The following is a 58,835-nucleotide window of genomic DNA, read 5'->3' on the forward strand; positions in this document are numbered from 1 at the left end:
GCCTTCCGATCTCTTTTGTTTACTTTGTAAGTCACGCAAGCGCGCAAGCGTTACGACCGATCACGTTTACGCAACGTTTTAGAACAAATTGGCATCTATTCTCCATTCAGTTGTTATGAAAACCTGAAATCCTTAACGTAGAGGACAAAAAAAACGAAGTTTGAACGATCAAAAGGAGATCTTGGTCGAGTTTCAGAATTATGCAAATAATCATTGTCACTAGCGCAATTGAGAAAACACATGGATTTGCGTTGTTTTTAAGATGTTGGTGGGTGAAAGCTACTGATATACCCGCGGGTTTGAGGCAATCGGTGGTCTCATTGGTGTATAAACTTACACTGATGTGGTTTTTTTAGCCCGATTAACGCCTGCATTTTTAGATTTCTTATGCAAATAAAGGTCGAAAGGAAGGCTCTCCTCTGATCACACTTGTATGAAAAATATTTCAGCTGAAGTTTCCATATTTTGTCTGTGAACTAATTGAAGGCACCTTGTAACTTGTAGCAAGATAGAATTCCGTGAGCTATATTATTGCAGTCGCTGCGCGCTGGACAAAATCTGTGAAATTTACACTTTCGATCGCTGTCCACACGGGTGTACGGGCCAAAAATCATTTTTGGCTTGTGGCGACGCGAAAAAAGAGAATTGGAGAACAACTAAACTATTTTGGAAACATGTGTCCTAAACCCTTTTCACGGGCAAAAAATAAAAGGAACTTTTCTCCGTCGGGAAGTCGAGAGGACCACTCTTAGCGAGAGCGGCACTTAAGTTCTCATATTACTGTTTCACGGATCTGCTTGTTTCTTGCAAAGTACCTTATTGGTAAGCTAGGTTACAAAAACAGAGAAATTGAAATCAGTTAAATACAACCTTTACCTTCCTCCATGTAAACAGTCATCTAGAAGTTCTTCTTCTGCGCCAGTTTTGTCTAATCAGGTGTTTCAGAAAGGTTCAATTGCGGACAGCAAATTTGTAAGCGTAAAAACTGTATACATAGATTAAAACCGTCATGATAAAGATATTTTTTTGTATCCAAGATTTTAGGATTTTAGCTCTTGAAAGTTAATATGCTCTCTCCTGGTAAACGCTTAAAGATCTTCGTTGGAAAAAATTAATTGTGCTCCTAATTCCAATTTGAGAACAAAGTGCACCTGGCGTACTTAACAAACAAAACGGCTAAAAGGAGGATATTAAAAAAAATAAAAGGCAACTCTTAGGCACTCGTATAATTTGGATTTTTTTCAAGGCTGTGAAAGTTGATTTTTATCAGCCACTAACCTGTAATCAATAATATCCTTTAACTTTTACTTTTGTTTTTTTTTTTCTTTTAAAGATAGATCTTATCTCTCACTATATTAACCAAAACAAATTTAAAATTTATGTCATCCGATCATCTTATGGTGTCAACAGAATAACAAAAGAAAGATGAGAAATGCCACTGAAACGATTGAACATTACAGTAGCGATCTTCATGTTCATAAACTTTTTTAGTTTTTCATTAAATAGTTGAAACCTGCAAAATGCCACGAGAAATATTTGTATAGGCTATCAGTGCTAAACTACTCTACCTTGATCTTCGCACAGAAACTCCAAAGTTTACAAACGACTTGACAATAATTTAGAGGTATCAAAAATTGCATCCATGAAAAGGCATTTAAGTACGCACTTCAATAACGCTGCAATTATGAAGTACTCAGGTAAGTTTTAGTTTATAGTGTAACTTGGACACCAAACTTCAAGTTGCCCTGGCACTTTTAGTGATCCGCGTTTTCTTTTTCAAAATATCGCGCCATCTTCTCCGCTGAGCTGATGCAACTCTTAACTTCAGCAATTTAAATGAAACTGCGCAAATAATGCGGCGTATTTTTAAAATAGCAGAAATAGCAGTTTTTAAAAGTTCAAAAACCTTTCCTGGCTATGAGTTGCAGCTTCGACTATATCGATCTTGAATTATATAATAAGCTCAGTTATGCACGCATTCTGATTGGTTCTCACTTATGATCTATTGGAAGACAGACGTATAGATGACGTCATCATCAAAACTTTTTTAAATTCTTTATTAAAAAAAACAAATAGATTCTAGGTTGCCGTGCGTCTGTTCAGTAGTAGATCACAGAGGACGTCAAAATGTGGTAAGAACAAAAAAGGCCCATTGTTATGGAACATACGTAAATTACTTCGCATCTCTCCATATACGCGGATGACCATCAAACGTCTGAAACAACGGGGGACCCGAAAATGGCTAACACCAATATTTTGAGGAATGCCAGTAGGGCCTCCGAATGGTAGGCAAGCAATCTGATAAAAGGAAACCTGAGCAAATATCAAACTATGACTTTAAAGCATAGCAGGGCAGAAAGTAACATTCCTTTACACTTTCAAGGAAACACCATTGAATCTTCTGAGTGTCTTAAGTTGCTAGGAGTTACCATTGACGAACAATTGAATTTTAACACTCACATTTATGAAATATGTAAGAAGGCGAGTCAAAAGGTGGACGTAATGTTGAGGCTTAAAAAACTTATCCCTAACAATGCTAAATTAACTCTGTATAAATCAGCCATATTGCCTTATTTAACCCTTACTTAACCTATTGCCACCTGAATTGGCCTTTCTGTCGTGCTACTCGGATAAAGGAAAGCTCGAACGGATTCAAGAAAGAGCACAGTTTTCCTGGATTAGCAATCAAGCTACCAAGCATTACTTGACAAGAGTGATCTAACGATGCTTCAGAACAGAAGACTGCAAGATATTGCTATCCTTATGTTTAAGGTGAAAAAAAAAACTATGCCCCACCATAATATGCGAGCTATTTCACACGCATTGTTCACCCTGTGCCTTAAGGGTGGCGGAGTTCGCCGTTCCCAGATTTAGGACCAAGAAATATAGTAAACATTCAGCCTGAGTACGTTCTTGGCATGTTTCTGAAATTTTGGTTGATCTCAGCCTGAATGTTTTTATCAAAAAAGGTTCTAATAAAATAAACGGAACGTCCACTTCACAAGCAAAAATAGACTTTTCCAATGCCGCCTCCCGCCGCTATTTTTCATTCCATCCCGCACAGGGGGGATGAAAATTTCATCCCAATTTCGCCGGGTTAGTCTCAAGTTACTCCAGTTTACCACCACCTGATAGACAAATTAGAGCCTTTACAATATTGATAATGTACATTCATTATGCAGAAAATCACAACTGCTTAATGCATATTTAGCCAGCATAAAAAACAGTTGTTCCTCGGTGTGTTTGAGCGAGAAAAAAACTTCTCCCACGGAAGAACCAACAGAAAAACTATCCTGTTACATAAATAAAATTTTTCAGCCAACAACAGAAATCATATAGAACCCTGTGTCTATAATAATATGTTAATGTGCTCTTCTATGGGGGGGGGGGGGGAGGGATGTTTATTCCTTTAAATTAGTAAAGCGATCGTTAGGTTAAGGGTAGCCCCTGTTCATCTTCAGTACAACAGCTACACGGAACAGCCACGAGGGCGCCAGTTTCCGTTGTTGTCGCAGAAATTGTGATGTAGAACGACATGGAACTATCCCTTTTTACTTGCTGACAAATGATACCAATTTGGCCACGCGACGTTGCCGACCCATTTACCACAAAGTCGAAATTGACGCATTCCACCAGCACGTCGAGGACGCTTTGGAAAATAACTGTATCTATGTATATGGTCAACCTGTATATAACGGTTACTTTTGGGAAATGGCTCGGTGACCCTTATATACAGGGTGCCACATATATACAGGTGCCATACTGCGTACTGACAGACATTGAAAAATTATGTAAAAATATTACTCTTTTGCATTTTGTTAACAATAACAATTAACAGCGGAACAAGGAATAAGAGAAAGGGCCCGCCCCTGAAATGTCTGTGCTGGACTTTTATGGAGGTCGAGTTTATTTATGTTCTTGCTCAGTTTTGTCATAGGAAAGGCGTACAATGACACTCATACTTACCATTAAAGATTATTCATGACGAAAAAATATGTTATGGTTTACTGAGATTTCAGAGCGCGAAACTTGATCCCATGTAAGACGCCATTGAATTTCCTCACAATAAAATACAGTTCTCATGGTTACTACTTTGTTTATGAGAGGGGAACTTTTCTTTGAAAACGATTATGTCGCGAGCATATGGTGGACACAAGCAATGACATGTAGGATCTGTAGTCGTATTAAGTGAGACCCCTACCCCAGTAGCTAAAATAATAACGAGCCGTGACATAAAGCTTGTCATGATTCGCTCATGGTAATCCAGTTCGGTGACCGTTATGTACAGGTAAATAATGATGGTGACAATTTGGATTCGGGAATCTAAAGAGTGACCGCGTCCTCTATGTACAAGTGACCCCTATACACAGGTCAGCTTCAAAGACTGGCGGTCCAGACCTCAACATATGGATTTTTAAAGGTTGAAAACAATAGAGAACATCTCTGATTAAAAAATTATAAAATTTTATTGATAATTAAAACAATTCAGTCTAAGACCTTCATCATTTTGCAGCGGTAGCTTCAAGGTTTTTGTTCTCAGCTTACCAAATTTTTACAAAATTCATATGTCTTACGTAATCAAAAACACTTTCCAGTGATAGAATATTATTGATTTGACAATGAAAAAATTTGCCGGCAGCCCCCCGCGGCTATGGGTGGAATTCCACCCATCATTTCCGGTTGTCTCGTCGAATATTGCGTTACTCCCGATTCCTTCCAAATTTGGTGTGTATGACGCTAAAAGGTTAAATGTATTCACACCAGGGCCAATGAACCGCCACTACCTATTAGAAAGGAAACGAGAGCCTCAAGTGAGGCTATGAAACAAAAAAAAAAGGTCTGTGTGTTGTAACATCCTGATGAAGCTCTTGAGCACGCTTAAGTTTACAGAATTATAATCACCCAAATTTGGGCCTCAAAAAGGAAAGTGTATCACGTTCTCTTAAAATTCAATCATCCAAAGGTAAATTTACTAGAAGGTTTCGTACGCTTAGGGTTAGCGTTCGTTCGTTCGTATGAAAGTTAGTTCTAATAACGAGGTATTCATGTCCCGGAAGAATTTTTGTTTTTCCGTTTCTTTTCGTCCAAGCACGAGAAACAAGAGCGAATGGGGAGGTAAATAAAAAGGCGATAGAAAGTTTTTCATCCACGCCTGCACATCACTTTGGCTTAGCCAACACTTCTCTCGTTTGGCTTAACGAAGGAAAAGATTGCTATGCAGGCATCTTGTCAATTAAATCATTCCGTTTTCATAAATTGGTCTATTGTTTCTCAAATTTTCCAATAACAAATATTTCAAACCTTTTCACCTAGATATCAATATTATCGCAAAGGATGAGGAGTGGTAGTCGAACGAGGATGCGATTAACCTGTTAAATGTAAGTTCAAAAACGGTTTCTTCATCTATCTATCAATGTTTTTTTAACATATTCCTTAATGTAGGCCGGATAAAAAAGGTAGAAACTATAATAAAATTTTAAGTGTCAGTTGACACTGATACTTCAAACTTCAAACTAGCAAATTCCTGCCTGAATAGTACTGAATATCACGACTACATTTCTAAATAGTCAATAGCTTGACAGCGAACACGGCTTCTACCATGTCGTAAAACGCTTTTAAGTCGGAATAATCACAAAATTCCAAATTGTACACGCGACGACTGGTTGCAACCGAAGCAATGTATCCCAAATTTCCACTTTCATAACCTCCAACTCTTCGTTTTCGCCAGGTATACTTTAGGGCACTTGAGACAAATCTTCCTGGCTGCACCATGCGAAGTTCTGGAAAACGATGATTTTCATGTTAGCAGACATTTGGTGCAATCATGAGTTTAACAATAGAAAAAAAAGGTTCCAGGCAGAATTCTGTAATGCCTCTATACGTGCAGTTTTTCAAATTCCCCTAAGACAGCAATGGTACTCTTTGTGTCATTGTGTGCAGGGCGTCCAAATGAAGGCTGAGTGGGACAATGAAGGTCAAGTATCTCGCTAAAAGCAAATATAACAGCCTGACAGGTATCAGACCTCATCTTTAACTTGAAAGTATTGGGTAAACAAATAGAAGACGATCAAGCTGAGGGGCTTTAGCTTCAACATGGGCTTTATTGCTATGGTATTCCCTCTCAAGTAATTCTTCTATCATTTTCCTGTCAAATTAGCTAACCCAGCATGATCTCCATTGATAAATTCATTGAGATAAAATACGAAATAAATGTGACACCCTTCCTAAGAGACCCGATTTCCAGATCTTAAACATAACTTCGGAGAGTTAAGACTTGTATGAGGGATTCGGACAAAGACGCATGTTTCCTATCTTAGGAAATTCGTCCCGAGCAAAATATTCATGAAGAACAAAAAGACTGATAAAGCTGTGCAGACTAAATATTTACCTTTCAGATCAATGATCTTTTTAGTTTTTTCGTTTTGAATCCCTTCTTCTTCGCCAGGTTTTGATCTCAACTCAAGTCTGTGGGCATCGTCACGGAAAAATAGCATTCCGTAATGCGGCATTTTGTTGCCTAGTGTAACAAAAATTTGTCACCCATGAGATTCAAACAGGATACGTTTATCTTTGTCTAATATGTTGTTTTGAGGCAGATCTCTGACAGTTTACTTCGTGCATTGTAAAGAAAGAAACAATACGCAAAATATCAAGTTTATGCATTAGTCTTGTAAACCTATTTTTTTATACAATACTTTGCGATTACAAGTAGTTGAACCAAAACCATAATGATGAAAATGGCCAGCCATGAAAAGAAAAAATAGAAAATACCGCACGGGGACATATATAACACTGAGAAAACAATGTAAATGGCCTCAGTAGTGGGAGTTACAAAGCGAGTGACAAACTCATTCTTATTTAAACAGTGACTTTTTAGAGGAGCCATAAAAACAGCCAAAATCTAGAATACACCTTTAAAGAGAATATTATACCACCAAACAACGAGCGGAGGACAGGCTCTTTTCGAATTACCTTTCTTAGAGTGAAGGAACACGTCTACACCGCCGGAAAGTTTCCCCACGGCACGTCTTTGGTTGAACGTTCTCGGAGGTGTGGGGAATTCTGGAAACAACATGCGGTAGGTGAAGCCCAGGGCTGTTGCCAGGATACCGCCTGTTACTTGTGCTTGAGGCAACTCACTTAAAGAGTAATGGTCTCCAGGGCAAACGAGCATTGTGGTACCTTCATCTACCAACTGACTCCATTCCTCCCCGATGTCCCGTGATGTGGGATTACGGGGGAAAAATCTGCTGTTCTGGCATCTGAGGAATGTGAGAGGACCTCGATAGCGAACCTATTAAATATAAAGCATGAAAAATTGCACTTAAGTTATTTACTAATAGTTAGTATGTTTCTAATAAATTGATGATGTCTGATGGCTTGATATTCTTCTCGTTGACCAAAGGGCATTTGGAAAACTTGCCCCTTGAAACGTAATTGTATGGATATCGGCATTCAGTAAGGGTGCCTCTTACCTCAGCAGGCTGCCATTCTTGATGCGTCCTATTGGCAAGGGTTTGATTCCTCAGAAGAGCTTCTCTTAGGGTCCTTAAATTGTAGGTGGTAAGACCTTTCGTAAGGCTTCTCTTTTGCAACTCATCAATGATCCAGTCTTGACTGTGCGTGTCTCTGATTTGTTTATATTCGTCAACATTCATCTTTAAGGTGTCTACTGCAAGCTTTTCCAAGTAGCTTTCGAATTGAAGCTGAATGGAGAGAGTGACAGCATCTGTTAATTTTCCTTACGCAATAAAATATTAGAATAGGAACAGATAAAGTCACCTAAAAGTGGTACACCGACTGGAGCGGGTGGTTAACAAGTATGTCTGGATAATTCTCTAAAAACCGTGGAGAAAATTTATCTGTTTTATCTTACTTTTTAAGTTCGTCAAATAAAGTTTTGTTATTCTCTACGAATCTGAAATCCCCCCGTATAAATCATGATTCCTTACATAGGGTTCACGAACAAAAGGAATCGGAAGAGTGACACTAAACATAAAATCACCTGATAAGGCATAGGTGATACAAAATGTCCACAAATCCTCAATTAGGTACAAAAATCCTAAAATTTATCCATTTTTATGTCTTTAAGTGAGGTAGTTCTAGTTTCAATGAAAACAATTTAAAACAATATGAAAGATCGCATAACTTTGAATTGTTTAACAAACCTGAACATGTCGCGATGGCAACCATCCGTCTTCCTTAGCGGAAAATAACCTAGCGGTTATGGTCCGTGAACGTAGTGACCAAGGAAATGTGTCAATCATTACAAGGAACTCCACCCTATGATTCTGTTCTGTTAACAGGGAAGCCATTTCGTACGCTACAAGTCCTCCATATGAATATCCCCCGAGAAAGTACGGTCCATGGCGCTGTACTTTAGTGATCAGCTGAACGTAATGAGCGGCAAGCTCACGCACTCCACCCCAGTCCTCACTGATGACCGTAGGATCAGTAAAGCCCAGAGCATAAAAGGATACTAAGTCCTATTAAAGACGAATAAAAGATGCGAGCCACACGATGAAAGTGTTTGAAACCTCTGACGTGTACTTATATAAAGATCAAGAGAAAGCGCAAATCAACGAAGCTTAAAGAATATGGAGTTGATTCGGAGGAGAAGAAATTGTTATCACTTCCAGAATATGTGACCCCTGTCAACTGCATCAAATAATTTTTTTGCCTTTTTCTCTACTGGGTCAGCCAGATACTTAAAACTTCACGATCTTCTAAGACCTGGTTTGGGAAGCGACCTCAGCGTTATGGTCACCGCGAGATTCACATTACCTTGAAACTATAACAACGACAGCAAAATATTTCTTTGGCTGTACAACCAAATGTAAGGCGATTGATAAAAAAAGATATTGAAATGATGTTTATATCACTGGCTGAGGGGCTAAATAGATTCTATAACGGTCAGATACGCACCTGTCCTTGAAATCCAGTAGAAATGGGAACCAAATTCAACGCGTAGCGATGTGAAGGGTGAACACAGAAGAACTTTATCGCTGATCCCTCAGGAGTGTAAAGGGGTAAAACTTGAACCTCCTTCTTGGACTGCATGTCTGAAGTATTTGTTTCCTCCGATGACTGAGTTTGTCCGGGTGCACTTTCTTGGCTCTCGCTATTCTGCGGGCTGCTTGCTTTCCCACGAAGCTTAGCACTGATGTCCCTTGCCATTTTTATTGTAGTAGTGTCAGGCTGCATGAAGTAGTAGACCTAAAGACAAGAGTTTCAAACATTACAAGTTTAACATGTATCGACGTTTTGATTGAATATAATTCACTACCGTACGTTTAAATTTGATTAAATATTCACTATCTCCAGGCTCGAAGAATGATTATGGAAACTTTTAATTCGATGAAACCATCCACACACATGAGGGCATGATCCTTATATGGGTATGTAGGGGTGTGTTTAGTAGTATCGTTGATTCAAGATAATCGTCTCTCATTTGAATCGAAATTAATTATTCTCAACTGGAGTATTTCCCAGAGCAATACTGCTAAGCAAACTAAAATGCATTTTAGCTAAAAGATACGTATAAGTATATTCCGACGGGACTTACTTAAATGCACCAGCTGGGAAAATGGGAAATTCGGTGTTGTTTAATAATCTAATGATATACACACCTCAAAAGAGACCTGCAAGTTTGACTCAAGCAGCATCTTCAGAGTCAAAGCTGCAGTGGAGTCAATACCATAGCTATACAAGCTTTTGTTTAGATCCGTCTCTGAAAGCGATGAACTGCCTGTCAATTCCATAACCGTGATGCGAACATACTCGACGATAAGTTCGCCTTTCTTATCTGGGTCTTTTTCGAACCGAATTCTTTGTAGTAAAGACTCTGTTGTGTTAGTTTGGCTCTCAGAAACACTGATTTCTGAGGTGAACATTGAGAGTCGGGGCGTATTTTGTAGTCCGGTATTACTGTTAATAAACCGAGGCCAGTCCACACCAAATAAAGAGATATGGAAACGGCTCGGCTCCTCGGTCAAAACCTTGGCCATCAGATTGACTCCTGAAAAATAATTGCAAATCTTCCATGGAAACTACTGATGAACTGAATGTTTCTCTTAAGGTACAACAAGCAGTACAACTTTCACACAAGGGAAAAAGGCAAGACTGGGTACTTTGCGAAAAATTCTAGTGAGTGGCTTACGTTTTGATAAGTAAAGAATATTGTCTACTGGTTGAAAATCATCTGCTGCCGATCTTAAACTAATGTCACCCGAAGTGAACCACTTCTTCATCTACGCTTGTAAAAAGCTCTTTTCTCTTCCTCAGCTTACCTTGTAGCATCGAGAGTAGTGGGCGCAACTATTCCTTCACAAACTATGTAAGAGTCATCTTCATTTTCATTTGCTTTCACTATTCTCCACAATATAATTTTGTTGTCTTTTAAATCCATTAATTGTTACCCACGAGAATAATCAAATTCATATAAAAATCTACTATTAGCGTGTTAAAAAAATCATATTTACCTTCTCTGGCATTTATGAAGCTCAGTCCTCCAACTGCCATCAATTTTGCAATATTACTCTGCCGGTCCATCACGCCAGCTCCACTGATTGGTCCCCAGTTTATCGAAAGTCCGGGCAAACCGAGTACTTGTCTTCGATACTGGGCAAGAGAATCTTGGAAAGCATTACAGCCTGAGTACGACGATGATCCCACGTTTCCAACAATAGATGCCATGGATGAGAACATAACAAAGAAATCTAGATCCATTTCCAAACTCATTTGGTGTAGTAAAAAGGAACCTAAAAGAAATATCACACTTGCAATCTTCATTTCATTCATAAAATCAAGATATGTTATGTAATTCGCTATCCAGATAATAATATCTACACAACTCAATTTGAGTAAATGAGAATAAGGCTCAAATGTCTTTCAATCTTCAAGCACACTTAGTTTTGGTAGTTAATTTGGGCTACTTTCACCGCTGGTAAACAGGTATGATCTTGCGTTTTAGGTGCACTCGAACTTTCATTACACTTTTATCATATATCAACTCATGAGGAAATGGAAAACAAACACAGAGAAGAAGTTGAATGATTATTATTTGAAGTGTGAGACCTGATATTTATAGGTGTTGAAAGGTATAGCTCAATTTTTCTGGATCAATCAAATATTGTAAGATAGTCACCTTTGATCTTAGGACCCATAACATCTGTGAAACTTTCGAATTTCCAATCTTTGATGTATTGATCTCTGAGAACCATAGCAGAATGCACTATTCCAGCTACACTTGGAAGAGACTCAAGCTGCTTTTGTAACGACCCCATTTGCTTTTGGCTGGATATATCAATCTATAATAATAAAATAGAAAAGAGTCTTTGAAATTCTTGGCGTGCGTTGTGCTTCAGATAAAGTTATTTTCCGGGCATCGTACAAATGCAACTTAGCATTTCTAGTTGAGAAAATGTAATAGTAACCGTTTGATTATTGACTACCATAAAGGTAATGCACCAAATTACCTGGAACGTATACAACTTTGCACCTGTCTCCGTCTCTACATCTCGTACTTTTCGATACTCGGCATCTGAGAGCTTGGAACGACCAATCAGTCCTATAGACTTTGCTCCATTCTCGGCCATCCAACGCGCCACCTCAAATCCGAATCCTCTGGTCCCCCCAGCCACCAAGTACGTTCTGTCTTCTTTCAGACCACACACGTCCAGACCTCGTGGAAGCACGGGCATCGTTTGAAGATCACTGCCTCCTTCAGGCAGTGCAAAAGAGTGAACCAGAAAAGAAATGCCTCGAGATTTTCTCATGACCCGTTTTGGAGGTGAGTCATTCAGATTGGCTTTGTTTGCAGCTTCAACTGCCGTGGGTATGTCTGTCGATAGTAACTTGATTTCCAGAAGCTTTTGCAGAAGTCCACCACCTTTTAGCAGCTCTAGACTCTCTAAGCTGAGCTTTTGATAAGTCTTGGGTGATCGGATGATATCTGAAATGCTTTCTCTTACATACAGGACGTTTTTCTTTGCAGGGAACACGACGGCACCATCAAATTCGGCTCCCAAGATAACGACTTTTCCTCCGCGTTTAAGACGTCGACTGCTTTTTTGCAGAGCGTTCGGAGTGGGTGGGTAGAAAAACAAAACTGCATCAAAAGCGTCGATGGAATCCTTTTCAAACCTAGTGAGACTCTGATGTGCTACACTCTTTGCTCCCAGCTCTAGAAGGGTGGATTCTGTCACCGATTGGCAAGTGTCTGAGATAGTGCAAAATACTTCATGACCCAATGCTTTTGCAAGGGCGACTGCCACAGGCCCAGGGCCACGGTGAGCCTGATGAATCAGTAACTTCTTCTTTTCCCCCATCGTTCCTATCCGTTGTAGGGCGTGAAAGGCTATGGCAAGGCAGGCAGGGATGTATGTTGCTTGTTCTTGCGTCAAAATAGCTGGCTTTACAAAAGTGTTGCTAACTTGCATGGGAACGGAACGAGAAACTCGTCCAGAGGCCATAACGCCGCACACAACGTCTCCAATTTGTATGTGATTACTTGCAGTTTCCCTTGGTAGATGAATCACCTTTCCCACGGTGAAAACACAGGCATCTGGTTTGGCTACATCAAGTATTGACTCAGAGGGTGTCCAGCAATAAAGCAGTTCTACTGTGACCTCGAAGGGCGATGGCCTCGAAAAACTCCTCTGGCGAAAGCAGACCTTCCGTGAAGCAGGAATGGATGACAAGTACAAAGAACCCCAGTCGCTTACGTTACTGTGTATTGTGGGCTGCTCGGTGAAAATGTTTGATCTCACAACGCGATTTATGAGCCGCTTTCTATCTCGAAAGGCAACCTCCTCTTCTATACTATCGCCAAGGATTTCAGAGAGGAGTAGGTCTACTTCATCATTATCGTTTTTGTTGCCAAGATCAATCGAGGTAATCCTAAGATCAGATTCTTCCAGCTTTGCTGTTCTGCGAAGACCCCAGATTGTAGAAGCCCAAGGAATGGAGTCACTCTGAGATTTCGTTGCGGTACTTAGGAGCTGTGTACTTTCAGAGACGAGCATAAGCTGAGAATCAAGAAAATGGTTTCTTGCAAGCTGTTGAATTAAGAAAACTGAGCTACTGAAGGCGAGGTTTTGTGCTTTTTCGATAACATCGAAATTGTTTGGTAGGACAGTGGTTTCTACTGGCCACATGTTGACGACTTTGACGATAGATGAATGGATCGAATGTACGGCAGTAAACTCTCTGCTTATTGCTTCTTTTGTTTCTGTGTCAAAAAATAGAGCATTGGGTGGATCAACTGTGATTACATTGACTCTTGCAGCGCGAAGCTTGGCGATTAGGATGTCTGAGAAAGGAGAGCTGTCCCTAAGAAGAAGACAGGTCAAGTCTGGTGCCATTGCTCTTTGTCCTTGTAAATCCTCTTCCATCCACTTCATTTCATAAACAAGGCCATCAGAAGTAAATCGGCGTAGTGTGCTATTTAACTCTGCGATACGGAACTCTCTCATGGTTAGTAAAACCCTTCCAGATGGACTCATAAGCGTGATGTCGAATTTCCCGAACTCTTTGGCATCCTCAACGACGTGACAATAGAGTTGATTGGTATTTGGAACGTTATACAAAGTGATGCCCTCAAATGCCACCGGTAAAACAGATTTTTCATCAGCAGATGAGATTCCGAGTGGGATAAAGCAGGACTGAAGACACGCGTCCAAAATGGAGGGGTGGACAACATAATTTTCACTCTCTGATTGAACGATGGGTGATTCATGGATATCAATCAAGCAAAGTCCCTCGTGCTCGCGGTACCATGTCTGTTTGATGATCGAGTAGGCACTACCATACTGAAAGCCATACTTTTGAGTCAATTCTCTGAATCCTTCAATTGGCATCTCTTTCATATTTCTGATTAGCTCGTTGACGGCTGGGCCAACTTGACTGCAAGCTGTACAAGGCCAAAACGGGGAAATGTCTCCTTTTAATTTCTATGTGATAGTTATAGTCTGTAACAATCATGATTGCGTAATAAGCACAATCATTTGGATAGTACTTTAGCTCATAAATCAATATATAGATGGGTGGATAGATAAATACGCTATAAATGGAGAATCGTAAACGCATTTGAATATTATAATACCTTCTTCCTCACTGTTTGCTTTTGTGTCCAAGAAATCGACCGAAATATTTCCACTACTCAAAATAATTTCAGACTGGTCGTCCTGTACGCTTGTAATGTGAAACTGAGCCTTGTCTATTTTGTCGGTCTTTAAAAGGCGAAGTCGTAAGGATCTAACCTAAAGAACGAAGGATAAAAAGTTACGATAAACCCAACCTAGCTGATATAGCTTGTCTCTAATTCATGTATAAACTACGCTCACCTGTGTTTCAGGAAGAGTGAGAAGACTTGAAAGTTTCACATCACCAAGTTCCAGGCCAGAAGTATGTACGAATTCGTCCTTTACCATTGCAAAGGCCATCTCCAGGTAAGCAGCCCCGGGCATCACAGCACCTCCTTCAATAAGGGCGTGGTCCTTTAGAGATGGAAAATTGAAAAGGTCAATCTCAGTCTCCCAGCAGTGCAGGCCTGAGTATAAGTCGGTCATTTTGACTTGTGCCAGATAAGGATGTGTTGGCTTCCTCAGGGTATCTTTAGAGCCTACTGGGTGGACTGTTGATTGCCGGGGTTGTTCCCTGTACCAAAAACTGTTTTCCAGCCATGGAGATGTTGGGGACCGGATGAACCTGGCTGATTGGCTCCCCTGTGCCGAGGTCCAGTCTACGGGAAATCCCATGGTATACAATCTGCATACTGTGTTCTGAAGAAAGCATTTGTGTTGCTCCTTGATGGGAACTCTCTTGCGAGGAAGGGTTGCGACAACAACGGGCCTTTCCTCTTCCGTCAAATTTTCCTGAAGAGCTATCTGTTTCACGTAGTGGGCAAGAATTGGCTGCGTGCTGATCTCAATTATCTGCTTGTAACCATCTCTCAGTAGATGTTTCATTGCCGAGTAGAAGCGAACAGGACAGCGTATATTTCGCCACCAGTAATCGCTGTTTAACTGCTGACCCGAGACAACTTCGCCTTCAACGGTTGAGTACATTGGAATCTTCGATAATTGAGGGTTTAGCTGTACACTTTTCATAGCTGCCTGAAATGGTTTCTTGATGGGTTCCATGTGTGAGCTGTGAAATGCACGATTTGTTCCAAGAACACGCCAGAAAACATCTCTTGCGTTCATCGAAAGATATTGCCCCAGTGCCTCGATGGATTGCGACTCACCAGCTACAGTGACGCTTTTTGCATCATTAACTGCCGCTATGTCAAGGGTGGCGCTTAACCTTAGATTGAAAAGCAGTTCCCTGGCCTTTATCTCAGGCATGCCCAGGGCAGCCATACTTCCATTGCTTGGGCATTTGTCTTGAAGAGTGGAGCGAGTTAGTACCAGCTGAAGTGCTTCCTGGACAGTGATGACTCCAGCAACACAGGCAGCTGCGAACTCTCCTAAACTGTGACCAATAACAGCAGACGGATGGATTTTCCAGGACTTAAGCAGCTCTGCGGTTGCGTACTGGACAGCGAACGTGGCTGGCTGGGCAATGTAGTTTTCTGATATTCGCGAAATGTCTTCTGGTGCCATCAATTCGTCTTCAAGTGACCACGTCTGTCCCATATCTCTCAGTAAGCTGCTGACTGTCAAAATTGCCTCTCTGAAAGCAGTTTCACATTCCATTAACTGCCTTCCCATGGCATACCATTGTGATCCCTGACCCCCAAACATGAAAACCAGTTTTCTATCACTTGAGGTTACTTCAGCATAAGAAGCGGTCTTTTCCCAACCAACGGAGTCATCAGCAAAAGCTTCTAGTGACTTTGATGCTTCGAAAGCAGGCCCAAAGGCAACTGCCAGGCGATGCGGATACTGGCTTCGACGTTCGTTCAAAGAGTAACATAAGTTTTGCACAAAGTGTTCATTCATTCCTTCAGCGTTGTCTTTAATCCATTCGGAGTAAAGGTGTGACAGCTTTTTAAGAGCTTCTAGAGAACGTGCTGTGACAATAAGAACGTTATTCTTGCGTTTGATGTTTTCCACTTGGAAGCTTGGTGTTGGTGTAGCTTCGCGAAGAATAACATGCACATTTGACCCACCATAGCCGAATGAATTAACGGCTGCTATTCGCGGTTTGCCCTTTTCTGTTTTCCAAGACTCACGAGTTTGTTGCAAAATAATCCCTTTTTCTTCAAGCTTTAGTTTGGGATTCAACACCTTGACGTTGATAGTGGGTACAAAGGTCTTGTTTTTTATCATCAGGGCAGCCTTAATAAGTCCAGCAAGACCGGAAGTAGATTCCGTATGATTTAGATTAGATTTGACGGAGCCAATTCTCAATCTTCGTGAAGAATTTGCGTCCAGGTTGGAGTAGGTGTCTGCTATGGAGTTGACTTCCACTACATCACCGATCGCAGTACCAGTCCCATGTGCTTCGAAGTAATCCACGTCTTCTGCGGCCACTCCTGATTGCTCTAGCACGTTTCTTGATAATTGAGCTTGCATCTTAGCGCTTGGGGCAGTGATCGGGACAGCATTTTGACCATCATTGTTCATTCCACATGCAAGGATCTCGCAATATACATCGTCTTTGTCACAAAGAGCATCCTTTGACAGTTTTAGTACGACAGCTGCAAAGCCCTCTCCGCGTCCATAACCGTCCCCAGAAGCATCAAAACTCTTGCAACGGCCATCCGGGGCAAGAAGTCCAGCCATACTGGATATTATCTGCATGGAATGGTTAAGAACGACATTGGGTGCGCAAACGATAGCTATATCGGAATCATCGTTATGCAGGCTATCATAGGCTAGTTTAAGAGCAGTCAGCGATGAGGAACATGCTGTATCCACGGCAACACTTGGTCCGGTCAGATTAAGGCAAAATGACACTCTGTTGGCAAGAATAGATGCCGTTATCCCTGTTGAGGTATACTGATCGATGTAGGGGTAATTTGACCGGTTTTCTAAAAGAGAACTGTATTCGATATTCATCACACCAACAAAAACACCTGTTCTACACTTTTGTAAGTCTTCAAGCCGCATTCCTGCATCTTCTATTGCCTCGTAGACTACTTGAAGGAGTATTCTTTGCTGAGGATCCATTGCACGTGCTTCTTGACTGGAGATACCGAAGAACCTGTTGTCGAAATTCTTAATTTCTTCCAAGTAGGAACCATTGATGGCACAAAGGCGTCCATTGACGAAACGCTTGGGGTTGTAGAACTCAACAAACGCTTTATGCTGCTGTGTTCTATTCTCGGGAAACGCACGAATGGAGCTCTTTCCTTGCTCAAGCAAGGCCCAAAAGAGGTCCTTACTGTGAGCACCGGGGAATCTACAACTAATGCCTATGATGGAGATCCCGGAACGTTTAGCCTTGAGCTTTCTTATGTCGCCATTCCGTGCTTCCAATGATGTTGAGTCATTTCCTACCATGAAGTGCTCTGTTACTTCTTGACTAATCTTGGAGCTAAAATTGTGCATTAACTCCTCAAACAATGCAAGGACCGTCGGGAAAACAAGTAGAGCGTGGATCGACCCCAAAGCGAAGACCGAGGAAAGTAGTAGGTGGAAAATGTCTGCCAGACTGGGAAAAATGAATCCCAGGGAAACAGAGGCTGATACGGATATTAAAGTACCTCCCAAAACGGATACTCCAACGGAACGAAGAGCATCAATCATGCGACCTTGTATGTCTCGCTTGGCCGAGAGTACGAACGAATGGCACACTTCAATACTAAAATTCAAGGACAGCATGATCGCCACAAAAAGAGAAATGAAAACCACATGATCCAGGTAGATTCCAAATGTCTTCATAATGGCTGCTGCTTCCAGTATGAGAAGGTCGAATGTTATAGCTAGGAGTGTACTAGCCCCGACATGACACATTGCAAACATAGAAACAGCAAACACCACCACTGTGCCAGCTGTGAGAACTATGAAGATGGTTTCTTTTTCTAACTTGACGAGGTCATCTATCTTGAAAAATTCTCTAGAGATTGGAACAGCTTTCAAGGAAGACTGTTCATGTAAATCACGTCTCAGTTTCCTAAGGGCTTCTCTATCCTCTCGCAATCGGTTGTTCAGTGTCATCCTCAGATGAATTCGAGACGCCGATATTTTAACAAGAGATGTAGAATCTTCTAAAAGCAGGTCTTGTCTAAACAGCAAACTCTGGGAATTTTTCAGGAAAAGTTCCAAGCACCGGTGAAACTCTGACTGTGAACAGCTCATGTTTTGATGTTTGACCCACTGTAGAAAGCCTACCATCCAACAAAGGGACTCTCCTTTACTGTAAGCAGCCTCTTCCAGTTTTTTACACATTGACAGTACTTGATTTTGCACACTTTTTAGTGAATAGTCGACTTGCTTGGAGAAAACGATGCTCACATCAGTTTCGTTGTCAAGGAACATTTGTCGTGCCTTATTAAACTGCTTGAAGTTTTCACTCCGATAGCGCAACTGTGTGGTACGCGTTCTGTCTCCAGTTTGAAAGGCGGAGAAAACAACTAAAGTGATGAGAAGGGCAAATATTCCAAGGGAGAGAATTTTGCCGCCATTTGATGTTATTTTTCGAGCCAATTCTTTCAGAGTGCGTTGCAGTTTTGTCTTATGGCACTGTGAGAGTCTAAGCTCAACTCTTCCAACTTCAGAGATGGACAATCTTCTTTCACATGTAGTGGCACAGGGCGTGTTCACTTTCTTAAGCTTTCTTTCAAAATACATCAACACAGTGACTGTGATCAAAATAGAAGCAGAAAAAGTTACATACGCAACAAGTGTTGCAAAGGAAAAATTGGAAATCGCATTAAAAGAGGATTTGATTCCCAATCCATAAAGAGCCGACCCACATAGTGCAGTCATCACAGCAAGGACCCCTGTTCTAGCCAGGCAATTACCCACGCGATGTTCAAGTGATGGCACCTTTTTTTGCCTTTCCCATTCCATAAGGTAAAGTACCACGTCTGTAGTTGCTTTCCCCAATAGTAAGAAGGGTATAAACAGGTACGTTGAAGAAAAGGTAGAGTTTGTTATGGAGACAACACCTGCAGAGCACGTTAAAGGAAAAGCAAGAGAAGAGAACATCAGGGAGACTGTCCTTAAACAACCGGCGTTGGTAGAAGTAAAGCGTATGACAATGAATGCAAGGACAGCAATCGCTACGACTGAAAAACAAAGAGGCCATAGCTCTGGTTTCAGGATATCTTGCAAGGCATCAGTCGCTGTTCTCTCAGTCTGGTAGGAGAGTTTTGCACATTTCATGCGAGGACCCATTGAAGCAAGGAGATCGTTAAAAGAGGCTTCAAACCTTGCTATGTCTTGGTAGTCTTCTGTACTGGTTGTCTTTCTTACGAAGTAAATAATTCGAAGAGCGTCGGCATGGGCAGTTAATTGATCTTTGTTCCGCTTTATGTGGAAATTGGCCAGCATTTGCTGATAAGAAGAATTAAAGGTTTTTCCAGAGGAAAGAACAGCAGTAGGCTTTACCAACTCGCGAGCAAGGATCGAGGAAAGATTTTTTAATTTTTGAAAATGCGTTCCAGCTAACTCAAGAGGATTGCTGATCTTGCAGCTTTTCTCTGTGCTTCTTTGTTGGGCATTTAGTGATTGCTGCCTGAAACATATATTGACGTAACCGCTGATATTTACTATGGCTCTGTGAACCATAGTGGCGTCTTTTAAACATTCTTCACTTAGAATACTGTCCCCATTCCTGGGTATTACGATTACTTGTTCTTGTCGTGCCTCAAGAATTGGAAAGAATTGTGCGGAATCATGCGAGTCTTGTCTGGATTTGCTGTTGGTGAAGGTAAAAAGCTCAATGGTGGGCTGCTCAACACTCAGGCGAATGAATCCAAGGCAGCTTCCGATCAAAACAATGAGCGAAACCAGAAGAACCGCCAATGGTCTGCGGGCAAGGAAATGCCCCAATCTTTCGAAGGCTTCTTGATAAGTAGTAAGGACAAGAAATACTTTGATTCTTCGTCCTATGGTGATAGCCCCGTACCCATGGGGGCGTTTTTTACGTTTCTTGTGAACTGCATAGGACCTAGGCGCAAGAACGGGATGTTGTCAAGCGAAAGCGATATCATATTAAAAATTTAGGCGTCAAGTCTTTTTTCAATTATTGACAAAATAAGGACTGTATTTTTTTCTTCAAACCCTTAGATTTGTCGTAGAATGTCAATGTTCTCAAAGTCCAGCTAATGCCCAGTGTCTTGTTGGCAAGCCTAATAGTAGACCACCTTTTACATTTTTGTTATATTTTAGCATTTTTTAGTTCAGTCCAAATTGAAGGTATTTTTACTTGAAAAGTTGTTAATCCTTTGAACTATGAGATTCTACCCGGGGCCAAATACCCATGGGATGAAAAAGAGTATTAGTTTTGAAAGGGAGATTGCACACACAAAAAAAAGATGTTACCGATGTGCGAAATGCGCTTAAGCAAAACCAACGCACAGAAAAGCGGTTTCCTTGAGACAAAAAAAAGAAGCGTCTCCCTCCAGTTGCAATAGCTGGGTATCCGATCGACCTCGTTATGTCAGTCAATTGAAGTCATTATCCGTCATAACGCTGCTCAGTTTTACTAACCTGAACAAATAATTATGGTACAGAACAAGCACTGAGAAAAAAGCCGAAGTAAATTTCAAGGAGCGTAGATTTCTCATATTAGAAAATTAACAGGCAAACTGTTCTTTCATCAACACTCAATGCATATCAAACATTGCACTCTCGTGGTTTTACTTAGACTTATTTAATAATTAGTGGAAACAAATTGTGCAGAAAGGACAACCTGATATTCATCCTTCGTTTCTTCCTTCTCTTGTAAATCCTATGAGATCTAAGCGTAAATAAGAACTTTCTTTACAAAACAGGGATCCGTTAGAAAGCAAGAAAATATTAATCGACCCTTACTTTATTAGGTGGGTTCAGTTGAAGATATATTTCACCATCGACTTTTGAGGTCGATATCGTCTCTTTCAAACAATTACCGGATTGTTAGAGCTATCTCGCTCAAAATTATTATGTCAGGAAAAGTAGGTTTCTGGACATAGCACTTTCTCAGTTTTAAATGATCTGTTCCCTCATAAGGTGTTCTTACTTCTTAACACAGTGGTAAAGAGTGTTGTCTATGCCCTTTTTGATTCGTCGAACATTTTCATTTTACTCATAGTCCACGAAGTGTTTACCATCCTGGCAGCGCATCTGGTATCAGGTAACCTCAAAAGGTTTTGGAATTCTTTTTAAATTTAAGTAATCTCCACCGAAAAAAAAGAGTGATTGCACACTCTGAAGTGTTGATTATGTGAGAAACCCTTTGCATTCCACAAATACTTTCCCAACGCGCAAAACACAAGTATGCCAAACAAAACTAAGGAAACTACCTGCCTAATAGTAATAATGTGGAATCTTGTAAAGTTATAAACAGTAGCTGTGTTGCCAGTTTCACTAATTGGAATAAAGACGTTTGCTACAAATCAAGCGTTTTGCACTGATAGCGAAAGAGGTAAAAAAAAACATGGTGGCCGCTGTTTAGTACTTCGTAGGTGAACGTAATTAAAGTTGTAATAGACGCGTAAAAATTTGTGTATGCGAATGTAGGAGAAGCTCTTTGAAGAATCGAATTCACAGATTACTTTGTATCTGGTGAAAATCACACCTTTCCTAAGGCTTTGTCCAGCATGAAACATTTAACTTTCGGTACGATTTTGCGAATTTTGCAATTTTGCTTTGAAGGACACCATATTGTACGTAACCAGAAGCTTATAAGCTAATGATTCTGATCTAACTGAGTTAAAAATCTCGGCAAAATACGAAATCAACTTTCGTGTTCTAAATAAATATAAACCCCTTTTACCTTATTCTTATTAGATCAAAATGTTCCACATCAGTCTGTTTTTGTACCACATTTCATAGCTATTGATCCTGAACTCAATTAAAGTAAGATAAAAGATTCTATTTACCTTACACGTGCCCGCCATCTTGCAAAAAATATCCTAGGCGTTATATTTTAGGCTTTCGTAAGCTAAGGAAGACTAGAGACTAAACTTCCCAGCAGACCCTGAGGAGAATTTTGTTATTGACCAATTTGCCCATTTACTGGTTATATCAAATTTTATTTTGGTTGAATAAAAGCAATTTTTTCAATTCAAGCGTGTTGAATAATGATGTTGCAAAAGAAAGTAAAACGTGACCCTAATATAACAATGGAAAAGAAATAATAAATGGTGAAAAGAAAGCCATCTTAGTAAAGAAAGTTTAGATTGCTCAAATAACTCTAGGAGAGTCACGTTACTTTCAGTTCTCATAAGTCACCTTATGGTTCCTTCATTTACCTAAAGTTGCACCAGCTTAAGGTTCCAAAATAAGCCTTAGCACTTAATGCGTCTAAGTATGCTTCGAAGACATTCTGGCTTAAAGATCGAGTAACCGTACAAAACAGAATGATTCACACCTTGATGAGATTAAAGTTATAAATACATTCTAGTCAAATATCAAACATTTTTTCAAACATTTTTCATTATTATTTTTACTCAATAGACAGAATGAAAGTCAATTTCAATCTAATTTTCTGCATTTTTTTAAAAGAATCTTATATTTATCAAGAAGAGCAGAGGTCTGAGACAACTTCAGAGATTCAAATCCTAAAATCTTGAATCATCCTAAAATCCATAAGCAGGGCAGTGATAGTCACAGTTTATAAGGATTTGCTTGAGCAGATGAATAAACTTATCTAGGGATGTATGTAGAGAGGTAATGATAGAAATGAACGTTCCACATCACGAGAATATATTCTCCTGTCTACATTTATCGCTTATACTGAAAATGGACGACGAATTTCAATTGTTGAAGCACAGAAAGAAGTAATCCTTAAAAATCAAAAGATACCTGGAAGATAACGAAAACTTCTCGAAGTATGTTCTTTGAATTATTGGAAGGAGTAGATGGGAAACTGATTTTATTCTGTAGCTTTAATAATACTTGTATAATACCGATCTACTTTCCAGCTTTCCTCATGGAATCATTTACAATGAGAACAGTCATGAAGGGGTTAAAAAAAATTGTTTGCAGGTACGATATAATCATACACAAATAATCTGTTTTTGATAAGCTCTTTGTTGCAGAGGGTTTAACTAAAACTAACACACAAACTTTGTTCCAGAACTAAAGAATTTTGAAGGCAGACACATACCCAGTCCAGCAAATCATTGTTGGCGCGAAGTTTAAGCTTGCTAAAGACTTTTTCTCCAACAAAGTGAACAGTTCCCTTTACACAGCTCCTTGATGATTATATCTTTATTCTAGCGGAAGGGAAGGCCACCCCTCACTGTAACAGCTAACAGCCTCAAAGTAGACATTTCGAATCAATGAGGGAATGAAAAAGAACCTACCCGGCTCTACTGTTGTCATAATAGAGACAAAACCTAATACGAACTTTTGAAACACTTTATATTGTTGTGTAGGTTAAATTAATAGTGTTTATTGAAGGTTCTTTTCAGTCTGTCCTCTATGTTTATGTGTACATAATCATCACTGTTTTAAGTGAATCATTTGCTCGAAATGTTTGGCTCACCATCACCGTGAATTTCTGATTTTATGAGTATTTGTCTTAGTAAGGAAGTTTATCTCAGCTAGAGGTTAAGCATTTCTTCTTGTTTCATGTGTAGCATTTATTTCCACACTATTATAACGGATATAACACAGGTAAAGCGGACGTTTATCAGGTGTGCTAAACGTTTACTCTGACAGATGATCGACAACTTTAAAGGTTAGAACACAAAACAGTGAGCATAAAAATCACGTCAAACGAAACCTTGCTTCGAGTCAACTTCAAATAAACGGAGAAAGCGGTATCTCGAGAAAAAAAATGATCCCAGACAAATACTAATATAATATATGCGAAACAAAACAACAACAGCATTTTAATATATCTGCACATATGTTGATCTTGCGAGAAGGCAATGACGTTTTAGGTTACTGAAGTAAACTTCAAAGAATTGAGCAGTGATATTGCCTTTAAAAAGAGTCATCAAACGCCATATTTAAACAAAGTATATGAAATTAGAAGTTTCCTTTCACAGAGAGCTATTTAATTAGCGGGTTAAATGACGTTTCGGTAAAAGAGAATGTAAACAACCCTGAGCTGCAAAAACACGATCTTAATAAATTACAAAAAATAGATCAAACCAAAAAACAAGGGAAGTGAATGTATCACGAATAGAAACATTTAACGATTTTGTGATTTTAGGTTAGATTAAAGCTACATTTCGTCGAAAAATGTGAATTAAGATTTTAGATAGATGAAAATTCACATATTTGCACTGCGGTGGAGAGATGAAATTAAGAGATCCTCGCAGCTAAGAACACTACTACTGAAAAAAATTTCAGGTCCTATTTACAACTACTTGTTTCAGTGAATTAAATTGGTAATGTAAACAACTTCGGAAAACCCAGTGGGTCGTAACCAAGTTTGGTCATTAAAACATTCGATAAAAAACCAGACAGCAGCCATTTAAACGACAGCAGAATATAGAGGTAAACATGTTCACTATAGGAGTAACCTCGTTACATGTTGGAGACGATTCACGGAAAATAAAAAGCAGTGTTACTTGAAGTAAAAATAATACTGAGGAGTGAAATGCTATGAAACAAGGTGAAAGTTATACAGTAGGAAAGGAACGGACATCTGTCAGGCCGATGAAATTTCAGCTGAATTAATACGTTCTAAATATTAAGAAAAAGGTCGCGCTGTCCACTACAATTATTAACCCGGAAACGAAACACTGTATCTTTTAAAATAGCTTCTTGCAGGTTGTAAATAGTGCTAGTTTGATACTGATTGGCATTACTGAATCAACTTGGCGTGCATTTTGTTTAAAAAAATCATCTATATGACCAGGTGTCTGATAAAAAGCACACCTACCTTTCTCCTGGCTTGCTTGAGAGATCGGCAAGTGCAACACCTGCCTCAACTTCCGCCATTAGAAAACGATTTGTGGTGAGTAATCGACGTATTCCTTTGATATGAATCCAAATGAAAAAAATGGTACTGAGAGGAAAACCTCCTTTAATTTATATCTTCAACATAACGCGGAAGCTTTGAAGGGATAGCAATAGAGGAACACTGGTAGAATTGCGATCATCAAAAATTTTTTGTATCGATGTAACGGGGTCATAGCTTTTTTTCCTCGTCAGGTTTTCATGCTTTGTTTAAGGAAGGAAGGCGGATGAGCTGTGATATCCCATCCGGGCCGCTCCATGAAAAATAAGCATCTATTTTGCTGCTGAATTTCCCAATGTAGGTTTAATTTCAGTTTTGGTAAAATGTCAGTATGTAGTTTATGTTCTGGAACGTCCTATCAGGTCTAATATGGATCAGCTCATTTGCCGTAAGCACACATTTCCCCCTCATTTATTCAAGAAAGGTAAGTGAGAAGTACGTGCCTCTCTTCAGTATTTCCTGACAAGTCCGCTCTATTATTTGTTATTATTTCCAAACACAAGGTGATGGCTGTAAGGAAATTTACTGTGGGAAATATTTTAATCCCGAATGATACTCTTCGTTAACTGGCAAAACAACTTAATTTGAAAGGGAAGTTAAAGGGAATCGAATCAAATCACGTTTTTGTACTGGAGACGGGTAATCACAAACATCGTATGCTTTTCATGTTTGCTTCAGTGGAAAATTGACTGTTCATAGTGTATGGTAACGACCATATTTTATTTCTTGGGTATGTACTCCCTAAACACCATTCATTTTCTAGTCTGTGGACTATGCAAGAAAGGTTTGTTATCCACGGTCAAGTTAACCAACCTCTGAATCGATCTATTAATAAAGTGAAAATTTGGTTTGTGCCTCTTGCTTGATTTTTGCTGCACGAATAAACGGTTCATCCTCGTGATATATTGCCCGCAAGCAATTCAATTGGCGAGCTTGATCCCTAAGAAAGAAGCAGCATGGTCCGCGCTTTCTCTTTCTGTAATGTGTTATCAGGCTCATAAAAGCCAGAGATAACACTGCGAATTCAATTTATTCATTTGCGTTCTTAATGATCCGTGAATACTGAGACTCTTCTGACTTCCGAAAAAAGCTAACAATATTCATAGAGTAACAAACTTGAAAGAAAATCGGTAAAGTCCACGAAATCTGTAACTCGGGTTCACGCCGCCCAAAGCGCGGCGAACGTGAAAGAAAGATATGCAAGTTATGATACTTTAAATTCGGGATTAAGGGCAAAAAATCATTCACACGTGTCAGGAAATAGGTTAATTTTGGGTGTCTGAGTCACACGAATTATTTGGTTGAACAATTCGAGCGCCAGGAAACATTTCACAGCTGCGCTTAACTTGACTCCCGCGTTACGGAAGGAAAAGACTTGCAACTTATTAAAGTCTACTAAAAAGAGTGAAAAGATGGAAAGAAGCGTTCACACCGAACAATGACACATAATTTCCAATGATTTCTAAAGGAAATGTCACGTACTACTCGACTTCGATGCAGAACTTCCGTTCATTCCATGTAAATAATAATAATAATGTCCATGTCATGGGAAGCGGATAATGGACTTTAAAACTTCCGGTTTGAGCTAAAAATAATTACTTTGTCGAGCGCTGAAGCGCAACATTGTCATTTGGCACGTGCACCGAATACGTATAAACCAGAGGAGTCGGGTTCATCAGTTAATTTTTAGCAAGACTAGCACTAGTGTTGAAGTCACTTTCGCCCCATCATGGACAAATTCAAATCAGAACTCGAACAAGTTAAGAAATCAGACCAATCAAGGTGGGTAGAGTTTTTTAACTGTAGTTTGATTAATATTATAGATGATTATGTTGTTGGTAATTGATAAGGTTTCCCTACAGAGCACTCGTTTTTCTCCTTGGAATATTGGATTTTCGAAGGTAGTGAATGTTTGTGCGAGGATTACTTTATTTCTTGCCGTTTTTACCCTGCACAAGCTGACATAAAAATAGCCACCACGCGACGTTTGAAGTCTCTGAGGCAGAAACTCAAAGAAAATAAATAACAAGTCGGCAGTATACGTTTTCCTTTCGGCGAATAATCGTTGCCAATGTGGAAATGTCCTTTACAGCATATTTCCCTCAACTTCGAGATATTGCTCGGCAATTGCCTACCATACTCATGTTGGTTTGCTCGTTTGGTTCTTGCATGTAAAGAAACCGAACACATATGTCGGAAAAGCGATTACTACTTTCCGTGTCCTTCCTTCTGATTGGATTGTTCCTATCCATCATCCAATCAGAGACGAGCCGATAGCGTGACAGTTCCAAGCAACTAGCATCAACGAAGATATGTCATCGTGAGGGAGAAAATACATTTTTGTACGTGTGAAATCTTAGAAAACGTCTAAGTTCGCCGTTTTCGATTGAACAGGAAAATATCAACAAAGCATCGGAAAAAAGGCTTTTTTTGTGTGTACAAAACGTTTGTCTCAGAATATTCCGATAACTGCAACCTACGTCCATCAGCTGCATCTTACTTACCTTAATCATGATCGTGATCATGATTTGGATCGCTTCAAGTTCCCACAATCAAAAACGGATCAAAACAATTATGCTTGCAAACTTAAAAATATAATATAGTTTCAAAGCCGACGTTTCGAGTGTTAGCCCTTCGTCAGAGCTAATGATTCGTTCTCACGAAGGGCTAACGCTCGAAACGTCGGTTTTGAAACTCTTTACGGTGGCCAATTTACATCATCAACTCAGTCCATAAAACCAAAATTACCTCGTTACTCTCACCGACGCAGCACTACAGTTTCTTTAGAAACTTACCCCCGCCCCCCCTTAAATTCTAATACTCGAGGTAAACGTGAATCGAACGATCATGGGACGCGACGTGACGTTCTTCTCTTTAGGTGTCAGTGATAATAAATTCAGGATGAAATAAAAGTTTCGAGAACGAAAAGTTCTGCTATTATTTGATAAAAAAAAACTACCAAGCGGTGATTTTGTTTACGTTGCGATTCAAAAACGTGTTGGCTTGGCTCGTGAGTATAAGGAAGTTGACACCTTCGATGTTAAATCCTGGTTCATTTGTCACTTTTATCTGCTTGTTTATTTTGACAAATGAAAATAGTACGTGTGCGTACGTGATGTTTCAAATTACATAACTACCTGTTTTGTTGTTAATAATTAAAAATGTTCTAGAGAAAGCTTTTATTCGAGAAGGAAGAGGGAATATCTCGATGAACGCGATGTGCAGCAACAAAATATTCGGAGTTACAGAAGAACCGAAAAAAGGATGACACAAAGCGAAGAAAATAATTTATGCAAAGGATTCGATGAGAGGGCGAACGTTGAAGAAGATTTCGATGATTTTAGGTATTTGTTTCGAGCGTTAGCCCTCCGTCAGAGCGAATGATTCGCTCTCACGAAGGGCTAACGCTCGAAACGTCGGCTTTGAAACTCTTTACGGTGGCCAATTTACATTATCAACTCAGTCCATAAAACCAAAATTATCTTGTTACTCTCACTGACACAGCACTACAGTTTCTTTAGAAACTTACCCCCGCCCCCCTTAAATTTTAATACTCGAGGTAAACGTGACTCGAGCTATGGTGCGACGTGACGTTCTTCCCTTCAGGTGTCAGTGATAATATATTCAGGATGGAATGAAAGTTTCGAGAACGAATAGTTCTGCTATTATTTGATAAAAAAAAAAAAAGAAAACTACCAAGCGTCGAGTTTGTTTACGTTGCGATTCAAAAACGTGTTGGCTTTGCTCGTGAAGATAAGGAAGTTGACACCTTCGATGTTAAATCTTGGTTCATTTGTCACTTTTATCTGCTTGTTTATTCTGACAAAGGAAATAGTACGTGTGCGTACGTGATGTTTCAAACTACACAACTACCTGTTTTGTTGTTACTAATTAAAAATGTTCCAGAGAAAGCTTTTATTCGAGAAGGAAGAGGGAATATCTCGATGAACGCGATGTGCAGCGACAAAATATTCGGAGTTACAGAAGAACCGAAAAAAGGATGACACAAAGCGAAGAAAATAATCTAAGCAAAGGATTCGATGACAGGGCGAACATTGAAGAAGACTTCGATGATTTTAGGTATTTGTTCGGTAAAATTCTGGTAGTCAGAGGATTCAGAGTTCGATAAGGAACTGATCGAATAGTAATTCTTAATTTCCCTCGGAAACAGTTCTCGTGTTTTCGGTTAAGGTTTACGTAATGAATAAAGTATGATGGTTTTAACAACACCAAGAGAGCACCACAGTTTCTTTAGATACTTATCCCATTTAAGGTTTTGTCTCTCATTTTGGGTCGTACAGTGAACTCTAGGTACTTCTGCGACTAAAACTTTGAGCTAAAGCATCAAATAGTACATTGATTGATAAATTGTTGTCAACCGCTGATCAGACCCAAAGGGTGGCTGGCTCGTGGCCATGACATAAATAAGATTTAAATGTGTCGTAAAAACTATGTAGCAAGCTGTGTGCATTATAGGCTATTTGTGTTTCCATTTCTTTCTGAGGCAAGTTCAAGGTATTCCTTGAATTTATTCGTTTTCTTTGTAATTCTTTGTCATCTGTAATACAGTGGTATTGTTTAATGCCAGAAAAAGAAATTAAAAAAATAGCAAAAAAACACGATGAAAGAGCCGTTGGCTAGTTCATGTCTTGCCAAGTTTGATGCTCCCTGCACAATCAGACCTGCTGAAAATCTTCAGGTCGAGGGGAAGAGCGTTTGAAGAAATGTTTCGAATATTTTGGGACTAGTGCTTCAAAAACCCATATCAAAATTCACTTTTCGATGTGCGTTTTTTTCTAGACCCTGCTATCCACGCCGGTTTCTTCCATGTCATCTGTGGTCCTCACTCTGCAAATGGTACTTGCGTTTTTTGGAACGCTTCTTTGGCTGGTATGGCACAGGGATTGCCAAACATCCGCTGATAACAATCCAGTTGTGTCTCGTACTTATCAGCGTCTGTTCTGTAGGCTTTGTTTGGTTCAATTCAGAAAACAGAACCGTAAAATTGTTCATCCCTCAAAACAGCAAGGCAATAGATGACTTGGAGACTGCCGAGAAATACTTCCGAGTCGACTTTCGAGAGGAAATCATCCTACTGGTGGCCTCTCCCAGTAATCCTAATCCTCTTTCCCCGATGTGTTTGAAACAGGCCTTCAGAGCTCACGATGCAGTCATGGAGCTGAAATCGTTTTCAGAACTCTGTGTCACGTTGTCGGGAAACAAATCCAGGTCAACAAACGGATGTGCGATGATTAATCCACTAGAATTTTTGCAGTTCAATGAAAGCAACTTGAATGGAAAGGACTTACATGATGTCCAACGGGAAGTGACCAAATCCTACAACGACACAAGTTTACTCATGCGTAATGGACGCCCATTCTGGTTGAATTTCAACCGAATGTTTGGCAAGGCCACTCGAAAACATGGAAGCATAACCGACACCAAAGCTTTGCAAATGATTTATCTCCTTCGTGATCCGAGGGACGATGATGAGAGTGACAAGATTCTTAAGTGGGAGAAGGCCTTCATTGACAAACTAGGCTCACTAGTGGACAAACTTTCGTGCTTCGATGTCCATTATTCAAGTGAAAGGAGCCTCGATGATTCTATAAGTGCAAGTACCGGGTCTGATGTTAAACTGGTGTCAATCACATTCACCTGCATGATCTCTTTTGCTTGCTTCATGCTGGGCAAGTACCTTAATCCGTTGACTGGTCATGCTTTACTTGCTAATGGAGGGGTCTTCGCAGTTGCCCTTGGGATTTTGTCTGGGCTCGGCCTTGGTATGTGGCTCCGTGTACCTTTTGTTAGCTTGGTGGGGGTGCTACCTTTCTTGGTTCTTGGAATCGGCATCGATGACATGTTCATCATGGTCGACGAGCTTGATCGGCAGCCGCGTGACCTGTCGACGACCGGAAAGATCAAAGCGGTTATGAAGCATTCTGGTGCAACAGTTACTATGACAACTATGACTGATTTGGTTGCATTTGCGGTCAGCACGTCTACCTCATTTCCCGCCATCAGGTAAGATACTTCAATTGATAGCCAGTGCTTCTCCATCTTGGGAAGATGAAGACAATAACATCAGGTTTTAAGCAATGGCGTAATTGTTTAAAGGATCCGGATTTATCAAGTGACCTCTACTAATTTCTTTTAAAACCTCAACTGCAAACTATTGAAGTGAGATGTCGAGCTGTGACGGGAGCCAGTGAATTGATTATCTGATAAAAATGGTTACAGTTTCTTGGGATATCTTTTTTCCCCTTATATGACTGAGCTGTAAGCATAAATGGTGGCGTGAAATATCACTTAATTGGCCTCCAAGTTCTAAAATTTCGTCAAATGTTTTAGAGTATTTCAGTGAAATCGTCTATATTAAAACTTAGTTACTTTCTTTCCTCAGGTATTTCTGTGTTTATGCTGCCTTGACAGTGACGTTCTCCTTCCTGATGGTTGTCACATTCTTTGTGGCCCTAATGACATACGACGTAAGACGAATTAAATCTGGCCGCCGAGATTTCCTCCCATTCTGCCTGGCACCACGGCCAAAAGAGGGTAAACCAGCATGGGATGATCCTCTCCCCCAAACTTCAAATAAAGTTATGAAATACTGGGGCACGTTATTGACCCTTCCAATTACAAAAGTTCTGGTTATACTCTTCTCTCTGTCACTGCTAAGTGCTGGGATATACGGAGTCACTCAGGTGGATGAGTCATTTGATAGACGTGTATTGGCCAGAGATGATTCCTACTTGAGGCAGTTTTTGACAGCTCAAGAAAAGTACTTTGAGTTGTCCATTGGAGTGAGTATCGTGCAGACTGGTGAGGTTGATTACCAATTGAGGTCCACGCAGAGCGACATTAAAGAATTAACGACCATATTCAAGGAAAATGAATATTACAAGAACCAATCACTATCCTGGATGGATGCATTTGCCCAGTATGCTAAGAAGTCGAAGAGAAACATTACTGGCCCAGGTTTTCTACGAGAATTGAAAACATTCCTTCGTATTCCCGAGTTCTCGTATTTCACACAGGACGTGAAGTTATCCGAGGATGAGACCAAAATAGAAGCTTCTCGCGTAATAGGCTATATGAAGGATTCGGGTAGCTCCACCTTCCAGAAAAACGCTATGCTCACACTCCGTGGAGACATATCAAAGAAGTCCCAACTGAATGCCTTTCCAATCACTCGATCCTTTATATTCTTTGAACAATACGCAATTACGTCACGCGAGACCCTAAGAAACCTGATAATCGCAGGCTTAACGGTGGTAATTGTCACAAGCCCCTTTTTGATGGATTTTACTGTGACGTTCGTGGTGGTGCTTAACTTCGCAGCGCTGGTTTGCGAGTTATTTGGTTTGATGGTAATCTGGGATGTGTCTCTGAACTCCGTTTCCATGATTAACCTGGTAATGGCCATCGGATTTGCAGTTGACTACAGTGCCCACATTGCCCATGCTTACATTACGTCAAGCAAAGTCACAGCCGATGAGCGAGTTGTGGATGCTCTGAGCACGTTGGGTGCAAGTGTTTTCATGGGAGGTACGTCAGAAGCTAAATTAATTGTTGTAAAACATGGCCGAGAAAAGTAAGCATTTACAAACATATTGACATTCTTGTGTTTCTGGAGTGTATAACAAGTTTAAAAGTCTGTGGCCCTGTTTCAGTGGGAGTTATTAGAAGAAAATTTGGATCTATTGAGTTGATAATGGAAATTGGCCGCCATAAATAAATTACGGAGCTGACGTTTGGAGCCAATCTTCTCCAACGAAAGGCTAACACTCAAAACATCAGCTCTGTAACCTCTTTACAGTGTCTAATGGTCTCTATCAACTCAGTTGATAAAATCAAAATTTCTCGGATGTACCGCGGTTGATTAAAAAATTAAAAAAAAATTCAAGGAACCACTTTAAGTGAGATTAATTTCTGCTTTTAGTAACTTCCATCACTTAAGGTTTTAGTGTTATGCACGTCGCAGCATCCGCTGATCTTTTCTTCTTGATATGTTTTAGGAGTCAGTACGTTCCTTGGTATGGTTGTACTTGCATTTGCTGCATCTGAGATATTCCGAATTTTCTTCAGAATGTTCTTTGGCATTGTCATGCTCGGGCTTCTTCATGGCTTGTGCATCATGCCTGTTTATCTGTCTTTGCTGTGCTGGAGACCCACTCTTATAAGACGTCCCTCAGTAATGGACACAAGTGAAAAACTTGGAAGCACAGACACGACAGATAATATTACCAACACCAATGGTTTCTTGGAAGCGGTGAAATCTTCCGGGGATACATCATTTCAGCCGCCACAAAACTCAAACTCAAAAAAAGAAGCCGACATCTCACTCAATGAAAAACCAGCCAACCAGCAGATACACACAAATGAAGCTGAGAGAGGAATTCAAAACATGGGGATTGATGAGGATGACGATGACGCTGAGACGGTGGAGGTAGAAGGCAACGTTAAAAATGCAGCTAGACTGGAATTTGAAGTAGCGCTTTAACGAAATACCCAGATTGCAAATTTAATCAGCTCAAAAAGAAAATAATAGCACCTTTTCAGAGATTAATAGTTTCATTTTACAAGCGAAGCTTTTTGTGTCTTGCATTAGAAAGTCTTTAAAATTGGAAAAACCATTCTGGGTCAGCCTAACTGACATCAAGAAAATCAAGCTTGTTGAGAACTTACGACCGTCCAAATATTGAAAATTCGATGTTTAATCTTGCTTCCAAACAAGAAAGATACAGAGTGAGAGGAGGCTACACACTCAGAACTTTTTCTATCCAAAGAATAGTGCACTTGTGGATTTGGTCTCCATATTTTACATATATGCATATTTCGGTTATGGCTGTAGGTGTGTCTTGTAAACAGAATAAAGAAGTAATTAATCGCTTGAAATAACATAATAAACTTTTAGATGGGTTTCATTAATCAGTTTTGAGTTTAAGTTAAAGCAAAACATTTCTTGTCATTCAAAAACAAGTGGGCTTTTCACAGCAATCCTTGGATGCTTTCATTAAGTTAGCAATATCAGGCTCTTTCTATTTAGACCTAGTAAATTCATTTCTAGTTTCGAAGAGATTAAAAAAAACTACATAGATTCACTCACAAAGGAAAGAAACTATGTGCTAAAAAGACTTCAGTACACAGCTGTTTGTGTTAAGAATTGTTGCAGTGCAAAGTGAAAAGTGCCAGGCATTAATTAGCCAATTGAAAGAACGTTATTCTTTATCAAAAATGCCCTTTCACCCCAAACATATATTGCCTATAATTGATACTTTTCTTGATAGAGGGTTAAAATTATTTTGTATCAAAAAATGTACATATTTATATGTAATGCTATGAAATAGCTTTAAGATACTTATTACAGGTGTGCTGATTAATAAACAACAATGATTAGTCTCTTGCTGGGTTTAAATAACACTACCATCTAAACCCTTGGCCAAATTCATCCTTAGAAAAGCATGGAATTTTAAGTTTAAGGTTAGCCAAAGTTTAAGGTTAGCCAAAGCTGACCTTGAGATTGTCCTCAACCGTCTAAATCAATGCAGTGGGTTTTTCTAGGTTAGAAATTGAGACACAGGGAGGCCTACTCTGGGACATTACATCATTAATTTTTGGGCTACTTTGGGCAACCTAGGAAAAATTGACAGTGATTTTATTACACCCAAGTGTTAAAACCTAAGTTAGCAACAGTCTCTCCATAAACTTTAAAAATGTCTACAGAATCCCATGCAATAAATAATGGTAATTAAACTGAGTGGAGTGCAATTCGGGCCGACACACTACTACTTTCTTACATCCATTTTGAAATCACCCAAATACAGTACTTGGTCAGTTTAAATATTTATTGATGCAGTACTGAGCCAGTCTGAAATTAAATTCATCCATTTTTTTTTTTGGGGGGGGGGGGGGGGAAGTAAGAGTTTTGGAAACAAAAATCGCAAAATTTGGCATGGTTCTCTTTCATTTAATTTAAGCAAGCCTTGAAATCTGATTGGTTGTTTTGTTTTTATGGTAGCCTCCTCATTGGCTGGGAAAAAGATGTGATTTAAACAAAAAATTGATGTGCTTCATGAATAAATTCCATCAATTAGAGTCAATCAGATAACAGGGACTACCAGTGATTTCAAAATGGGTGTAATAAATGGAATAATCATTTTGGTAACTTTAGTATCCACACAAGTCACCATTGTCTAAAATATCCAGATTTCAAACCATTTTAACTAAAAATGCTTAGACAGAATTACCACAATAGTTACTGTTTAATTACATATATGTATAAATAGTCAAAGCTAGTGAATAACCAAGAAAAAACATGGGTTATATGCCTAGTGTAATAATATCAAAACATAAACCAATATTAAACAAACCTATAAAAAGAGGCACATGGCGAGATAAATTTTAAATTTAAGAAAAGAGCCATGATTTACATAAAACTCACCTACTGACAATAAATTTTCCCCATAATTATCGACTAAACTCACTTAAGATTATTTACACGTATTAATTATTTCATAAAGCTTCACTAATTATAAAAATACTCAACTTGTCTCCCATTTTTTGGCACTTATACTGTCAATTTTGGCATGGAAGTTTAGCAAATCGCATGCCTTTTCAACTGGTCCTTTTTAGGGACCCAACCAATTTGATGTTCTCCTGCCTCAGTAAGACAAAACACCTCAATAACATATAGAAAACCATATGCTAAGGTCCTTCGTAAGAAACCTTCCTTTCCAGTCTCAACAACTACTTTTCCTGGCTGCAGAAAAATATTGACGTCCCATAATAGAGAATCAAATTCTTTAAGAAGATCTTTTTACTATATTACCGTTTGTCGGATCACCAGGACCTTCCAAGCATTCACTTTATTCCACTCCGCAACGTTTAACCAAATAAAAATGAAATAACTTTTATTTTTGAGCTGATATGGCAGTATACCAGGTTTAAAAGCATTCGATGTTACCTAAATGACGAGTCACAAAGAAAAACTATAAACTGATGACAGGTTCACTTGTCTCCGCCATGTTGATTCTCCCAGTAACCTTTGTGCTGACTAGTTTCCATGTTTATCGTCTTTGATAACTCGGAGAATCACAAGAAGGCTGAACGAATTGAGGAGAATGATCGTACAATCACACACGAACTGATTTCAACTAAAACCGATTACTCGAACACACAAAACTAATGGTTTATGTACACACGAAGTATCCTTCTACGTCATTTAGCCAATACGAAATATCCTAATCCAATATTGGCCTGGCAGCCATGTTTGCAGCAAAGAGGTTTTCTCGGCATAGATCATTGACGGAACTCATACATGTATATGAATCATCAAACTGACGAAGGTGAAAAGTACGAAAAGACTGTCAAAATCTTAAGATAGATGAAGATTTATGCCTTTAGTGGGTTCGTCGAGTTACAAATTTCAAACGTTTATATTTTGTCGAATACGATGGTGGAAGAAGCTGTAGTGCAGATTTGTAGGTTTATGCCGGAAAAATAGCCCACTTTTGTCACTCTTTTACTCTGGGTAAGTAAAGTGTCTAAACGTAAGCTTCAGTTCAGCTCAATTGACTTCGTACTATGTTATTTTTACTGCTCGATGTAAGAGTGAGTAGCAAGAATTGTGCCTTTTTCCAGAATACCTTGCTATTTTGTTTTATGTTGATGATCGGAACTGTAGGTTTGATTTGATTCAGTAACATCTCAAAATAAGAATAAATAAATTATTGCAGCCACAGTCATTTGTTGTCTTTTTTCCTGAGATCAATCATATTTCTAATATTTATTATTTCCTGATTATGATACACAGAGGCAATCTTTTGATCAACTTTCTCAAAATGAAATACAAAACAGAAATTTGGTTTAAACAGAGGGCTGTATGAGTAAGAAAAAGGAAGAGAGTACATTGTCATAATTAGTTTATTTATCAGTATTGTCTACAAGTAGGAGTTACTCATGCTAACATAGGGGCTAGGCAGGTGCATGACTCTTATAACAGGAGGTTTACATGTATAAATATGGAAGCCATTACCAACTTCATATTGACTTGCAGTCCATTGCAGGGTTATTCCCCACCACCTACATCTGGAAGAGATGAGACACTTTGAGAGTTAGTATTGTGCCTAAGAACACAATGCAATGATCCCCACTAGAGACCAAAACAGGACTGCTTAATCTAGAGTCTAGTGCACTAACCATTTGGCCACCATGCCTCCTTCTCTGATCCTTATGATGGGAGTGAAGTGAATGGGATAAATTTAATAGGGTGGAGCCCATACAACATTGTGTAACTAATAGTCACTTTAGGCAACTTTAGATGACTTAAGGCAATTTAATGTGACTTAAGGTCCCAGAGTAGTCCTAGAGGGTTTGTATGGAAGGGAAAGCGTGATGCCCCTTTCCATTCTTGCCTTCTACCAAGGATATTGATAATATGGTTACTTTCTGTTGACTGCCTTGTGTAGATAGTTTGGAATTTCTTACTTTCTCATGATAGACTACTTAAACATAGGTTTTCATGGTAAATTTTCAGTTAATCAAGATGTTGAAATATTCCTTTGCCATGTTCAATTAGAAGCCTTTTTCCATGACAAAGAGGATGATTCTAAGGTCTTGAAAAAAGATACTTTCTTTGGTATGGTATTCTCTCATGTTAGCAGAAAATAAATTTCTTGGAAGGTGGAATTGTGGCAACATGTTAACAAGAAAGACAACAGCAAATTTCATTGATCTTAAGGAAATGATTCATTTACAAAGACTTTCACTGGTTTACTATGAGAAAATTCAAACATTGAAGTCATTTGATAAGGCTTGGGTATTTTTTTAAATTGTGTATTTGGGTAACTGTTAAAACTCAAATTATGCATTGAATGCACAGGTTTGTCTTCCATTTTTGCACTAATGCTGTAACAAGCTGGAAAATCTTTGAAATATGTTTCAACCCAACCATTTTCCATAACTTCTAAACACCATTATGAAATAATTATGCAGGGAAATGGAAAATTTGTGGCATATACTCCATGTCTGAAATGCCATGTTCAGTATCAGCTATCAGGATGTAGGAAGGTGTACATGTGGGAATAAGCTTGGTTGTTTGTGTCATTAATGTGCTTTTCCTCCTTTTTATCAGGCTGATCTGTCAGGACCAGGGAGTGAGGATTTTAGCAGGCAAGCAGATTTAGGGAAATGTTCATGAGGAAAGTGACTTTTATTTTAAGCCTGGAAACTATCATTGTGAAAAGCCCATACTTGTGCTAATGGTAACTCATTCCTATTCTGATAAGCTAGATTTAGGAAGGACACCATTTCATGACATAAATTTGACATATACGCTGTGCACAACACTTCCATTTGACTATACTTTTATATTAGCCAATACCAATCCCTAAGTGTCAATAGGGTCAGGAAAAAAAATGAATGTACCATAACTCTGTAATCTTGATTTCATGTTAAAAAAAAATTATAAAGACCTGTTGATAACTGATGCAAGGAGAAAAAGAATATATCGAATTTCATGACGAGCTTTGCTCACCAAAAGAATTTATGCAAATGAGGCTGAGGCGGATCTGAGATCCGCCTGGCAATTATTAACTGTAAGAGAAGAACTGACTTCGCACCCACAGAACGACCGAGGTGTTGCGGATGAATTTTCAGTAATTACTTTTTTGGCACTTTTCGGCGTCCAAATTGCATGGCGAGAGTAACCCAAAACCTTAAAGCAGACCCTTCTTGTCACAATACGAATGTTTTCCAGATAGGGACACGCGTTAATGTCAGCTCCACTCGCGTGATTGCATTTTTCAAGGTTAAACCCTCGCGTGGATCTAACAACTCAAGTTTACTTTAAAGCGTACAATGTAAGCCAAAGTAATTTTATAATTTAACTCCATGATCGAAATTTTGTTTACAAAGGATAGTAACGGATCGACATCGACCTAGAGCGTCAGCTTCACTCGCGGGGAGTCAACCATTTTCTCTTGCCCCTTGCGCAACATAGAATGCAAATTTGCTGACCCACTCTATTGATACACACAACTCGACAGTCGTTAAGAGTTGAAAAAGATTAAGGTTTTTTACCAAAACCATGTATTTCCGATTTTTAAACGCTAACAAAAATTTAGTAATGGTATGTCCACTCCGGAAAATAATACCGCAAACAACAGCAAGCCCTAACCGCGATGAGAACACTCATGGATCACACAGCGCAACAGAACTCATTTTGTTTGTTTGTTTGGGTTTTTTCCGATAATATTGGCCTGTAAAGAAATATATAATGGAGTTTTTTTGTACCCTCCGCCGGCACCATATAATTGGCTAAATGCTAAGGAAGTAATATACTCTGAAGAGATCATTAAAGGAGTAAAATCTTTAAAATAATTTTTCCTGCTGGGGTTTCCTGGCGTACCACTGCGATCACAGCGAACCTCATGTATAAGGCTGCGAGAAAATAAACAAAGACAAGTAGAAAAAGTTCTTTACTCACAAATCTCTTTTACAATCTACGACCGATTTTACATCTCGTGTCTGAAGCAAGAGTTGGAAATGTAAATGCAATTTAATACGTTACGTGAAGAGGTATTTTACTCGTTGGTAATTTTATTCCTAAATTCGTTATTTATTTTTAATTGAAAAATCACGGGATTTGAGGACAGACACCACCAAGGCAAACACAACATCGACGTAAAAATTACCAGTCAACGGAACGTGCACTTATGATGTGTAATTAAGTTAAGGTTGGTTGGTCATCTAAACAGGAAAACTATCTTTTTCTATTAAAACAAACATTGCTTTTTCATCACGGCTTTTCGCGGTTAACGTTCAATTAAATCTGCAAAGGAAAAAAAATCAAGACAAGTAAATTTAATTATGTCGCAATTCAAAATTAGTTTGTCATAAGATGAAAACGCACAGTCTAAAATGAAACAACTCCCAAAGAGAGACAGAACCAAATAAAAAAAAAAGGAAAGATTTTGCCTTCAGATAACAAAAGCCCAAATAGGACTGACTACCCAAGAGAGACAGAACCAGGTGAAAAAAAAGGGAAAGGTTCTGCCTTCAGATAACAACAGCCCAAACAGGACTGACTACCCAAGAGAGACAGAGCCAGGTGGAAAAAAAAGGAAAGGTTCTGCCTTCAGATAACAACAGCCCAAACAGAACTGACTACCCAAGAGAGACAGAACCAGGTGAAAAAAAGGAAAAGGTTCTGCCTTCAGATAACAACAGCCCAAACAGGACTGACTACCCAAGAGAGACAGAACCAGGTGAAAAAAAGGGAAAGGTTCTGCCTTCAGATAACAACAGCCCAAATAGGACTGACTACCCAAGAGAGACAGAACCAGGTGAAAAAAAGGGAAAGGTTCTGCCTTCAGATAACAACAGCCCAAATAGGACTGACTACCCAAGAGGGACAGAACCAGGCGAAAAAAAAGGGAAAGGTTCTGCCTTCAGATAACAACAGCCCAAATAGGACTGACTACCCAAGAGGGACAGAGCCAGGTGAAAAAAAAGGGAAAGGTTCTGCCTTCAGATAACAACAGCCCAAATAGGACTGACTACCCAAGAGAGACAGAGCCAGGTGGAAAAAAAAGGAAAGGTTCTGCCTTCAGATAACAACAGCCCAAATAGGACTGACTACCCAAGAGAGACAGAACCAGGTGAAAAAAAGGGAAAGGTTCTGCCTTCAGATAACAACAGCCCAAATAGGACTGACTACCCAAGAGAGACAGAACCAGGTGAAAAAAAGGGAAAGGTTCTGCCTTCAGATAACAACAGCCCAAATAGGACTGACTACCCAAGAGAGACAGAACCAGGTGAAAAAAAGGGAAAGGTTCTGCCTTCAGATAACAACAGCCCAAATAGGACTGACTACCCAAGAGAGACAGAACCAGGTAAAAAAAAGGGAAAGGTTCTGCCTTCAGATAACAACAGCCCAAATAGGACTGACTACCCAAGAGGGACAGAACCAGGCGAAAAAAAAGGGAAAGGTTCTGCCTTCAGATAACAACAGCCCAAATAGGACTGACTACCCAAGAGGGACAGAGCCAGGTGAAAAAAAAGGGAAAGGTTCTGCCTTCAGATAACAACAGCCCAAATAGGACTGACTACCCAAGAGAGACAGAGCCAGGTGGAAAAAAAAGGAAAGGTTCTGCCTTCAGATAACAACAGCCCAAATAGGACTGACTACCCAAGAGAGACAGAACCAGGTGAAAAAAAGGGAAAGGTTCTGCCTTCAGATAACAACAGCCCAAATAGGACTGACTACCCAAGAGAGACAGAACCAGGTGAAAAAAAGGGAAAGGTTCTGCCTTCAGATAACAACAGCCCAAATAGGACTGACTACCCAAGAGAGACAGAACCAGATGAAAAAAAGGGAAAGGTTCTGCCTTCAGATAACAACAGCCCAAACAGAACTGACTACCCAAGAGAGACAGAACCAGGTGAAAAAAAAAGGAAAGGTTCTGCTTTCAGATAACAACAGTTCACATACGAATGACAAAACCGGGAAAAAAATTAAAAAATGAAGGTTCTTCCCTCACGGAGATAAGTCTGATTACACAAGAAATAACAAAAGATCGAGAGTATCTTCAGGATTCTACTTTCGAAACTGCGAAATAGTACAGTACGATTAGTAAGAAAACACACTAACCTGCCAAGAGCGCGTCATCTTATAGGGAAGGAATATTTGAGCTGTGATGTCAGGGTTCATTCCATAATTAGTTCATCTTGCTCATGTAAGGTTTAACAGTTTGATAATACACCATGTGATTTTAAGCATCTGTCACCTAACTATCACAGAAATAATTCCTTCTCTTGCTTCGAAAGCACAGAAGTAAAGGTAAACCTTGCTTTGCTGATTAAATGGTTTGGGCATCATCATTTTCGACTCAAAGGTTATTAAGCAGCGAGATTTATCGCGCGTCATCATATAGCTCTAGACAGAAATTATCAGGCATACAACCTTATCTAAAAGCCAAATTGGACAGGCCAGCGAGTAGAATTTCTTCCTCGCGAAGTTTTACACAGTTAAGACGTTACCTTAAGGAAAGAACGATGGCCCCTTTTCGCAGATACCGCCGAATATACTCGTACCTTCGCACAGAATTTTCGCGGGATAAGTTCCCGCGCTTACCTGATGATTGGGACTACTGTCTATTTTATACTGAAAGAGCTCCTCAGTATGGACGCCAGAAAAGTATTATCAAAATATCTACCCAATCGTTTTAAGTGTTAAATGATACTCTTGTATCTCCAGAACATACTGCAGTCGAAATCTCTCTTGAAAAAAAGGTCCTTACCGAGCGGCTCACCGGCTTCCATGTTGACTTAGGGTCAAAGGTCTGATCAGAGTGAAATATAAGTTGGCTAACACAATTTAATTTTGGTACTGTCGTGACAGAACAGATAATCGCTCTTTGCGTCACAAACCTGTAGATCACGAACAAAACATGCTGGCTACAATAACTGTTACTTGATAGTCATGTCACGCACTACAACCAGGCTATCCTCAAATGCCATGACACACTACGGCTTAGCTAAGCCGTTCTTGTCGCTGAATCATTCTACAATTATGAAATTGCCATTCACGCCATGAATGCGTAGTTATCTCCAAAGAGAAAATTGTGCAAAAGAGTCCTAAATTTACGTAGCTCTCCTAACGCGCAAGCCGCGCGGATCCTCGCGCCTGTTTACATTTTAATTGTTAACGTCAATTAATTTCACGCTCGAAGCCAAACACCTCGCTTTCACTTGCTAATTGAGCCCTCTCGCTTTACTTTGACAAGCCTATGGATCATTTTACGCATCCCTGGTGAGAATTCTTTTCTTGAGCAAAGCTCGTCATGGTTGAAAAATTATAATTAGTCGTAGGCCAGATAAAGAAGATTCTTAGAAAAAGAAATGTGTACAAATGTAAAAGCTAAGCAAAACTGTTTGAAACACCTGCCTGTAAGTGTGCATCATGTAGTATAGTCATTCCAAGAGGTCACAATCAAGGTAAGATAAGAAGGCAGCCTGGTTTATGGGGGATCCCTTTAATTCTATCTGGGATCTCAGGTGGGAATGGTGGGCTCCCACCAGCACAGGTGGGATCCTGCCTTAAAGTCTAGGCATGATCCCACCTGGTACATTCCAAAATCCAAATTGGGATCTCAAGTGGGATTTTTGGGATCCCACTGGGGATCCCACCTGGGACAGACCAGGGATCCCAGCTCCTGTTTTTACCTAGGTACACATGCAGATTTCTTATAAACATGTAATGTAAGCTTGTCATTACTAAAAAAATTTGATGCACACCACAAAAGGTGAACACATAGACTTCAAGTTTCTATTGAATCAGTTTAGGTTAGTCAGGTTAAGTTGAGTTAAACTTTCTTGATAATGATGCAATCAGGACAATTTTACAACTTATTTATAAATGTTAGCCTAGCTGGAGAATTGGTAGTGAACCACAGCCCTAGGTCTGGCATTAAATTTTGATCTTCAGAAGGTGCTTTAAAAATAGCAATTTGCTTATGCACAAAGGAACTTAATCCACCGTAAGAGGGTAGGCTATCCTTTCTTCATGTAAAAAATGCGGTGCTTACAATCTTTCCAAAAGCTCAATGAAAAGTGAGAGCTAGCAAGACTGATAATGACTATGTTATTTGTGTAAATATCAAGAGGAGGATAAAAAGTAGGATATGGTTTGCACAACTCTCATATTTGAAAAGTTTAGCCCATGAAGCTAAGGCACTTATATTCTTGCCTTGTGTATTACATGGATGCCAATTATACAAAAAAAGTTCCTCTTCATCTGCGTGCCCCAAACATAACAGGGGAACATGAATTTCAATTATGAGAAGGTATCCTTCAATTTCAGTCCTAGATATAATCAAAGGAGGATCCTTGCTTTTCCAGATTCCCACCTGTTAAAACTGACATAATGTTATAAATTATCTTGTGACCAATTTCTTATATCAATGGTTAGTTTGGGTATGAGCATTATTGTAAGAACACCATGCACCATTGAAAGCTTGCGAAGCCTGATTATTTAATGACATCCAAATAACATTACATGCCACAATGTGGTCACTACAACAAAATTATATAATCATCAATTCTCAACAAAGGAAGTCAGGTTACAGACTTGCCTTCTACAATTCTAGAGGGCTTAAGGTATAGAGGAATAAGTATAATGAACAGTTAGAAATAACATAAAGCTGATAGTTTGAAAGCTGAAAGATGTAGAGTACAATTCATCAAACTCTCTGCATCCAAACAAAAATGAGTTAACTACTGCCATAACTTCTTCCATACATTAATGTTTACAGGAAATCATTAATTTTTAGAGTAAAAACTTAATATGCATCTATTGCTTTCCTCGTTGAGAGTAAGTTATTTAAATGGTCTTCTTTCACGTGAGCTTGTTTTTGGGAAAAAAAGATTTGTCAAACTTTACTGCGCATTGTGTTTACTTTTCCTGTTTCTCCAAAATTTTAACTTTTGGGTAGGCACGTGTTACACGTAGGAGTCAATGGTTAATGTTTACAGGAAATCATTAATTTTAGTCACTAGGTGGCACTGTATTAACAATAGTTCTGCCAACCAAAAATACATATTTTCAGTTGTCTCATAATTTATGACTGTACAGGTCAATGGAAGGTACATTCCCACCTCTATAGGGACTAACATTACAACTACGTCTGGAAGCTGTAATCATCAAATTAACAAGCCAAGATCTATTAAAACAAAGTGCTTAAGTTTTCCAATTGGTCACCTTTGTTACAGTCAAGCTCACTCCATTTCATGGCCATCTTCAGCAGGACTATCCTGTTGCATGGGAAAACATTAAATGTTACTCACATATTCAAATAAATAACTGAATCAAAGGTTATAAGTTTTTTTCAAAACCTGGTTCCTTTAACCAATTGACCCTAAGAGTGACTAGCATGTTATTTCTCCTCACAAAATCATCCCCTGAATCACACATTAAGTGAACAAAATTAAAGGAAATGGTCACCAACTAAAGAAGCTGAAAACTGTTAAATAACTTATCCTTGCCAGCACCTTACAAAGCGTATAGAGATTGTATGGTTATCCAGATGGAGAATTGGGAAATGAACGAAAGAAAACGAGGAAGATAACTGTTCAACAACACTCAAACTGTCTTTTAATCCAAGATCCTCCAAACATGACAGACACTTCCTTTATCTTCACACGAATATACACACCCTTCATTTATATACACTCGAACATCGTAACAGAGATCAAATTGAAGAAAAAGCATGTTGATGTTGGGTTGTAAAGGCTTAATTGTGCTCCAGAAACAGTAAATGATGTTGAATAGATTGAAAGGATGAAAGTTCTTGAAACGTTCCATTTTAAATGAAAATTCATTAAATGCTAGTAGAGATGAAAATATATAGTCATAATTACTTTTCCATGTAAACATACCATGATGAATGTCATCTATGAATGAATTTAATCTCACTCATTTTGAACGTACAATCCAAAATCTGAAATGAATTAACTTGCAGTTGAATAAGAAAATCCTCAATGTGTTTTACCTGCCACTATCATTCTAAATATCAAAAACTAATTACTACACCAAATTACGTCAAATTGTTCCATCCATAGTCACTTTATTGTGATTTTTTTGACAATGTGCACTTTCTCTTCTGGCCATCTATTTTTATTATTTATCTTTTACCAGCTTCATCTGAGAAGAATGAAGTCAACACTGGTAATTTGACACATTTTAAGCAAATCTTACAACTGCTTAAATTTTGTTGGATAAAAAAATATAAAAGGCATAAATATAAAAGGCTGCAGTTTCCCTTTTTAAGTCTTGATCTTATATATTACAATTTTATAACGGGTTTATAGTCTTAAGATTTTTTTGTACATATTTCTTTCTTTCGTCAATTGACATATTTACAATTATTTTGATTACGTGTTTATAGTTTATTCTACTTTAAATATCGTTTATTTTGTAGATAGATATACCTTATATATTTATTTGCTTATTTTGTCTTCTAAATTTTCTCTTTTGTGAGGGCCGTACCTTAGAAAACTATAATAGGTTATTGCGTCTCCCTCTTTGAATAAAGTTATTCATTCATTCATTCATTCATTCCTTCATGCGAGCCGATTGGAACAAACCCGACCGACCTTCCTACCTCTGAGTAGCCCTTCTCAGTGCCGTCAATAAAAAGTAGAGAGTTTTCGTCCGTTTCAGCCCCTGCTTAACCCCTGTTGAGTCTGTCATACATATTTTACTCTCATTCACTAGTCTCTAGTCACTGGTCCCATGCCCCACCCACCAGGTTCAGATACTGATTGTCATTTGGTCACAAGCCATACTTTGCGGCCAGACACTTCATGTGACGACCCTGTTACCGACAAGAAAGTTTACGACCCGCCGGTGGAACAAGTCAAAAAATTCTGGGAGTTAGAAGCTATCGGTGTCTCAATACAAGAGACAGTGTATGAGAAGTTCTTAGATATTATTCACCTAAACAACGGCCGCTTTTAAGTCTCTTTTCCTCGAAAGAAACAGTACGCACTAGTACCGGATAACTACGCCTAAGCCGTTTCTCGACTGGCTTCTGTCCTAAAATGTCTAGAAAGAATCCTGGATTGTTTGAAGAATACAACCAAATCATTTTAGAGCAATCTTCACTAGGAATAATGTCCGATGTTGATCCTGACAAACCAGTCGAAATTGGTCACCTTATTTTTTTACCGCATCATTCAGTTATACGCAGAGACAAACAGACGACTAAAGTAAGGATAGTCTATGATGCATCTGTCAAGTCTGCTGGTCCGGTGTTGAACGACTGCCTTCCTGCAGGTCCATCATTGCTTACTGACATACCCGATGTACTGATGCGTTTCAGGTACCATGGTGTTGCTTTGGCGGCCGACTTTGTGAAAGCCTTCCTAATGGTCCAGAAGCTGACCAAGATGTTTTGCGCTTTCTTTGAATAGATGATCCTGATAACGAGCATCCAAACATTGTCGTGAAACGTTTCAACCGAGTTGTATTTGGCGTCACAATTTCTCCCTTTCTGCTGAACGCAACAATTAGACACCACGTAACCAAATAGGAAGCTTATCATCCCCAATTCGTGCGCGATTTTCAGGCCTCTCTCTATGTGGATGGCTTCAACAACGGAAACATTCATTAGAAGCTTGAAACGTTTCATCTACAGACGAGGTTTACCAAAGCTGGTTGTCTCAGCAATGCCCAAACCTTCTAGACTGTCGCTAAGCTCTTATCATCCCTCTTTGAGTTACCAGAAGTTCAGGGTTTCCTCTTGAATCATAAGGTTAAATAGCGATTCAATTTGGAGTTAGCGCCGTGGTGGGGCTGTTTCTTCGAACGCATGACTCGTTGCGTTTAACGTTGTTTCAAGAAAATCTTCAAGAACGCGAAGTTGACTTATGACGAGCTTTCGACTGCCGTAGTGGAAGTGGAATGTGTACTGAACTCGAGACCACTCACATATGTATCTTCAGACGATACAGAGAAACCTCTTACGCCATCTCACCGGTTGACAGGGAGGAGAGTCCATCCCTGATGAAGTTGCAACCGCTGAAGAAGACGAAACTGATGTCGAACTCCCCACCCGGAGACAGCGTTTTTTTTCTACATTGCTCGGTCAATTTTGGAACCGTTGGAAACGTGAGTATGTGGTGGATCTAAGGGAGCACCACAAGTCAAGTCAAATCGTGGCACGTGAAAAGTTAGAAGGATTGCGTAGGTGTATCTTGGAAACGAAGGTTTCGTTGGAGGAGCTACTGTTGAAGTTGCTTTGAGCAGTGGCAAGAGAAAACGTCTGAGAAGACCCTTACAAAATTTGCCTCCGTTAGAATTTCGAGAAGATGGGGATACGGAACAAGTTCTAGCAAGACCAGAGGCAAAGACTTTTCAAAGGCGGAGGTGAAGTGCCACTATCACAGGAAAAGATAGAAGACGAGAAGTCGATTAGTTTCTTCAAGAACAAGAGGACTCATTTTGAAGGAACACTGATCGAGGGGGGAAGGTTTAACACATATCTTTCGTTTTTTAATTTCAAGTTTCAATTTCCTTTTCCTCTACCCCCTTTGGATGACTTTTTTGTTCACGCGTGGCGCGCGTAATTTAAGAAATTAACCAATCACATCAAAGAACTTTAACCTTGACTTTGGAAACTGTCTTGGACATTTGGCGCGTATCTTGCTTGTTTTTTTTTTTTCTTTCGGAGTTTAGTTTGGTTGTTATTTTTGAGTTTTCATTTTCGCCAATTTGTTGTCCCTCAGTTTGGAATTTTCACGAAAAAATGAGCTAAAAATTGAAAGAAGCGGCTCTAAACAACTTCAGGTACACGTGGGAAGAGGAGCCGTAAAGGGGGTCCTTTGCACTTTTCGCGACTATTGATTATAAAAAAAAACGAATCACGGTAATCAATACTAATCAATACTCTTATTTCACGCTTCACGGTAAATAACATGATAATGGAAAAAAAAGATCTTACATTTTTGAAAATCTTCAGATCGTGAAATTTAAAATATATTAAAGTTCACACGGCAACCAGGTGGACAATCATACATAGTTTGATGCTACTCTGGTTTGCAGATTTAACGACTGTAACTGAAGAAGTTACAATTCATAGACCCAACGTTTCGACACTCCTGTCTAGTGCCTTCATCAGGGGTGATCTAAACGCTGCAACAAGAGGTCCTTTTATATAATCACTAATTAGCGGCCTTTTTTCTGACGAGGTGTAAATAGGCGTCAGGAAGTAAACCGCCATCGTCACGATTTAAAGGAGCGTGGGCGGAGTTAATATGCTAAGCCTCCAAACAAAGGCGCTGGTGGTAACGCCGATTAGTGGTGATATTTTAGAATTGTCCCACCCAATTGTATGGTTGGTTAGGTATGTATGCTCCGCTAGAGCTGAATTTTCCTTTTTGCAAAGAAAAACCGCTTTTTGGTGCTCTTTTAACTGACGTTTGGTCTGTCCGATGTATTCGTTGTCACAGTCATTGCAAGGAATAGAATAAATGGCGTCGGTTCGTTGTTCTTTCGTGACAGGATCCTTAGGTTTGGCGAAAATATGCCCCAAAGTCTGAAAAGGTTTTTGAGCAACTTTCACGTTGTGGCTATTCAAAATTCTCTTGATAGGTTCCGTAACACCCTGTATGTAAGGAATAACGGCAAAACCAGTCGCTGGTTCCCTTTCATCAAGAGCGTTACTATTTGTAACTGGTTTTTGGCAGTTACGGAGAAAAGTTTTTGTATAGCCATTTGCCTTTAGGACATTGGAAACATATTTCCTCTCCTCAGCCTTCGAATCGAGTGAAGATGGTAGACAGTCAGCCCTCCTAAGTAAAGTTTTGGCTACAGACTTTATGGCAAATAGGGTAGTGAGAATCGAAAGCGAGGTATTTGTCGGTGTGGGTAGGTTTACGGTAGACACATGTCTCTAAATTACCCTGAACCCCTTTGGACACATTTAAATCAAGAAAGGGCAAATGTCTATCCTTTTCGCGCTCAAGATGAATTGGATCGACGGCTCTACTGAATTCAAATGCGACAAGAGGCGCTCCGCTTCATTTCCGGATACCGCAGAAATAACATCATCGACATATCGTTTCCAGAAAAAGGGTTTAACCGGTGAGGTGGCTAAGGCCCTTTGTTCCACGTCTTCCATTACCATGTTAGCAATGACAGCAGAAACGGGCGAACCCATAGCTGTACCAAAAACTTGTTGATAGTAGGTGCCGTTATATGTAAATTGCGTGGTTTTGAGGCAAAAAGACAGCGGATGAATAATATCCTCCACAGGCAAAGAAGTTCTTTGTCCCAGGGAAGCATCTTCTCTGAGTCTTTCCTCCGCAACCTTAACGGCAAGATCAACTGGGATTTTGGTGAAGAGCGAAACAACGTTGAAAGATACTAATTCATCACAAGCGTTAAGAGTTTTATCTCTTATGAAATCCGCAAATTCGCAGGAATTTTTGACAGTGTAATCAGTATTCCCAACAACAGGCGACAAAATTCTCGCAAGATAACCAGAAATTGCATAAGTCCGAGAATTAACAAAAGAGACAATGGGTCTCAAAGGAATTCCCGGTTTATGAATTTTAGGTAAGCCATAAAAACGTGGCCATAAGCCGTCACTACTGTATAACAATTTGTACGTAGAGTCACTGATTCTACCAGCTTTTTTCAAATCAGGCAACATTTTGTTTAACTTTCTTTGAGTTTTACTGGTAGGATCAGAGTTTAAGACAGCATACGTACACCTTACACCTCGTCAGAAAAAAGGCCGCTAATTAGTGATCATATAAAAGGACCTCTTGTTGCAGCGTTTAGATCACCCCTGATGAAGACACTAGACAGGAGTGTCGAAACGTTGGGTCTATGAATTGTAACTTCTTCAGTTACAGTCATTAAATCTGCAAACTAGAGTAGCATCAAACAACGTCTGATCGTGAAATTTCTTCCGTATTTCATTCAAACCGTCCATTTGAATGTTTTTCTGCACGCGATATCGCCGTTTCGTGAGAAGAAGATCAAAGAACTGAATATAGATGTGATGTATTCGTTGTGGGTCTACCTAACAGAGTTTTGATGAAAATTCAACAGTTGCGAGTTGTTGCGGCGTGGAGAAATCGTCCCTAGCGAGTAGAGGTTCACTATCGGAGTCGGTGCCGCACTTATCTGTCTGGCTATCTTTTCCACGGCGTCGTTACCTTGTTCCGATGTTTGCTACTCTAATTCCATTTCACCTGTTTGTTTTTCCTCAGTCAGAAAGCGTCTCAGTAAGACATTCCATATTGTTAGCAGTATAATCCAGAGCCTTTATACTTTACCTAGTCTCCGTTGGTTTGAAAAAGGTGGCATGCATATTGATTGAAAGGGTACCTGCCTCAAACCTGGTGGTTCGGCCTGGCGCTCAGTTCTTTCCCTTAAGCGTTGCTTGTTACCCAGTCTAACATAATTTCCCGCCCACTTTCATTCAATTTTCTGGCTGGACCAAGGTGGTCTATCCGATAGTGAGACTACTCGTGTGTGTACTAGTTTGCCGCCCACTGTGCAACCTTCTTGATTCTCTCAAAGACCGTATTGGCCAAAAATCGCGAGTACTGGAGCAAAGTAGGAAACTGTTCCTTTAAGTGACCCACAACACGTAAATTTCCTACTTGAGTGGTGAGGCAAGAGCGCAAGTTAATTTCAGAGCTTGGGTTCAACTCGTATAGCAGATGTTTGAGAGCTTTTACACTATTGAGAATCATTTTGACGTGTGAGGGCTAGGCGGTCGTAAGGAGAGCTTGTAAAAGTTTGCCATTTCAAAAAAAACAAAATTCTCTCGTCAGTCGTAACGGAGGACAGAAAACAATTTCTTTTTTTCACGTACCACGACTAGCATATCGTTCACAGTTCACTGCTTTCAACTTTTTTTACGATGACAATTTAAGGCAATTAAAAATAACAGATCGAATTTAACGGAAACCCCCTTACGGCCCCTCTGAGAACAGCGAATCAGTGAGACAATACGCTAGAATCGTATGGGCTTCTCTTACACCTTCACGTAATGTCACCAGTCTCAAGTGTTTGCCCCAACAATTTTCCTCTAGCGTGTCATGCTTCTCTAATAAGTGTGGAAAATTACGGAGAAAAGTCACCTTTAACTCGTGTTTAAACCAGTTATTTTTTAACGTCTTCGATTCTCTTTCGATTATTTTCGTTTCGTGATTGTCTTCTCCTTGGAAACTTAAATTTTTCTGCTATTCAATTCGGTAACCTCTGCTTCGTTTTTCAGTGTCTTTAAACCGAGCCTGTCCATGATCCTGGCAACTCTGGCCAATGAAATATGAAATCTCTCCACAATTTGTTTGCGCTGCGGAAGATTGAGTTAAATAAAGACAAGCTAGGAGTAGAATGCCTTATTTCAAACTTGAAAATAAAGGAAAACTTAGGCTTCGACAATGAAGACATTTATAGAATTTCATTCTAGAACTAAGAAAAAGGAGTTCTTATTGTACCAATGACTTAATTTTCGAGTTTACGCTACATGTGCCTTTTTAGCCAAAAATAGGGTCGGAAAGTAACAATTAACTCGCCAAGGAAATCATTAACAGTCATTTAACTGACAAATGACCTAAAATCTAGCTGAGAACTGATAAATGGCCGAAATTTTGACTGACAACTGACATTTGTACCCCCCTATCCAGACTCTCCTGTATTAGCGAGAAGTTCTGGGAGTATCAGAAGAAACATGATCAACGTTTGCTCGTTGTGAGCGGTAGCTCAGCAGTGTTAGTCGTTAATATCCACATAGTTTTATTATTGACGTAATTTGTTGCAGCTTATGCAGTTATAAACATTATTTTGTTATAAAGTCTCCAATGATATATAGCACTAACAGTTTGTACAATCGATATTCGATGGTTTCTTGTAACAATTACTCACGTCGTTCGGATTGTCAGATTTGTAAATCCTCAACTGGGGATCCAAATCCTTGAGGTATTAGTAATTCCCCAGCCTAACTTTTAGCGTAACTGGCAACGAACGTAGTGATGTCGACCTTGAGATCTTAGAGCTTGTTATATGAAGGTAGCTTAATTACACTATTGTCCAAGTCTTTTGAAGTACCTTCCGCAGTTCCTTTGGTCTTCTTCCAAAATATCTCACCTTTTTCGAAACGAATAAAACCGAAATCATTCGACACGTTTTCGGCAGCCACTGAAAGCAATGCCCAAAGGAATAAACCGAGCCTTCGAGGTAAAAAATCCAGCGGTGTCACCCATTTCAGTAAGTCACAAATAATCCGGGCTGGAGTCGTAATGAGAGTGATCTTTTGTGATATCGGCAGCCTTGTAATTCGTTGGCAGTCCTTAGTGGCAGCCTCACCGAGACTAAGCTTGGGTGTTAAAACGGTAAAACGAATGAAGTTAGCGGTTCGTAACTGAGATCATATACGTGATTTAAACTGGTTCTTTCCCGGCTAGTTCCATTAGCGAGCTAAGAGTATCAAAGCTTATCTGATGCGTTTGCTCACTTTATGTTCGAATTGATTTGACTGAACTGTTTTCGACATAAAGTTATATTCATCGTTGACTTGCTACTCACAAGTAGTTGCCACTCGGTTTCTTCATTGCATTTAAGTGCCGCTCTCGCTAAGAGCGGTCCTCTCGACTTCCCGACGGAGAAAAGTTTTCTTTCATTTTTTGCCCATGAAAAGGGTTTAGGACACATGTTTCCAAAATAGTTAAGTTGTTCTCCAATTCTCTTTTTTTGCGTCGCCACAAGCCAAAAATGATTTTTGGTCAGACCACCAGTGTGGACAGCGATCGAAAGTGTAAATTTCACAGATTTTGTCAGAAAGGAGGGCTAGTTCATCGCGTTCCGTGTGCAAAATCTTGGTAGAAACTAGGAATTCTTTCCGAGTGTATGCGTGTTGTTTTGTTGAATAACACAGTAACGTCTTCCAACTTTTTTGTGTGTCCTTTAAAGCAACGCAATATGTCTGTAATGACTAGAGTGCCATACTTTATTCTTTAATTTTGATCTTCTCCACACGGTGCGTAGCTCGTTACCAGATATTTTAACGAAGATTATCTTTTGTTTACTTTGTAAGTCACGCAAGCGCGCAAGCGTTACGACCGATCACATTTACGCAACGTTTTAGGACAAATCGGCATCTATTCTCCATTCAGTTGTTATGAAAACCTGAAATCCTTAACGTAGAGGACAAAAAAACGAAGTTTGAACGGTCGAAAGGAGATCTTGGTCGAGTTTCAGAATTATTATGCAAATAATCATTGACACTAGTGCAATTGAGAAAACACATGGATTTGCGTTGTTTTTAAGATGTTGGTGGATGAAAGCTACTGATATACCCGCGGGTTTGAGGCAATCGGTGGTCTCATTGGTGTATAAACTATACACTGATATGGTTTTTTTAGCCCGATTAACGCCTGCATTTTGAGATTTCTTTCGTACAAATGGGTGAATTTTGGTATGCAAATAAAGGTCGAAAGGAAGGCTCTCCTCTGATCACGCTTGTATGAAAAATATTTCAGCTGAAGTTTCCATATTTTGTCTGTGAACTAATTGAAGGCACCTTGTAACTTGTAGCAAGATAGAATTCCGTGAGCTATATTATTGCAGTCGCTGCGCGCTGGACAAAATCTGTGAAATTTACACTTTCGATCGCTGTCTTCACAGGTGTACTGGCTAAAAATCATTTTTGGCTTGTGGCGACGCGAAAAAAGAGAATTGGAGAACAACTAAACTATTTTGGAAACATGTGTCCTAAACCCTTTTCATGGGCAAAAAATAAAAGGAACTTTTCTCCGTCGGGAAGTCAAGAGGACCGCTCTTAGCGAGAGCGGCACTTAAGTTCTCATTTTACTGTTTCACGGATCTGCTTGTTTCTTGCAAAGTACTTTATTGGTAAGATAGGTTACAAAAACAGAGAAATTGAAATCATTTAAATACAACCTTTACCTTCCTCCATGTAAGCAGTCATGTAGAAGTACTTCTTCTGCGCCAGTTTTGTCGAATCAGGTGTTTCAGAAAGGTTCAATTGCGGACAGCAAATTTGTAAGCGTAAAAACTGTATACATAGATTAAAACCGTCATGATAAAGATATTTTTTTGTATCCAAGATTTGAGGATTTTAGCTCTTGAAAGTTAATATGCTCTCTCCTGGTAAACCCTTAAAGATCTCCGTTGGAAAAAATTAATTGTGCTCCTCATTCAAATTTGAGAACAAAGTGCACCTGGCGTACTTAACAAAAAAAACGGCTGAAAGGAGGATATTAAAAAAAATAAAAGGCAACTCTTAGGCACTCGTATAATTTGGATTTTCGTCAAGGCTGTGAAAGTTGATTTTTATCTGCCACTAACCTGTAAATCAATAATATCCTTTAACTTTTACTTTTGTTTTTTTTTTCTTTTAAAGATAGATCTTATCTCTCACTATATTAACCAAAACAAATTAAAATTTATGTCATCCGATCATCTTATGGTGTCAACAGAATAACAAAAGAAAGATGAGAAATGCCACTGAAACGATTGAACAAATTACAGTAGCGGTCTTCATGTTCATAAACTTTTTTAGTTTTTCATTAAATAGTTGAAACCTGCAAAATGCCACGAGAAATATTTGTATAGGCTATCAGTGCTAAACTACTCTACCTTGATCTTCGCACAGAAACTCCAAAGTTTACAAACGACTTGACAATAATTTAGAGGTATCAAAAATTGCATCCATGAAAAGGCATTTAAGCATGCACTTCAATAGCGCTGCAATTATGAAGTGCTCAGGTAAGTTTTAGTTTATAGTGTAATTTGGACATCAAACTTCAAGTTGCCCTGGCACTTTTAGTGATCCGCGTTTTCTTTTTCAAAATATCGCGCCATCTTCTCCGCTGAGCTGATGCAACTCTTAACTTCAGCAATTTAAATGAAACTGCGCAAATAATGCGGCGTATTTTTAAAATAACAGAAATAGCAGTTTTTAAATGTTCAAAAACCTTTCCTGGCTATGAGTTGCAGCTTCGACTATATCGATCTTGAATTATATAATAAGCTCAGTTATGCACGCATTCTGATTGGTTCTCACTTATGATCTATTGGAGGACAGACGTATAGATGACGTCATCATCAAAACTTTTTTAAATTCTTTATTATATAAATCAAATAGATTCCAAGTTGCCGTGCGTCTGTTCAGTAATAGATCACAGAGGACGTCAAAATGTGGTAGGAACAAAAGTGGCACACGAGGCGCAGCCGAGTGTGTCACTGATGTTCTTATCACATTTTGACGTCATCTGTGATCTATTACTGAACAGACGCACGGCAACTTGGAATCTATTTGTTAAGTTGATGTTTTCTAGTGATAACCTAAGGAATTAAATTTATCGTACAATCGTATTCCCATTGGTGAGTCGCGAATTCGCAGCAATAGTTGAAGCTAGTATGAAACATTTTTTAAATTATATTATCTAATAATTGTGTTGATAATAATAATGATGCTGATGAACAATAATAACAATAGTAATGACAATAATAATATAAATGGACAAGGGGTATGATAAGCAACGGCTTAAGCCTACCACGGGAAGTTGGACGCTCCCACCCACGCTAGTCTGGGCTGGTATTATTAACTTAAAAGTTGACAGCAAGATCATTAACAACCAAGAGATTGTTGCGGAAATATCAGCAAATCATTTTGCAACAACAGCAAGCGATATCGGAGATGTCAAACTAAGAAACTCCTCGGAGAGTGACTTAAATAACCATCCAAGTGTCTTGCCAATACGAATGGCGAATAGTTCAAAACCAATGATCAAGTCCAATCCAGTTACCATGTACAAGTCAGAAATGCCCTGGAGTCACTTAATACGAGAAAAGCAAATGGATGTGACAATTTGCCAGCCAGAGTACTGAAGTATGGAGCGGAAAAACTTGCTATACCATTGGCGAATCTGCACAATTCATGTGTTATAAATTGACAATGGCCAAGCAACTGGAAAAGGGGGGAATGGACGCCCGTCTTTAAGAAAGAGGATCCACAAGATAGTCGGAACTATCCACCAATAACTGTCCTTCCAGTGGTTAGTAAGGCGTTTGAGCAGCTACTTAGCGACCAGATTTCAAAGCAATTTGACAGCCGTTTGGACCCCTGAATCACAGCATACCGTAAACACCATAGTTGTAAAACAAAACTTATAAGTCTTATTGAAGCGTGGAAATCAGCACGTGACAACCAGCAAGCTGTTAAAATATTGTCTACCGACTTGAGTAAGGCTTTCGATTCGCTCCATCCTTCCTTAATGATGAGCAAATTAAAAGCGTATGGATTTCATGACGAACTGCGTGATCTTCTTCGATCTTACCTGTGTAATCGATTGAACCGAGTGAAACAGGGAGCTTCCAGAAGCGAGTGGAGGCAGACAGGTAGGAGTTGCCCACAAGGATCGGCCTTAGGCCCATTGTTATGGAACATAAGTAAATTACTTATCGCATCTCTCCATATACGCGGATGACCATCAAATGTCTGAAACAGCGGGAGACCCCAAAATGGCTAACACCAATCTTTTGAGGAATGCCAATAGGGCCTCCGAATGGTATGCTAGCAATCTGCTAAAAGGAAACCTGAGCAAATATCAAACTATGACTTTAAAGCATAGCAGGACAGAAAGTAACATTCCTTTACACTTTCAAGGAAACACCATTGAATCTTCTGAGTGTCTTAAGTTGCTAGGAGTTACCATTGACGAACAATAGAATTTTAACACTCACATTAATGAAATATGTAAGAAGGCGGGTCAAAAGGTAGACGTAATGTTGAGGCTTAAAAAACTCATCCCTACCAATGCTAAATTAATTCTGTATAAATCAGCCATATTGCCTTATTTAACCCTTACTTAACCTATTGCCACCTGACTTGGCCTTTCTGTCGTGCTACTCAGATAAAGGAAAGCTCGAACGGATTCAAGAAAGAGCACAGTTTTCCTGGATAAGCAATCAAGCTACCAAGCATTACTGGATAAGAGTGATCTAACGATGCTTCAGAACAGAAGACTGCAAGATATTGCTATCCTTATGTTTAAGGTGAAAAAAAACTATGCCCCACCATAATATGCGAGTTATTTCACACGCACTGTTCACCCTGCAACTTAAGGGTGGCGGAGTTCTCCGTCCCCAGATTTAGGACCAAGAAATATAGTAAACATTCAGCCTGAGTACGTTCTTGGCGTGTTTCTGAAATTTTGGTTGATCTCAGCCTAAATGTTTTTATCAAAAAAGGTTCTAATAAAATAAACGAGTGTGCTCAGCTTTGTTTTCATTACATTTTTGTCTCTCATGAGACAAGACTTGAACATCTAGGAACGTCCACTTCACAAGCAAAAATAGACTTTTCCAATCCCGCCTCCCGCCGCTATTTTTCATTCCATCCCGCACAGGGGGGGATGAAAATTTCATCCCAATTTCGCCGGGTTAGTCTCAAGTTACTCCAGTTTACCACCACCTGATAGACAAATTAGAGCCTTTACAATATTGATAATGTACACTCATTATGCAGAAAATCACAACTGCTTAATGCATATTTAGCCAGCATAAAAAACAGTTGTTCCTCGTTGTGTTTGAGCGAGAAAAAACTCCTCCCACGGAAGAACCAACAGAAAAACTATCCTGTTTCATAAATAAAATTTTTCAGCCAACAACAGAAATCATATAGAACCCTGTGTCTATAATAATATGTTAATGTGCTCTTCTATGGGGAGAGGGATGTTTATTCCTTTAAATTAGTAAAGCGATCGTTAGGTTAAGGGTAGCCCCTGTTCATCTTCAGTACAACAGCTACACGGAACAGCCACGAGGGCGCCAGTTTCCGTTCTTGTCGCAGAAATTGTGACGTAGAACGACATGGAACTATCCCCTTTTACTTGCTGACAAAGGATACCAATTTGGCCACGCGACGTTGCTGACCCATTTACCACATTACACAAAGTCGAAATTGACGCATTCCACCAGCACGTCGAGGACGCTTTGGAAAATAACTGTATCTATGTATATGGTCAACCTGTATATAACGGTTACTTTTGGGAAATGGCTCGGTGACCCTTATATACAGGATGCCACATATATACAGGTGCCATACTGTGTACTGACAGACATTGAAAAATTATGTAAAAATATTACTCTTTCGCATTTTGTTAACAATAACAATTAACAGTGGAACGAGGAATAAGAGAAAGGGCCCGCCCCTGAAATGTCTGTGCTGGACTTTTATGGAGGTCGAGTTTATTTAAGTTCTTGCTCAGTT

The 58,835-nt window shown here is 39.4% G+C and overlaps 3 protein-coding genes across 4 annotated transcripts; 2 read left to right on the plus strand and 1 right to left on the minus strand.

Annotated features, from left to right (window-relative positions):
- Positions 1-4,442: 4,442 nt before the first annotated feature.
- On the minus strand, positions 4,443-25,402 carry LOC149050074 (uncharacterized). The gene is made up of 13 exons (XM_089196815.1): positions 24,940-25,402; positions 14,346-20,064; positions 14,105-14,261; positions 11,478-13,912; positions 11,147-11,309; positions 10,482-10,760; positions 9,630-10,018; positions 8,926-9,216; positions 8,169-8,486; positions 7,476-7,706; positions 6,973-7,294; positions 6,389-6,517; positions 4,443-5,780 (listed from the first exon to the last, which is right to left on the minus strand). Exons 1-13 carry the CDS (start codon positions 24,996-24,998, stop codon positions 5,560-5,562), a joined length of 10,713 nt encoding a protein of 3,570 aa, XP_089052941.1. The 5' UTR covers positions 24,999-25,402; the 3' UTR covers positions 4,443-5,559.
- Positions 25,403-26,302: 900 nt separating this feature from the next.
- LOC149050075 (patched domain-containing protein 3-like) lies at positions 26,303-34,421 on the plus strand. 2 transcript variants are annotated; one of them, XM_089196821.1, is made up of 4 exons: positions 26,303-26,799; positions 29,818-31,041; positions 31,421-32,565; positions 33,036-34,421. In XM_089196821.1, exons 1-4 carry the CDS (start codon positions 26,747-26,749, stop codon positions 33,518-33,520), a joined length of 2,907 nt encoding a protein of 968 aa, XP_089052947.1. In that variant the 5' UTR covers positions 26,303-26,746; the 3' UTR covers positions 33,521-34,421. The 2 variants fall into 2 exon arrangements, with proteins under 2 accessions (XP_089052947.1, XP_089052946.1); XM_089196820.1 differs by lacking the exon at positions 26,303-26,799 and adding an exon at positions 28,184-29,097.
- Positions 34,422-46,620: 12,199 nt separating this feature from the next.
- Positions 46,621-46,992, plus strand: LOC149050076 (uncharacterized). Its single transcript, XM_089192117.1, has one exon. It carries the CDS (start codon positions 46,621-46,623, stop codon positions 46,990-46,992), a length of 372 nt encoding a protein of 123 aa, XP_089048243.1.
- Positions 46,993-58,835: the final 11,843 nt, after the last annotated feature.

Source organism: Pocillopora damicornis, chromosome 2, assembly GCF_964200805.1.
Source record: "Pocillopora damicornis chromosome 2, jaPocDami1.2, whole genome shotgun sequence".
NCBI classification, from domain to species: domain Eukaryota; kingdom Metazoa; phylum Cnidaria; class Anthozoa; order Scleractinia; family Pocilloporidae; genus Pocillopora; species Pocillopora damicornis.

Bases quoted from the DNA above. Each gene is read 5' to 3' on its own strand.
- LOC149050075 (XM_089196820.1), top strand. From the start codon at position 29,018: ATGACACAAAGCGAAGAAAATAATCTAAGCAAAGGATTCGATGACAGG. The intron at 29,098-29,817 runs GTATTTGTTCGG...GTTTTTTTCTAG, and splicing joins GAAGACTTCGATGATTTTAG to ACCCTGCTATCCACGCCGGT. The intron at 31,042-31,420 runs GTAAGATACTTC...TTCTTTCCTCAG, and splicing joins ACCTCATTTCCCGCCATCAG to GTATTTCTGTGTTTATGCTG.
- LOC149050076 (XM_089192117.1), top strand. From the start codon at position 46,621: ATGTCTAGAAAGAATCCTGGATTGTTTGAAGAATACAACCAAATCATT.
- LOC149050074 (XM_089196815.1), bottom strand. From the start codon at position 24,998: ATGGCGGAAGTTGAGGCAGGTGTTGCACTTGCCGATCTCTCAAGCAAG. The intron at 10,019-10,481 runs GTAAATATGATT...ATTATTTTTCAG, and splicing joins CTTCATAAATGCCAGAGAAG to GAGTCAATCTGATGGCCAAG. The intron at 8,487-8,925 runs GTGCGTATCTGA...CGTCTTTAATAG, and splicing joins CTACTGGATTTCAAGGACAG to GACTTAGTATCCTTTTATGC.